General features: G+C 44.7%; 1 protein-coding gene and 1 non-coding gene across 4 annotated transcripts; both read left to right on the top strand.

The window, feature by feature from the left end:
- Positions 1 to 14,421: 14,421 nt before the first annotated feature.
- Positions 14,422 to 14,546, top strand: LOC138077329 (U6atac minor spliceosomal RNA). Its single transcript, XR_011144776.1, has one exon. It is a non-coding gene; the product is annotated as a U6atac minor spliceosomal RNA (small nuclear RNA).
- Positions 14,547 to 35,106: 20,560 nt separating this feature from the next.
- On the top strand, positions 35,107 to 57,355 carry RNF19B (ring finger protein 19B). Of its 3 annotated transcripts, none has more exons than XM_068968327.1 (9): positions 35,107 to 35,726; positions 46,707 to 46,912; positions 48,092 to 48,236; positions 49,886 to 50,048; positions 50,492 to 50,606; positions 51,862 to 52,002; positions 52,908 to 53,115; positions 55,588 to 55,719; positions 56,691 to 57,355. In XM_068968327.1, the coding sequence occupies exons 1-9, from the start codon at positions 35,107 to 35,109 to the stop codon at positions 57,157 to 57,159; spliced, it is 2,199 nt and encodes a 732-aa protein (XP_068824428.1). In that variant the 3' UTR covers positions 57,160 to 57,355. The 3 variants fall into 3 exon arrangements, with proteins under 3 accessions (XP_068824428.1, XP_068824427.1, XP_068824429.1); XM_068968326.1 differs by having other exon boundaries at positions 48,095 to 48,236; XM_068968328.1 differs by having other exon boundaries at positions 48,095 to 48,236; positions 56,641 to 56,824.
- The last annotated feature ends 14,574 nt before the right edge of the window (positions 57,356 to 71,929 follow it).

The raw sequence follows: 71,929 nt of genomic DNA on the forward strand, positions 1-71,929 counted from the left end.
ACAGCAAACTGGCTTTGAAAAGGAAATTTGTTGGCTCATGCAGCTGAAGAGTCTAGTGGAGCCTGGTAGGCATGATTTGATCTATTTCTCTGCTAATCCCCTAGCTCTGTGCTCAGGATCATCCTCAGGTTGGCTACTCTCATGACAGCAAAAGGACTGCAGCAGTTCCAGACCTCACATCTACACTCCATACCATCTGGAGCCAGAGAGAGACTCTGTATCCAAGAATTCCCAGCAGAAGTCACTGTGGACTAAGATCATCTCTTGTTCAGTTGCTAAGTCATGTCTGACTCTGTGACCCCATGGATTGCAGCACACCAGGCTTCCCTGTCCTTCACTGTCAACTGGAGTTTGCTCAAATTCATGTCCATTGAGTCAGTGGTGCTATCTAAACATCTCATCCTCTGCCACCCTCTTCTCCTTTTGCCTTTAATCTTTGCCAGCATCAGAGTCTTTTCCAGTGAGTCAGCTCTTCGCGTTTGATTAGCTTCTTCACGAAGATCATCTGATCACTTGTGAACTGGCCATTAGTGGGAGGGGTTATTTATTGAGTTAGCTTAGATCATGTGCCCTACCATTAGAACAAGTGCAGGAGGGAGTAGAATCAGCTTCCCTGAAATCATGTGGAACCCCAATGGAAACTGAGATTTTTGAGAAGGCAAAGCAATTTAGGTCCTGGAGAAGTAACAAACAGGCATCTGACTCAGTTGCTGAGTTGTGTGGCATAGACATAGGATACAAGAGTTAAGAGAAGGCAGTGAGTGAGGGCTGCAGCAGCCAGAGAAGGGAAGCTTCACGGAGGAGAAGAGACTGAACTAAGACCTGAGACGAACTATTTAGGCAATGGGGAGTAGTGGGCTGGGGGGCAGTGAAGAGGAGGGAAGGACCTATTGTAAAGATGTCATGAGCATTTCCATGTGCCAGACTGCATGCTAACCCCTCTTGGGGCATTATCTCAATTAATCACCACAACAACCTGCAAGTTTAGTATCTTCATTGTCTCCATTTTACAGATGAGAATCTGAAACCCAGAGGACACACGGTAATTGTTGACGTTGGGCCTTGGACCCAGCCTGTCTGGCTCCAGAGCCATGATGCTAGTGAGTGAAGAGGGCCGAGGCCACCTGAGGCGTGTGTGTGCACTAGTGGAGTGGCCTGACCTCAGAGATCATCACAGAGGTAGTGGAGTGTGAAGCAAGGCTCCAGAGTTTCATCTCCCAGCCTGTGTTCATGCTGTCTCCTCTACCTGGAATTCCTTCTCCCCATCCCTCTCTAAACCCTACTCCTTCATGGCCAGAGCCCCATAATACATTGTAACACCTGGCCCATGTGAATTGCATGAGACTGTATTTTCACTAGACTTCTGTGAGCTCCTCACAAAAACTGCATTTCACCTTTATGCTTGACAAAGTGAACTGCCCTTTATGGTTGCCATGGTGACCTCCTCTTCTGAGGACTGGAGGGATATCAAAGACACAGATTGTTAGACCTCTCAGCTTTACCTTATCTAATCCTCTCACTTTATAGGAAAAGAAATAGGCCAGAGAAGTTGGGACTTTCCCAAGGAGCCAGTTCAGTCTAGAACCCAGGAACCTGGGATTCCAAAATGATATGGCTTGAAGAACATTATTAGCTCTGGAGCCGGATTGAACTCAGATCCCAGTTTCTCTGTGCCAGGCTGTGTGACCTGGGCAAGTCATTTAACCTCTCTGAGCTTCATTTCCCTCAGCTGTATAGTGGGGTTATAATGGAGCCTCCTCCCGGGGCTGTTGTGAGAAATAGTTCTTTTGAGTTTCCAGAACAGAACCTGGCACATGATGATTCTGCAGGAAATTCAGGCTTCCGTCATCCAAGTTGTGATCTGTGAGACACGGTGACACCAGCCCCGCCCAGCAGGACCTTCAGAATCCTCCTGTCCACATCCCAGGCCACACATCTTCCCTTCAGAACAGCTGAGAGACCAAAAGGAAGTCGCTGTGATGACTTTGGGGTGGGGGTGGGCCAGAGTCCCCTCCTTTGAGATACTGGCTTGGGCTCATATGACTCCCTTTGAGATCAGAGCCCCACCTGTTGCTGCCCCGCTGGCTTGAGGCCACCAAGGCCGGGCCCTGAGACTCCCTGCTTCTGCCTCAGGCTGGCACAGGTGTGGAGCTGCAGTGTGGTCCCTCACATGCTCTGTGCCAGACCAAGAGAGCAGCAGGAATAACAGATAGCCCTGGGCAGACATCCAGAATGCAAGGCCTTTGTCTCTGGGGTGGAGGTGCTCCCAGAGCCAGATGGCACAATCACATGACTGGGCCCCCCCATCCAAAAGATATACTAGGTCATCCCCTTCTAAGAGCCACCCCCCAACCCCTGCTCCTGCTCATATGAGCCCCTGACTCCCCACTTTCTGCATCTCCCTGGCTGGGGGATGGTGGACAAATCACTTTAGTCCTGTGTGCTTTGGCTTTCTCCTCTGTACTATGGGGACAGTGATGCCTTCTTCAGAATTAAAAGAATCCCATATGTGAGAGTATCCCATGCTAGGTCTTCACACAGCAGGTGCTCAATATATGTTTCTTCCCTCCTCGCTCAGCTGTGCCATTGTCCGGGCAGCAGGGATCAGAACCGAGGCATGATGCCTTTGAAAGTTCGCCAAGCTCTGACCACAGCTGTCTGAAATCATACGTTCTGTTCCCACTGGATGGACTCCCAACACCTGGGCTTGGTCCTGGTTCTGCCCCTTACTAGGTAGCTTTTATTAATATGTATCATTCACATTCTGTGAGCCTCGGTTTCCTCATCTGCAAAATAAACACATTTATTGATTCAATATATTTACTCTTTGTACTGGGCTCTGCTGCTGCTGCTGCTAAGTCATTTCAGTCGTGTACTGGGCTCTGGGCACCAAGAAACAAATGAGATTGCTTGCCTTCGAGAACCTCCCGGACTAGTAGAGGAGACAGATGTAGAATCAGAGGCATGTGGAGGGAGCAGTAAGAGCACAGCAGGGGGTGACCAGCCTAGCCTAGGTGGATGTGGGAAGACCTCAGAGGAAGGGACATCTGAGCCACACCTTGAAAGATGAGTGGAAATTTGCCAGGCAGCCGTGGGGGACAGATCTTGTGTCAAACGTGTTTTATTAATTGGGCTGCCTGGCCCTGCTAGCTCCTACCTCAGCCCACCTTGCTCACAGAGGAAACAAAGACATGCACTAGAAACTCATCTCCAGGCCAGGAGCTCCTAGAACAAGGGGCAAGGGAGGCATAGCCACCTGCAGGGCAAAATCTAGACTCACCAGCCCGCTACACAGAGGCCTGTTCACCTTCATATCCCCCTTGTATTTCACACTCTGACACAAGAGTTCCTGAGATCAACATCAACCTGTCTCTCCTCCTTGAGTCCCCTCCCTCTCCACACCTACCTGGCAACCTCCAGTTCATCTCCTGGAAACGTGATTGGGCCCACAAGCCACCTGGACACCTTTTTATTTATAAATACATGGACTCAAAACTACCTCTGCAAAGGACTGAGGATCCTTCAAAGACAAAAAGTAAGTCTACTATTTGTGTCCAGCATAGGATTGACCCTTTCCAGTGTCCAGCATAGGATTGACCCAGGGCTGCGTTTCTCAGTGGATGGTTCAAAGTCCACTTCTTCAGCCAACATTGGGCTTCTGCTTCTGGCCTGCTGGCTCTGAGCAAGGTATAGAGGATGCAAGAAGCACAGGGTACCGTCCAGGGGGAAACACACCTTAACAGGTAATTACAGCATTGGGTGATATGGTGGGAAAACAAGTGAGAGCAATTATAGGTTTCCCCTGATATCTGAAATTGGGGCTTTCCACTGCAACCTTTCATAAGCCAAAATGGCATAAGGCAAAGAAGTAGTTATCTCAGGACAAAAGAATGCACAAAATAGAGCACAGATGCTCACAGACACAGTTGAAAGCTATGGCAGCTTGATGCTGAGATGCTGAGAGGAGTTCCCGGGGAAGGAGCTTCACCAGGCCGCTCTGACTGCTCTGCTCTGGGTGCCCGCTGCCTCTACAGCTGGCTGCAGAACAATCGCTGAATGCTGTTTTTGCTTTTTGCTTGTTTTGTAAAAGTGAAAACCCCCTTTGGATTCCTCTTGGTTAGCAAAAACAGGTACTAATGTGGGTCTTCTATAAACACAAAGTGGCGGAAAGCAAACTTTTGAAAAGCAGGGGGATATCTGTAACTTTGGGTGCACTGGAGAAGACTTGCAGTAGCCAACATGAAGCTGGGCCTTGAAAGCAAAGCAGGAGTTTGTTGGGTGGTGAGAGAACGAAAAACATATACAAGGCACAGAGGCATGAAAAAGGATAGCCTGCTCCAGGGACAGCAAAGTATTCCTCATGGCTGGAGCCTGAGGGGAATGGCTAGTGGGGGGGGGGGGGGGGGGTATGGGAGGGCTGTGGGAGATGAGGCTAGGGAGGCAGGCAGGCGCTCAGGAGCAGCAGACCTCACCCTCATGTCAAGGAGTTTAGACACATGCGCATCCTCGAGCCAGTTATTGAAGACCTTCAAACACGGACAGAGTGACATGGTCAGTTTGAGGGATTCTGTTCTTTAGGCCCAACAGTGAGGCATTCGAGATCTCAGTTCCCTGACTAGGGATCAAACCTGGGCTCCCTGCACTAAGAGCATGGAGTCTTAACCACCGGGCCCCAGCCAGGGAAGTCCCAGTTTGCGTTTTAATGTAGATGGGAGAGGGCATATAGAAGCCTGGGAGGAAGCTGCTATGTTAGTCCAGGGATTTAGGCCACTCAGTACTGTTAACACTCAGTCATCACTCTGTTCGGCTCCATTCTAATTACCTTATACAGATCCCATTCTCCCAGGACCCTCTTTCAAAGACTGAAAAACTGAGGGGTAAAGAAGTTAAGTACCTTGCTTGGTAAGTGGTGAAGCCTGGATTTGCACCCTGGTGGCACACTTCAGGGCCTGTGCTTTCAGTTTCTGTGCTATATGGGTTCTCACTAGCATCACAGCAATAATAATAATGCTATGCTAATGAGGTTTGCCGAGTGCATATTCAACTTTGGACTCTTACCTCAGGTTTAATCAAGTTCTAATCAGGCCGGCAAGGAGGATACTGTCCAGCTGGAAGGCCATCCCCAGAGCCCAGAGTCCAGTGGAGACACTGCTCCAGGCCTTGCTATATCCAAGCCACTCAGAGGGAAGTGACCTGGCCACCTCCCCAAACTGCTGACAGTGACCTTTGGCAGAGGCATCCAGAGCCTCGTGCTGCAGTTGGCCGACAGCCCAGCCAGAACGGCTGAGCCAGTGTGGCCTGGGCAGCTGCAGGACCTGGGCCCCAGGGGCCTCCAGACACCCTGGCTTAAAGCCAGGACACTGTGCAAGGCTGCTAGAACCCATAGCTTGGGACCCAGCATTAGGAGCCCCAGCTTGGTCACTGATGTGCTATGGAATCTTGGGCAAATCCCTACCCCTCCTTGGGCCTCAGTTTCCTAGAAGGTGCATGAGTAAAACTTGCCCCTGGCCTTGTCCTTCCTTCCTTACATGGCCTGTGATGGGCAGGGCACTGGGAGTACCACAGGGTCATCTCTCCTGCCAGGAAAGCTGACCCTCACGTTACTTAGGATCTCTCCTTGGTGCCAGGCCCTGTGCTCTGTACTGAGGCCACAGAGCAGGTCTGAGCTGACTCCTGCCTCCAAGCGGTTCCCAGCTAGTCGTGGGACTGGGGGACAGACAGTAAAATCAATTACAGCCCAGTGTGGTAGGTACTGTATTGCACAGAGAGAAGGATACCTAAGGGGATCTGGGGGGCTCCAAGGAGGGAGCAGCTGACTGCCTGCAGAGACCTGGAGGGCCTCCAAATAAGAACAGGGAACTGCACTGTCTTGCATCTTCCAGGCCGAGAAGGAGGTGGGGTGCGTTCCTATTGAGGCAACAACCTGTGCAAAGGCCTGGAGGCAGAAAAGACTCGTCTGTTGAGGAAAAGGTGAGCATCACGAGGCGGGTGGTGGGGAGGGGAGTGTGTATGTGTCCAAGGAGATGGGGCTGAAGGGGCAGGTGGGAGGCAGCACAGGGCTGCACTGAGTTCCTCGTGAAGGTTCCTTGGCCAGAAGGAGCAGAGCCCACACACAGGCCTCGTGGGCAGCTGGGAGGGAGCCTCTGGAGGCCCAGGCCGGGTTCTGGGGCTCAGAACTCTGGGGCTCTGGCTGGTTCCTCCTCCCTTCCAAGGCCAAAAGTCACCCTGCCCTCCTGTTCAGGGCACTCCATCCCCTCCAATCTCAGACAAAGCTCTTCACAGAGCAGCCCAATTATCTCAAGCACATCATCCTTGGGAGCTTCATCCTCTACTAGGTTTCCTTGGCAGTCCAGTGAGGCAGCTGAGGCTCAAAGCTCCCAGGGGATGCAGAAACAGCTTAAAGCACCTGTGGGTCAATCCCCATGGTAATCTCTGGAGAAGGGGCCAGACAGGAGCTCACCGTCTGGCTGGGAGAACAAATGCTAAACAGGGGAGCATGCTGATAATTAATTATTTACTGTTGTTTTGGTTGTTTAGAAAAACACATCAGCCATAAAAAAAAGAATGAAAATGATCCCATTTGTAGCAACATGGACGGACCTAGAAGTTGCCATACTAAGTAAAGTAAGTCAGAGAAAGACAACTATCATATAACATCCACTTATACATAGAATCTTTAAAAATGATGCAAATGAACTTTATTTACAAAACAGAAGTTGAGTCACAGATGTAGAAAACAAATCTGGATACCAGAGGGGAAAGGAAGGGAGGGATAAATTGGGATATCGGGACTGACATACACACACTACTATATATAGAACAGGTAACTAATTACCTACTGAATAGCACAGGGACCTCTTCAATATTCTGTAGTGACCTATATGGGAACAGAACCTTGAAAAAAAAGGGGATATACCTGTATGTATAACTGACTCATTTTGCTATACAGCAGAAACTAATGCAATATTATAAAGCAACCATAATCCAATTTTAAAAATTAATTCAAGGCTGGGATGGGCAGGGGGAGGAAGGCTTGAGAGGAAGGAGATATATATAATTATGACTAATTTGAGTTGTCGTATGGCAGAAATCAACACAACACTGTAAGGCAATTATCCTCTGATTTAAAAAACATAGTGAAAAAATTTTTGCAACAAAAAACAATAAAATTAATTCAAAATGTAAAAACTAAATTAATAAATAAATGAAAAATACATGTAGCTGGAGAACTTTCTAAGAGGGAGCTGACCTCTCTGGGCAGACAGAGAAGGCATTCCTGAGGAGGTCATGTTGCCATCTGAGCCTGAGGATGCAGAGTTGCTGGCTTACTACTCATTGAAGCAGGAGTGGGGAGAATGTTACCAAGTCCCAGATGACTTGTCCCAGGTCCTCTGTTCACAAAGGGGGTTTGACTCCAGGTCTACTTCTCACAGTCCTCCTCCCATCAGGATTTTTCTCAAATTATTCAGATGTCACCAGTAAAGAATTTCCATATCTTTGATCTTGCTGGATCCTCCCTGAGGTAGGGCCCACCTGCCCATTTAGAGGCAAGCTGAAACCTAGGAAGTCCAAGTGACTCACTCAAGTCCACACAGCGAGTCAGATCTAGGGCAAGAACCCACATGTCTGGGCTCTGAGATACCCGATGAGATCATAGAGGAAATTCAACGCTGTCTTTCCCAGCTTTGCCTTGCACCAGACAATCCCTGGAATGACAGACACCCAAGGGGCTTTCCTGGAAAACAACTTCCTTGAGGGACATGAGAGCTGCTAAGAAATATTTTGAACTCTGGGGCAGCCCCGTGCTAAGCCCATGTTCCTGGGCTTAGTGTGCCCAGGAACCTCCCTCACTGGTAGCCCTGAGCTCAGAGCAAACACTTGGACCATGATTCTTTCTGCCCTTGATGTTTCAAACGGAACTGCTGCTGAATGAAATGGAGTATAAGCAAGGGCTGGACAGGCCTCTAGGGCATGCAGGCACCACCTTCAGAAAGACCTGTAAACTATAGGAAGCTCTAAGCCCTGGAGCACAGGGCCCTCAAGCCCTGAAGAGGGATGAGTATCTTTGGATCCCAAGGGGATATCATCCCCATTCAGGGGCCTCTGGGTCCCAGTGGGAAGACCTCTAGACCATTACAGATGGATCTTTTGGGGGTTTTAATGAGGAGTCTTTGAATACTGTGGACCCTGGTGACGGGGTTCAAACAATAACAGATCACTTGTCAGAATCATGGTAACAGCTGAAGTGTTCGCATATATTTGCTGTGTATCTACGGAGTTTCTTCAGTTCTTTTCATCCCCAGAGCATGCACTCCTTGATGGTCTTATGCTCCACACTGGCCCTCAGAGCTTCATCTTATGGTGCCAAAGAGAATGAAGATGGAGAAATTAAATCCAAATTCCCTTAGAGAAGGACACGTCTGGAATCAGAACTTATCCTGTTCTGGGGCCTCCATCTGCCCTTGCACCCCCCCCACCCCCCCCGCCCCACCCCCCCGCCGCCACCCCCCCCGCCCCACCCCCACCCCTCACCTCCACCCCACCCCCACCCCCCGCCACCACCACCCAGCTGGCCCTGCCTTTCCAGCTCCTGCTGAGCAGCAGGACTTAGAAGCCATATAACCAGCCCCTACTGCCTACTCTTTTCTGAAAAAGCCTTGTCTGGGGAGGTGGGATGAACTGGAGACCTTCGTCCTGACTCTGCCTCCTTCCCTGCTTTGCTAGGAGTTTAAGTGAAATCGTGGGCCTGGGACCTCCCTGGTAGTCCAGTGGCTAAGAAGCTGCATTGCAGATGCAGGGGGCCTGGGTCCAATCCCTGGTCAGGGAACTAGATCCCACATGCCACAACTAAAGATCCTGCATGCTGCAACAAAGACCCAACACAGCCAAATAAATAAGTAAAATCATGGATCTGAAAGTACTTGGTAAACTGAAAAACGTTGAACTGACATAAACAAGGGGAAAACACCACTCTGTTTGGTACAGAGATGAGTGGTTTAACATCATGCCTCTGAGGGGCTCACAGTCTGGGTAGACAGACACACAGATCAATATGACATGGTTAGTGTGACAGCCACAGGGTGTGCTGGGCGCTGTGAGGGTACAGACAACTCCTAAGGGAGAAAGAGAAGGTCTTGAGAGGAGGACACCTTGGAGATGGGCCCTGAGGGAGGTGTGAGAGTTTACCAAGTAGACAAGAGAAGATGTGCATTTCAAAGGCAGGAACAGCTGGTGCAAAGGCAGGGGGCCTGGAGAGGAAATGGCATCCAGCTAGAGCCAGAGAGTCCAGTCAGGGATGGGCAAATGAGTCTTGGCAAGGCAGTCAGTTCAGTTCAGTTCAGTTCAGTTCAGTTGCTCAGTCTTGTCCAACTCTTTGCGACCCCATGAACTGCAGCACACCAGGCCTCCCTGTCCATCATCAACTCCCGGAGTTCACTCAAACTCATGTCCATCAAGTAGGTGATGCCATCCAGCCATCTCATCCTCTGTCGTCCCCTTCTCCTCCTGCCCCCAATCCCTCCCAGCATCAGGGTCTTTTCCAATGAGTCAACTCTTCACATGAGGTGGCCAAAGTATTGGAGTTTCAGCTTCAGCATCAGTCCTTCCAATGAACACCCAGGACTGATCTCCTTTAGGATGGACTGGTTGGATCTGCTTGCAGTCCAAGGGAGTCATGGCAGGGCAAAGAGTGCTGAAAAGCTTACCAAGAAGATTTGGAGTTCTTTTCAGTAAATAACAAAACTTCTAAAGTAGGGAAGTGGTACTTAAGCAAGAAATGATTATTTCGATTCTTCACAAGTTTCAAAATAGAGACTTAGAGTGAGGAAGCAAATTGCTCAAAGCCAGGAAAACAGAACTAATAGGAGATATGTATATTGCCACACTTATATTTTTATAAGTAAATATTTATACTTATATCTATAAAAGATTTATTATATACACACACACACACACATATATGGGGCTTCCTGGGTGGTACTAGTTGTAAAGAACCCACCTGCCAATGCAGGAGATATAAAGAGATGCAAGTTCAATCCCTGGGTAGGGAAGATCCCCTGGAACAGGGCATAGCAACCCACTCCAGAATTCTTACCTGGAGAATCTCATGGACAGAGGAGCCTGGTGGGCTACAGTCCATGGGGGTCACAAAGAATCAGACACTACTGAAGTGACTTAGCACACACACACATATATAGAAGACTGTTTTTTATAAAGAATTGGCTTGTGCAGTTATGGAGGCCAGCAAGTCCCAGGATCTGCAGGGTGAACCAGCAAACTGGAGGCCCAGGGGAGCTAATGGCTTAGTTCTAGTCCAAGTCTGGAGCTATCTGTACACCCTGTGATCCAGTCAAATTGCCACATAAAATTATCACAGCCTCACACCTAAATAGTGGTAGGGCTCAGGTTCGATCCCAGGACTATCTGACTTGAGAACCCATTGTTGCAGCAGCCTCTGGGCAGAGATCCAGGGCTCTCCTTTCCCAGCCTGATCTCCAGCCTCATGCCAGCTGGAAAGAAGCAGCCAGTTACCAGCCAGGTCAGGCCATGGGCCAGCCAGAGATAACCAAGCGGGGCTTGGGGAAGGACTAAACAACAGCTTCTCTGTTTTAGGCAAGGCTTTACAAAGGGCTCTATGCCCTCTTGGGCGACCAGGAGAGGGCAAGGGGGCTGGGGCTCCAAAGGAACTGGCCAGCAGGAGCAGGACCTCCTCTGCTCGCATCAGATGTCTAAACAGCTGTGCTTCTGTCTCCCTTCCCACCCTCTGCTCCCTGACCTAGAGAGTCATTGCTTTCAAGATTGTTGGAACTGGAAAAGCCCCCAATCTCCCCTTCTTCAAATCAGTTCCACACCATTATGCAGATGGCAAAACAGAGATCCAACGGGATTCCCCACTGAGCCAATTCAGTTCTTGTCAACCCATGTTTATAGGTCTCACTGTGTTCTACCGTGTAGGGGCTCAGATGGTAAAGGAATAGCAGAGGCAAGTCCAAGAGAGTGGTTACGTGACTCTCTCCCCACCAGCCTGGAACCCCTAAGGAATAAAGATGGACCCACCTCTGTGCCTCCAAAGTGAGCACAGGGCCTAGCATAGAAAAGGTTTGTATGCCGGCTACTCAGTAATGTCCTGGAGTACCTATGAGAGACACAGAGAACCGAATCTTCATGGGCTGGGGCTAGGATAAAGGGGGGTGGTAAGAGAAAAGAAGCTGAGGATAAAACATGACAGATTCCAGGCTTCAGCTCCTGGGTACATGGGGGTATCCTTCCCTAATTTAAAGGACAGCTGGAAGAAGTGCAAATCTAAAGGGAAGATGACAAACACAGCGGGGACCCTGAAATTATGAGTAAAGGTCTGGAGAAGGAAAAGTAAAAGGTTTGTTTGGGGAAGGCTGTTGGTATGTCTTGGAGAGCAGGAAGAATTAGGTATGAGTGGTAGGAGGTTTGGAATGGAGGCCGAGATTGGTCCTTGATTCCTTTCTGGCAGTGGAGAGCCACTGCGGGTCTGTAACAGATCCTCAGAGAGATGATTCCAGAAGTCACTTCAAGGACCTTCCCTGGTGGTCCAGTTGTTAAGACTCCAAGCTCCCAATGCAGGGTGCTTGGGTTCAATCCCTGGTCAGGAAACTAGATCCCACATGCTGCAACTAAGAAAGCATTTGCATGCCACAACAAAGATTAAAAAAGATTATACATGCTGCAACTAAGAACCGGTACAGCCAAATATATAATTTTTTTTAATTCTTAAAAAAAAAAGGTCACTCCCAGCAAGCACCATGGAAACAGCATTGCCAGATTCCCCAGGGAGTAGGAGAGATGAAGCCAGACTCTACCCACATCAGAGTCCACTTTCTTCCCTGTTCACCATATTTACCCCTCCCCACTCTGAGGGGTGGGGTTAATGCCCATTGGGCCGATGAAGAAACTAAGACACAGGGAAGTGAGGTGTGTGCCTGGGGTCACAGCTGGGAAGAGAATCACTTGGAGCCCATCTGCCTCCTACCTTACAGAGAAAGAATAAGAGGCCCAGAGGGGAAGGTCCCCATTTTGCCCATGAGGAAGTAGAAACACAGGAAGGTTGGGTCTTTTCCAAGCTACTCAGTAAATAGTGATCAAGCCCTCCAAACATCCTGAGTGTTTTTTCATCTCTCCACAGAACTGAGCCTTTCTATGGTCCTCAAGCCCAGTTTCCAAAATACTTGTCTTGGCCACTGTATCTTTGGTTCAAGATGATGCCACTGCGGAACCAGATGCAACTTGACTCTGCAGACTGAGACCCAGGGAGGGGGAAACAACCTCCCGTCACCCAGAAAATCAGAGTCTAAGGTCAATGGCTATTTCCCTGGGCTGTCCCATAGAGTGGCAGGATAGAGGCTCGAAGGGTGGTGGGAGCAGCCTCTGGGTGACCGTGGGAAACGTCTCTGGGGAAACGAAGATTCTGAGGCCCAGAGACGGCAAGGGGCTGGCCCCAAGTTCTGTCAGCTGAGACCTGCTGTTGCCCTACCTCAGCACTTGGTGAACACCAGGTACTTTCTGGCGGTGAGGAGGATGGGCCTGGCCCCCACACTCACCCCACATCCCACCATGAGAGCGCACCAGGAGCGAGGGGCTTTCCACTCAGATCCCCGAGAGAAGTTGCTCCATCATCCTGTCTCACCACAACCATTTCCTTCTCTAAAAACTCCCTTCCCCACAGGCCCTGAGGCCAGCCAGGCTCTTCTCAACACAGAGGGACTAGGCCACGCTGGGCTCAGGAATGTCCCAGGAGGCCCTCTTACCTCTCCCACGGCCACAGAGGGTGTGTGCCAGGTTGGCCCCAGGCTGGGCCCGGCCTGAAGCTAGCCACTCTCTGATAGGAAGAGTCACACACTCCCACTGTTGCAAAGCCCTCACACAAAGAGCTCACTTGATCCTCACAGCCAGCCCGCGTCGTGGAACAATTATTACCAATGGCCCTTTTCCAGGTAAGGAAAGTGAAAGCAGGAAGGAGCTCTGAGTAATAACGACTTTTCCGTCTGACTGAGCAGGTTGTTCCTCCTAAGGCTCTGCTCAGTAGTGTATCAGCAGAGCATCAGGTTCTGAGTTCTGTTTAGCTTTCGCAGACTTTTTTGGAAGTTGCCTGTGAAAGAGCGAAGCCTCACCCGTCGTTTCCAAAGCGGAAGCCCCCGGGATTGGGGAAACAGGAGCAGGAAAGGAGACTTGACTTAGCGAAGTTCACACACAAGTGAACTAACTGGCTGGGGTCGTACTTGGCGGCAGGAACCACCTGCCAGGCTTGTACCCTGATACCCGGGCTGCCGCCTGCCGCCTCCCATCCCTAAGGCCTCAGCTTCTCGGCCCTTCCGGAGCTCACGCCTCCGGTGGGGCCGCAGACTGTGGGAGCCGGGTGTGCTGAAATCCGTCCACCTCTGTGGGTGGAAAGATTCCGACCCCATCCTCTTTGGGCGCCGGTAGCTCCTCCAGCCCCCGCTGGCCTCCCTGAGCCTTCCAGCCCTGCCCCCGCCCCTCCCCCTATACGCCAAGCACAGAGACTTGAAAGGCTCCACCCCCAGCGGTGCGACAGGTGTAAGGGGCGGGGCCAGGCCGAAGCTCTGCCCCTTTACCTGCGGAGGCCCACCTTGGGTGACGAAAGGTTCTCTCCCCCTAGAAGAAAGAAGGTCTGGCTGGTAGTTGTCGCCAGCAGTTACTGACTCATACACTCATCCATTCTTTCATTCAACCTCCCTGATGTTTATTCATGCACTTCCTCGGCAAATTCTTAACCCCCTTCTAATTCTCTCACTAGACTCTTCCGGACAGCCAAACTGGATCACGCCTTTTTCTGAACCCTGGGGACACAGAAATGCACAAGGTGGACACAATCTCTGACCTGGAGGAATTTAGCAGTGCAAGGGGCACGGCAGCGTGTGTCTGGTACTGTAAAGGATGGGCTCAAGGCAGCAAGGAAACAGTGAAGAAGCGTCATGTGTAAGAGCATCCAGGCAAGGCTACAGAGAGGAGTGGTGTCCCACCCGGATCAGGAAGGGAGCAACAACTGGCCAGGTGGGGTTAGCAATAGTAACAACCCAAATATAAGCTCTTTGCAGTCTCTTACTGTGCACTTTGGCTTCCCTGGCGGCTCAGCGGTAAAGAATACGCCTGCCAACACAGAAGACGCGAGTTTGATCCCTGGGTGGGGAAGATCCCCTGAAGAAGGAAATGGCCACCCACTCTAGCATTTTTGTCTGGGAGATCCAATAGACAGAGGATCCTGGCGGGATGCTGTCTGTGGGGTCGCAAAAGAGTGGGACACAACTTAGCAACTAAAACAACAACTATGTGCTTTATTTCCATTAATTTTCACCTTTATCACAATCCTGGGAAGTAGAGATTATCACCTTCATTTTACAGATGAGAAAATTGAGGCTTCAAGAGTTTAAATCAGTGTTGTAAGAAAGGAGAGAAGGTTAGCACTTCCCTTGACAAGGATGGAAGAGGCTCTCCGGCCTGACAACAGCATACGGTTAAGGCATTGCCACCTACTTCGTGGCATCTAACCACTGTTTTTCACCCCTGGCGGATTCAAGTTGATGTATGGCAAAACCAATACAATATTGTAAAGTAATTAGCCTCCAATTAAAATAAATAAACTTTTTAAAAAATTAAGAATAAAAAAATCAAACTACCAAAAAAAAAAAAAAAAGAGTTTAAATCAATTGTCCAAAGTGATACAACCAATAAATACAAAACCCAGAATCTGAGCCAGGTCCATTTCTGAGTTTAGACCTAGATTTAAGTTTAAAAATACAGAATGTTAAACATAAAGGCCTGGAGGCTATATCAAAAATATTAGCAATGGTAGTCTCTGGGAGATGAGTTTATATTATTATACATTTGAATTATGTATGAGATGAGATATCTACATATGTTAGAATTCACAATTTCCCTATGGTAGATTAGTTTTGCTTTCTCCAATTATTTTTTTTTCTCTCAAAATGGAAATTGCTTGACAGTGGTGTTTTTCCCTTGGTTACAAAAATATAGGGTCATTTTTTGAAAATCAGCCCATTTAAAAATAATCATTTCCAGTGATTAGTTTCCCTCTGTGTTTTCCTAACTTACTGCATCAAGCATTTTTACTTTTGTAATTCAAAAGCAAATGCTATTTTTAAGAAATGAATTGCACACATCGAGGACTGAGTGATCCGAACAACTAGAGCTCAGACAGTTCCTGAGAAAAAGGCTTGGGGGTTTTGGTTGACCTCAGACCAGAGTGAGTCATCCCAGTGAAGTAGCTGCCAAACACTGGGCAGACAAGTAGAATCATGGGTCCCAAACTGGAGAAGGAATCCTCCCTTGCGCCTCAGGGCTGTCAGACTTTAGGTGGGCTGGAGAGCTGCCCTGCAGCTGAGGAGAACCTAAGTGCAGTTGAAGGACCTTGGAAAAGAGGCACCCGGGGAGAGGTCTTCACAATACACGTACAGTTGGCATGCAGGTATGGGCAGGGTGACCAAGAGGGCTTAACTTGTCTGGAGAAATAGTGAGCAAGGAGAGGCTAGAAGCCCATCTCACTAACTGATCACATTAGAAGACCTCCCTAATGTTTGTAGAATAGGAATAGGAAGAGATACATCCCCAACTCAATATCTCAGACAGAATGTGCTGGAACTATTAACAATAGTGATAACAATAGTTATCATAATAGTGATAACAATAATGAGAATTGGTGTGTGCCAGACTCTGTATGCCTAGCACATTATAGGTAATACATTATTTAATATATGTAATTATATACAATATATAATACTAATTATGTTGATTATTATATATAATACATGGTATGTTATATAATTGGAACTTCCCAGGTAGCTCAGTGGTAAAAGAATCCTCCTGCAACATAGGAGATGCAGGTTTGATCCCTGGATTGGAAATATCCCCTGGAGAAGGAAATGGCAATCCACTCCAGTATTCTTGCCTGGGAAATCCCATGGACAGAGGAGCCTGGCAGGCTACAGTCCAGAGGGTCACACAGCGTCAGACATGACTGAAGCAACTTAGCACATACACAAGTGTGTGTCTGTGTGTGTGTGTATGTTTGTGTGTGTGTATAGTTAGGCATAAAGAGCCTGGTTGGTATATATATATCAGTGGCTTTCAAATTCAATCTATACTAGACTCCTCCGGAAGGCCTCTTGCAACACAGACTGCGACTGCTGGGTCCCATTCCAAGAGTCACAGATTCAGTATGTCAGAAGCGGGGCTAATTCATAGGTGATTAAATGTGGCTGGTCTGGGAATCATACTTTGAGAACCACAATATACTTTACCTTATTATTTGTCACAACCACCTTGCAGTAGAGATTCTGTTATTATCCCCATTTTACAGATCAACAAACAAACAAAACACATCATCTGAGGTTCCTCACAGAGGCAAAATTACTGTTTACAGCTAGTAAGTGGCAGAACCTAGATTTGAATCTAGGCTTTTCTGATGCCAAAGTTCATGCTTAACAAAAACAATCAGTTCTTTTTTTTTCAATTAATTGATAAGTAGAAAACAAGATTGCATTGTTTGAAATTAATACAACATTGTAAATCAACTATACTTCAATAAAATTTTTAAAAAGATTCTATGGTTTGGTAACAAACTTGTAAATTGTTCCTTGGAGTTATCAAAAAAATGTCAAAATTTTGATCCCCAGAAGAAGCTGGACAGGAGTTACCAATGTTTCAGAGGTACAGAAAGAGCAATGCCTTGAGGGAGGAAGAGGGACTTTGGATATACCTTGTCCAAGTTTTCTCAGTTCTCTTACAGTTTCAGGATCTTGTGCTGTGGGTTCTCTGCTAGAGCAGTTGTTCTTCCTTTTCTTAGGATGCAATATACCAAATGTGCATTGATCATCTTGTTCAATTGAGCAGGGTAGGCTGAATGATGGCCACCAATGATATCAGGTCCTAAGCCCCAGAAGCTATGAATGTTACCTTATATGGCAAAAGGAACTTTACAGGTGTGTTTATATCAAGAATCTTAGACCTAAACAGACATTTTTCCAAAGAAGACATACAGATGGCCAATAAACACATGAAAAAATGTTCAACATCACTCATTATTAGAGAAATGCAAGTCAAAACTACAATGAGGTATCACCTCACACTCTTCAGAATGGCCATCATCAAAAAAAAAAAAAAATCTACAAACAATAAATGCTGGAGAGGATGGGGAAAAAAGGGAACCCTCTTGCCCTGTTGGTGGGAATGTAAACTGATACAGCCACTGTGGAGAACAATATGGTGATTCTTTAAAAAAACTAGGAATAAAACTACTATATGATTCAGCAATCCCACTACTGGGCATTTAACCTAAGAAAATCGTAATTCAAAAAGACACATTTAATACTTAGGAATAAATCTACCTAAAGAAACAAAAATCCTATATATAGAAAACTATAAAACACTGATGAAAGAAATCAAAGATGACACAAATAGATGGAGAAATATACCGTGTTCATGGATTGGAAGAATCAATATAGTGAAAATGCATATACTACCCAAAGCAATCTACAGATTCAATGCAATTCCTATCAAGTTACCAAAGGTATTTTTCATAGAACTAGAACAAATAATGTCACAATTTGTATGGAAATATAAAATATAAAAAACCTCAAATAGCCAAAGCAATCTTGAGAAAGAAGAATGGAGGAATCAACCTGCCTGACTTCAGACTATACTACAAAGCTACAGTCATCAAGACAGTATGGTACTGGCACAAAGACAGAAATATAGATCAATGGAACAAAATAGAAAGCCCAGAGATAAGTCCACTCACCTACAGACAACTTATCTTTGACAAAGGAGGCAAAAATATACAATGGAGAAAAGACAGTCCCTTTAACAAGTGGTGCTGGGAAAACTGGTCAACCACCTGTAAAAAAATAAAACTAGAACACTTTCTAACACCACACACAAAAATAAACTCAAAATGGATTAGAGATCTAAATGTAAGACCAGAAACTATAAAACTCCTATAGGAAAACATAGGCAAAACACTTTGACATAAATCACAGCAAGATCCTCTATGACCCACCTCCCAGAGTAATGGAAATAAAAGCAAAACTAAACAGATGGCACCTAATTAAACTTAAAAGCTTTTGCACAACAAAGGAAACTATAAGCAAGGTGAAAGGACAGCTTTCAGAATGAGAGAAAATAATAGCAAATGAAGCAACTGACAAAGAATTAATCTCAAAAATATATAAGCAGCTCATGCAGATCAATACCAGAAAAATAAATGACCCAATCAAAAAATGGGCCAAAGAACTAAACAGACATTTCTCCAATGAAAACATATAGATGGCTAACAAACACATGAAAAGATGCTCAACATCATTCATTGTCAGAGAAATGCAAATCAAAACTACATTGAGGTACCACCTCATGCCAGTCAGAATGGCTGCTATCAAAAAGTCTACAAACAATAAATGCTGGAGAGAGTGTGGAGAAAAGGGAACCCTCTTACACTGTTGGTGGTACAGTGTACACCCACTATGGAGAACAGTGTGGAGATTCCTTAAAAAACTGGCAATAGAACTGCCATATGACCCAGCAGTCCTACTGCTGGGCATACACACCAAGGAAACCAGAATTGAAAGAGACACGTGTACCCCAATGTCCATTGCAGCACTGTTTACGATAGCTAGGACATGGAAGCAACCTAGATGTCCATTGGCAGATGAATGCATAAGAAAGCTGTGGTACATATACACAGTGGAATATTACTCAGCTATTAAAAAGAATGCATTGGAATCAGTTCTAATGAGGTGGATGAAACTGGAGCCTATTATACAGAGTGAAGTAGGTCAGAAAGAAAAACACCAATACAGTATATTAACACATATATATGGAATTTAGAAAGATAGGAATGACAACCCTATACATGAGACAGCAAAAAAGACACAGATATAAAGAACAGACTTTTGGACTCTGTGGGATGATTTGAGGAAATAGCATTGAAACATGTGTATTACCCTACATGAAATAGATGACCAGTCCAAGTTCGATGCATGAAACAGGGCACTCAAAGCCAGTGCGCTGGGACAACTCAGAGGGATGGGGTGGGGAGGGAGGTGGGGGTGGGGAGGGAGGTGGGAGTGGGGTTTGCGATGGGGGACGCATGTCCACCCTTAGCTGCTTCATGTCAATGTATGGCAAAAAAAACCACCATGGTATTGTAAAGTAATTAGCCTCCAATTAAAATAAATAAATAAATGTTTTTAAAAAAGACACTTGTACCCCAATGTTCATTGCCACACCATTTACCACAGTCAGGACATGGAAACAACCTAGCTGTCCATCAACAGATGAATGGGTAAAGAAGTTGTGATACATGTATAAAACAGAATACTAATCTGCCATAAAAAGGAATGAATTTGAGTCAGTGGATGAGTAGTGAGGTAGATGAACCTAGAGCCTGTTATATACAGAGTGAGGCAAATCAGGAAGAAAAAAACAAATATCGTGTATTAACACATATGTATGGAATCTAGGAAGGTGGTACCCATGAACCAATTTGCAGGGCAGGAACAGAGACACAGACATAGAGAATAGATTTGTGAACACAGCGGGAGAAGGAGAGGGTGGGATGAATTGAGAGAGCAGCATTGAAATATATGCATTACCATGTGCAAAATGGGAAGCCACTGTACGACACAGAGAGCTCAGCCTGGTGCTCTGTGACAACCTAGAGGGCTGGGAGGTGGGAGGGAGGTTCAAGAGGGAAGGGACACATGCATACTGATGGCTAATTCATGTTGTTGTATGGCAGAAACCAACACAACATTGTAAAGCAATTATCCTCAAATTAAAAATAAATTCTGTAAAAGAAAATTAAAATGGGGAGATCATCCTGGGTTATCACAGTGGGCCTATACAGTCGCAAGGATCCTCACAGGAGAGAAGGCAAGCACAGAGAAAGAGACTGGAAGATGCGATGCTGCTAGTTTTGAAGATGGAGGAAAGGCCACAAGCCAAGGAATGCAGCTTGATTGAAAAAGCAAGGAAACAGATTCTTCCCCAAAGCCTCCGGAAGAAATGCAAGCCCTGTAAATACCTTGATTTTAGCCCCTGCGAGACCCTTTTTGGATCTCTGACCTCCAACTATAAGATAAAAATATTGTCTTAAACCATTAAATTTATGGTAATGTGTTACAGAAGCTACAGGAAACTGTTATGAAATTAAGTGCTCCAAATAGAAAACTGCCTCTGGTTGTCACAGAAATGTGTAAGCCAATAAATATGCACACATCCAAACTCAAACTCACATGGCTTCTGCCTTGTGCATATAAAGGAGCAGGTGCAGGCGGGTGCCTCAGTGGCTTCTGGCCTCAAAGAGTGAGAGTACCCGTAGCCATCTGGACCCACACAGACCACTTCTGGTCTGTCTTCCAGTAAGTAAGAAAGCAAAGGTGATTCATTCCCTCAATAAACACTTACTGAGTACCTGCTCTGTGCCCGGTTTCATGCTGGATATGGGTATGAGAGATGAGGCAATCAAATCCTCGTGGGCTTCCGGTCCAGGGGTGGGGCACAGAAATGCAATGCTCTTTCACGTTCATAATTATAGTGTGGGTGTCTCAGAAGGAGGCTCAATTCAAAAGTCAGCACCCAGGTGGAAAGCACATATCATTCACAATTACACTTGAAAACCCTTAAATTACCTATAATGCACAATAATTTTTAAAAAACTAATGAAGTTGATTGCCTGATTGTTCTTTTTTCCCCCAGAAATGACAGCTTTATTTATTTATTTATTTTTGACTGTGCAATGCGGCATCCAGGATGGTTCCCTGACTAAGAATCTCACGCAGGCCTCCACCATGAAAGTGCCATAAACTAACCACTAGGCCACCAAAGAACTCCACACAATAATTCTTTTGTATGCTTAGATCTGAGAACTCAGCCAAAGGGAGTGACTAAAGGAAAGGCTGTCTTAAGATATCTGCACATTGAAGCCACTCTGCCTTTAAGAAAAAGACCCTATCTCTAGGGGTGAATTGAGATTGGGCAGAGAATTTGGGAGTGCTCCTGGCAGCTGCAGGGTGATTCCAATCTGTCTTTATATTAAGCATCTATCATCTTAGTGAATGTTCAAAGATTAGTTTGTTTTTATGAGGATAATACAAACTCTGGAGTTGCATATTTGGGGGTCAGTTGGAGGATGAAACTGAAGTGAAAGTGTTAGTTGCTCAGTTGTGTCCAACTCTTTGCAACCCCATGGACTGTAGCCCGCCAGGCTCCTCTGTCCATGGGATTCTCCAGGCAAGAATACTGGAGTGGGTTTGCCATTCCCTTCTCCAGGGGATCTTCCTGACCCTAGGGATCAAATCCTGGTCTTCCGCACTGCACTGCAGGCAGATTCTTTATCGTCTGAGCCACCAGGGAAGCCTGATGGAGGGAGGGTAAGTTGATGTTTTAAATGTGCTTTGGATATGAATCTACAGGGCAAACTGTGGTCAGCATTATTATAGAAAAGAGCTGAACCCATGAGAATCTATGGTTGGGGAAGCATGGGGTTCCACATAGGTCTTCCTAGAGGAAGTGACACTGAACTGATACCTACAGGTCAGGTGGGCAGGTGAACATTAACCAGGCAATACCACTAACTGGGAGAATATTCCAGACACACCAAAGTACCTCAGATGTGGCTAGAGTTGAGACCTCCTCTGTAGACTCAAGACAGTGACACCCACACACTTTTGCTGCCCAAAGAAACTCTGGGACTCGCTGTCCTAACACTGAGACTTTTAGGGATTCTTGTCTGTGAACCCTAGGCAATGTTCCACTTTGTAGGAACTGCTGGGGACTTCTTAACACTAGGGATTTCTTGCTCATGCATGGGGAACTGTTTGTTTTCTGGAACCATGTGGTGAGGCTCTGCAGGGAGTGGTCCTAGAATCTGTCCTGACATTAACTCGCAGAGTGATCTTGGGCCAGTCACTTCTCTCTGAACCTTGATTTGTCCATCTGTAAAGCGGGTTGAGCCCTCCTCTGGGATTGTGGAGAAATAGCACCCTACAGTGGTTTGAAACCCCAGGCTATGGCACTAGCTCTGAATGGGAGTCCTGACTCCACTATTTACTGGGACCTGGGGCAAGTCATTTTACCTCTCTGAGGCTCCATTTCCTCATCTGTAAAACAGGGGCCTTTGTTCTCATCCCTCTGGATTGTACGAGGATTAAGTGAGATCAGGGACATAAAGCATTTGTTGCCCTTGCAGCTGCAGTCATTTTTTGTTATGGTTGTGAAATGGAATGAGTTAACTCTGCTGATTTCTGCAGAATGCACCACCCTCAGGGTTTACCACCAGTGCAATCTTGGCAAACAGCGTCAGAAAGTCCTCTGATGGATATTCAGGGAAACACCCAGAACTGGGTAGCTGCATTTGGCAGGAACAGAGGAAACTCCCCACGGGGAAAGTTATGATGGGTGGGCGGTGGCTGCACTAACTTGTGAGTACAAAGATGATTCCCAGACGGAGCTGTAGGAGTGGGCCTGGGATGGAGTCTGGGTGGCCTGAAATAGCTCAGGGTGGGAAAGGAAATGTCTCTTGCCCTCAGCTGGTAACCAGGACCAGGACAGCTGGGACAGAATGGGCAGGAGGAGGACTGAGTCTTCACTCGACGATGACCAGCTCCTGAGCCTCTGGTCCCACCCCACTCTGATTCTGACCATCTGGTGTCTATTCATATTGCAGCTTAGACAGTCTGACTGTGCTTTATACAAGAGATAGGAAACTGAGTCCCGGAAAAGAACAGGGACTTGCCCAAGATCAACAGCAAATCAGAACTAGAATTGACATCTCTCAGTTTCAGATCCAAGAATCTCTGACTGCATCAGGCAGCCTTCTTGACTCGGTCAAGTGAGTGTGTAGCTGGTAGTTGCCTGGCAACTGCAGCAGTCCCACATGTTTTCTATCTCCACACTTTCATGGGAATCAGGCCACCCAGTGACTGGGCTCAGACCTCAGAGAGAAGTCTCTAGCTTACGGGACAGCTGGCAAGAAGGTTTCTCTTTCTGATGCACTGACCAGGGCAAGGCACAGGCAGTTCCCTTCTGGGTTCTAGGGGTCCTCCCAGGCATCGCAGACTTGTCTGTCTTTCCAGCTCAGGGACAGACTCCCACGATGCCTTCCCTCTAGGCAGAGCTGAGCTGTGGGCTGTCAGCACACACAGCAGCAAGTGATGGAGAGGAAAAGCCAGCCGAGGCCTTTCCATCACCACTAGGAGGCACCTTAGGAGAGTGCCTCATTGGCTAAGTGACCGTAGTCAGGTCACTCCACCTCTCTGAGTTGGTTCCTTCATCTGTAAAATGGAGTTCATCGTATCTATCTCTCACATCTGGATAAGGAGCAAATGAAACAATGAATGTTAAAGTACCAGGCCTGGAAGTGGGTACTTAGTATGATACCTGGATCAGTTAGCTTTATTAATTTTAAACAAGCCTGCTCTAGGTTATCTAGCAGAAAAGGGCCAGAGAATTAGGCTGGGAGGCTACATGGCTAAGAAACGACACCCCCAGAATGTAAGCACATGGTGCAGTGTGGGCAGCGTGCACTGGGCGGACGCTCTTCAGGCTCACTTCCCTGACACCCCTGTTTAACACTGCACCCTCCTTCCTCCTCAGCATTCTCCGACCCCCTCATCCTGCTTAGCCCTTATCATTTTACTGACTATGGTTACAAGTTATCTGCTTTCCCTTGTAAGCACTGTGAGAGCACGGATCTTTGTTTTGTTCACTAAACAAAGTATGGCACATAGTAGGTGTTCAAAAATATTTATTGAATGCATGTCAGTAAGGTCCCTGAGGTCACACAGCTGGGGAGCAGCATGACTGTAGTTAGAATCCGATTTTATTTGACCCCAAAGCTATAGAATCTTCTTCCTAGGGCTGTTATGAGACTCAAATAAGTTCACTTGTGTTAGTCACTTAGTGCCTGGTATACAGGTTTTTGTACCATAAACATGGGCCATCATTATCATCGCCATCATCATCATCATCATTATTACCATTATTATTGACAGGGGCCCCCTCTTCTCTCCTCGTGGGCTCATTTTTCTAAACTCCATAATAGTTCATCCAGCAATCTGGTGTATGACTTCAAGCCTGGGCAGACACACTGACATGACCCTCAGGAAAGAAAAATACAGGTCCCTCTGAGCAGCCCTGGTGGCAGGAAGCCCTGCCTCCCCCTTCAGACTCCCACTCCCCCAACCCCCAAACTCCACCCCCACAAGACCCAATCCTCTATGTGGCCCCGCCTATATTGTAACTGACCTGAATTGCTCTCTCACTGCGGCAAACAACACAGACTTCCTGTGTTTTGAGAAAGGGGAAGTCCAGCAATTCACCTTGAATCACTTGTTTCAAGAAGGAAGCGCCTGCAGTTCGCAGAAGGTAGCGGAAGGTGGAAGCCTGCCCAAATAGAGAAAGGAGGATTCTAGGAGTCCCACCACTTTGTGACTCTATGCTGAGCAAGTCTCCTCTCTGGCCTTTTCTCATTTGGAAAACAGGAGAGTGGTCTTTATCTCACCCACCCCTCTGCGTTGCACTAGTATCAGTTAGTGTGTGTGAAGAGCTGGGAATATGTAAACATTTGTGCAACTGGAAGGTCTTGAAATGGCCCCCAAGTCCAAAAGTTAAAATACCCTGATCTGGATTCAAATCCTGCCTCCGTCACTTTCTAGCTGCGTGTTCCTGGACATAATGGAACCTCTCTGAGTCTTGGTTTCTTTTTCTATGAAATCGGCTTTTGGTTTGCTCAGCTGTGAAATAATAGCTTATCTCCTAAACTGGTTTTGAGGGTTAACTGAGAATCGCACGTCAAGGCTAGGAGAGACCTGGGCACAGAACAAGCCCTCAAGAAGGGTGGCCCTTGTTTTTAATCCTCGATGACCTCTCACTTCCTCACCTCTCCCATGTGTTACCTGTCCAGTCCCTTTTGCACTCAGGACAAATCCCCTTCTGAGACTGCTTCTCATAGACCTTCCCCCACACCTATGAGGCCACAGATAATTGTGAAAATAGCTTTACTGATTACAAAAGTAGTAAATCCATGCTAGAAAAAAATTTAAGCAAATAAGTAAGAAGAAGAAAATAGAGATTATACATAACTTCACCACCGAGAGATAATCACTATCGATTGGGTGACTTTCCTTCCTGATTTCTTTTTAATGAATGTGTAACAGGATGTTAAATGCAAGTTTCCTGTCATTTTGGCAGAGGTAACAAATGCCACGAACCATGGACCACCCAGGCAGGGCATGCCTGAAGGATGGAGAAACCATTTCTACCAGCAGTATCCCATCACCCACCTTATGAGAGGTTGCGTCTCTGTGTGTGTGTGTGTGTGTGTGAGAGAGAGAGAGAGAGAGAGAGAGATGAAGGGAGAGGAGAGGCTGGTTAGGAGGGATTTCTTTTGGAGAGAATTGTTGCTTATTCTTTTGTCCCCACTGTAAAACCCCCTCCACCCGAGAGAGGTGGTAGACTTGAAGGGAACAACCTAGTGAGTCTGAGATGTACCTGGGGTCTGCAGACCAAAGAGAATGGCAAGTATAAAGCAATGGCACTCTCTTCTATTGTTAGAGGAACTACTGACTGAAACTGCCCACCTTGGCCAGACACCAGAGTAACCGCTTGCATGAGCAATCTTAAATAGGAGGTCCTGGTAAGGAATGTGGAACTAACAAGCTACCACCAACTGGGAGAATTCAGGAAAGGTCAAAAGGAGAGAAGAAGGTTCATATCTCCTACCAACTCCCCAGAACCCTTCTCACTGGGATCCATCTTGGCTGAGTGATGGGTATTCCACTAGGAAGGACCCTCAATCAGAGTGATCAGCCAGAGGCAACCCAGGCACTAGCCTAATTACCATGAAACTCGAGACTTCAAGCCATGTGGTGGAGTAGTCCTCCTGGGTTCTCTTGCCTTCCTGCTCTCCGCCTGGGCACCCCTTTCCAATAAAGTCTCTTGGACTGTCAGCACATGTGTTTCTTTGGACAATTCATTTCTGAGTATTAGAAAAGAACTCACTTTCAGACCCTGGAAGGGGTCCCCCTTGCAACTCTATCACTCACACTTCACCCAACACAGAGCTTATCAGGCTGAATTTTTAAATATCCACCGAGTTGTCTGCCTCGCAGCTTGTCCTGGAAAAGACTTTCAGATGTCTAGGCCTTGTATCCCCTAGCACTTAGTTGATGTTTGATAAATGTCCTGGTGAATCAGGAGAAGACTGAAGAAGCTGTGGCATCGAAAGCAGAATGAGCAAGGGTTTTAGACCCACACAGATCTAAGTTCAAATCCTGCCTCTACCACTCCGTAGCTGTGTTCTCTTTGGGGAAGTCACATGATATCTCTTACCTCATTTTTTTTTCACTTGTACAATGAGAATAATTTGAGCATCTGTTCTGCGAGTTTCAAATGAAATGAAATCAAGCAATGGCACATAGTACATGTTCTAGCAATGATGAATGAATGAAGACACTGTAGTCTTGGAAACTGCACAGTGGCTGGGCCTCCTAAGAATTCCTCTTTGAAGTGATACAGTTCTGGAATTTCTGGATTTTTTTTTTTCTGAATAGTTTCTTTATCTATCAAAACTATTTCTGGATAGTTTCCCTGCTCCTTTTTCCATCATCATCATCATATTATCATTATCATCAGCTGCTAGTTGTATGGAAATTCCATGACCTGGTCTCATTTAAATCTCACAGTAAACCTGTGAGATCTATAATCCCCACTCCACAGGCAAGAAAACTGAGGCCTAGAAAGGGTGAATCACTTCCTTAAGAGCACGAATACCTTAGACTTCAGGGCGCTGCTTTTGGTCTTCCTTAACTAATTGATGTAACGTGTACTCAACACCCCCTCTGTGTGTCAGTCACTTGAAATTACCGGCTTGGCTCCTGTCCCCTTATAGATGAATGAGAAGGACAGACACACAAATTAAAACAATAATTATAACTCTGCATGGTAAGTGCTGTCCAGAAAAAACCCAAAGAAGATGATTATTTCTTCTGCTCAGGGCAATTAGCTGGAGAGCAAGTTCTTCATCAGTAAAATGAAGATTATGATAATATCTCATACAGTCACTGTGAGGATTGTAGAGATAATGTATGTACGTGCACAATGTCCGGCACAAGTAACCACTTAGTAAATTATAGCTGGTTCTTTATTACTGTAACCTAGATGTCAGGGATCTCCTGACCCCTTGAGATCATGGGATGAATCCAAGTGCCTATTCCAAAACCCTCTCCAAGATTACTGCAAATTCCTGGGAGGCTTTATGTCTTGTGTTCCAGCTACTGATCCAGCCTGTACTGTCTTTGGTCAGCACTATACCAAAACAGATGGAAAACTTGGCCCCTTCAGCCATTTTCACAAACACTCCAGTTGAGGCAGCCTCAGCGAACACAGGAGATTTTTTGAAGATCTCCAGGAATGGGAGACAGAGGAAGAGACCACATCATAGTTATATCAACAAAAGACCTCAGAGTGGAATTCCCTGGTGGTCTGGTAGCTAATACTCCACAATCACAATGCAGGGGGCCTGGGTTCAATCCCTGGTCAGGAAACTAAATCCTCCATGCCGAAACTAAAACCCAGCACAGCCAAGGCTGTGGTGGGTCCTCATTGCATCACTTGGGCTTTCTCTAGTTGCAGTGAGAGAGGCTACTCTTCACTGCAGTGTGTGGGCTTCTCATAGCAGTGGCTGCTCCGGTTGTGGAGCACAGGCTCAGGTGCACAGGCTTCAGTAGTTGCAGCACGGGGGCTCAGCAGTTCCAGCTCACAGGCTCTAGAACACAGACTCAGTAACTGTGGCACACAGGCTTAGCTGCTCCATGGCCTGTGGCATCTTCTCAGACCAGGGATTGAACCAGTGTCCCTTGCACTGCAAGGTGGATTCTTAATCACTGGACCATCACTAGTGCCCAAATAAATGGTTTCTAAGAAATGATTTAAAAAAAAAAAAAGATCTCGGGGTGAACTAGTAATACACTGGTTCCCAAGAGAGCCTTAACAGCTCTTCTGCTTCCCTCCACACTATTCCTCAGCTGTGGCCAACTCCTATCTCCTGGTCATGGGTATATGCCATATGGAGCTCCGAAGAAAGCTCCAATTTCCCTTCCAGGCATTACCCCACTGTGTGAAGCCTTAGGAGTTGGGGAGTTGGCTTCCCCTCCTGTCTTCAGGTCACCCCCTCACCCCACCCTTTGTAAGTCCAAGCCCCTCCCTGGCCGTCATGCAGGCCCCGATGAGGATGGGAGGAAATGTTTGCTATCATTCATAGCGGTTGATGCTGGTGGGTCGGTGCCCCAGGCTGGCTTCCTGCTGTCTCACTTCTACCTCCCACAATCCTTACCCTTACTCTTGGTTTCTGCCCATTTCCCAAACTCAGTCCTCCAGTTTCTGATAGATTCTCTGAGTCCTCAGTAGCTTAAAACATCTAGAATCATTTTAGGGACAAATTCAAATCCAAGTCCTCTCCCTTATTGCCTCCACAACAGCTGCCTCTGAGAGCTTCAAGATCATACCTTCTTAGAGTTTTTCAAAGTATTTTCCCAGCAAAAGGCATCCTCTTTCCTAAAGAGAAGAGGTCACACACTGAGGTCTACGAGCTGCATCTGGTCCATGGGATGTTTAAAAAATATTAAATCAATATTTTAAAAGTGAGCAATTACACATAAAAATCTGGGTTTGTGGTTTTTCCTGCACACTCATAATATCTGGCATCATAGGATCCACAGTCCCCCCAAGGAACGTGCTGGCCTCAGTGGAGAGCTGGGTCCCTGCCCTCTAGGCATAAGATTTTCTTATGCCTCTGCCCGCTGGCCCTGTTTATTTCTCCTGCTTAACCCTGTAGTCTTTCAACTTTGTGATTTTTGTTGAGACATTTCAGCACCAGTTGCCACCCTCCATTGAATTATAATAAAGTTCAGTTCAGTTCAGTTCAGTCCCTCAGTCATATCTGACTCCTTGCGACCCCATGGACTGCAGCATGCCAGGCCTCCCTGTCCATCACCAACTCCCAGAACCTACTCAAACTCATGTCTATCGCATCAGTGATGCCATCCAACCATCTCATCCTCTGTCGTCCTCTTCTCCTCCTGCCTTGAATCTTTCCCAGCATCAGGGTCTTTTCTAATGAGTCAGTTCTTTACATCAGGTGGTCAAAGTATTGGGAATTTCAGCTTCAGCATCAGTCCTTCCAATGAATATTCAAGACTGATTTCCTTTAGGATGGACTGGTTGGACCTCCTGGCAGTCCAAGGGCCTCTCAAGAGTCTTCTCCAACATAATAAAGTTAGGTCTTGTAAATGTGCTATGTTCGCAAAGGGTACCCTAGGCACAAGGTACAGCAAGAGTAGTCACCTGAGTATGTACGTGACGGCTGTACCTGAAAGGGTAGGAGATCCAGAGGGACTGGGTCTCTAATGCAAGGGGGCCGTGGGACTGGAAAGGGTTAACCTGGGCTTGGCTATGAGGGGCCTTAATGCTCCCCTATAGGGTTATTGGGAGCCAGGTAGGGTTTAAAGCTGGGCTACACAACATGAGGTGTGTGACTGGGAAGCTAGTGGGGCCGGGTAGATTGAGACCCTCCTGTTCCCCGCTGTTCCTGCAGGAAGCCCAGCGAGAGCCTGGGGCAGTGGTCCAGATGGTCCAGGGACGCTGCGGCCGGCCTGCGTGGCTGCAGTGGCGGTGATGGCTGGGAGGGATTCCGGAGACAGCCTTGCCGGGGAGTGGGTACGCTTGACCTTGACGGAAAAAATTGCATGCACTGCGGCTGCAGCTTGCTCTACTCCCTGCCCCTCCCCCGCGCCGCGGACTGCGGCGGAATCCCGGCGGCTCGCGGAAGCTCACGCCCGCGCGGCTGCAGCACGCGAGGAATGGGGGCGGGATGGCCGGGGTGGCACCATGGCGGGGATGCCCGTGTTCCCTGGAAGGCGAGGAGGGGAGGAGATGGGGAGGCAAGTCACGTGGTGCCGCCACCAGTCACAGCCCGATTGGCGGATCCTGCCGCGGAGCCAGCCGCCCGGCTCGGGTTTCCAGGCACGGAGCAGCCCCCTCCCCTCGTTAGAGCGCCCGGGGGTGCGCTGGCCCCTGGCGGAGGAGGGTGGCGCGGCGATCCTGCTCTCTCCGTTGGATGTAAGGCAGCCCGCTCCTTGGCTGCTTGCCGCGGTCTTCACTGCAGCTTGGGAGGTCTGATTATTGTTTCCGTGAGCACATCCTTTCTCTGCTTATCTTCTGCCTTCTGCCCCTCTTAGAACCACCATGCTAGCTGGAGGCCAGCTCTCTTTGGGCTGGCTGAGGCGGGTTTCTTTCCCTTGCCACAATTTTTCAGTTTGGAGCAAATCAGTTAACCTGGCTAGACGTGGGAAGATTAAAACAGAAACCCCACAGGCACGTCCAGCCCCACACATCCAAACCGACATTTTTCTCTTTCCAAACTACGCCTTCTTTTGGTCTTCATCTGTTTCAGCCATCCAATCTATGATAAAAACCTACTAAATGTACCTCCAAAATAGCTCTTAAAAATCAGTATCTAGTATTTTTCTTTAGCATTCATCTTGATTTGTAACTGTGTTTATTTGTGATTGTATGTTTTACCCCACTGGGCTGTGTAAGCTCCATGAGAACCGGGACCTTGTCTATTTTGTTCATTGCTGCATCACCAGCACAGTACCAGGCACGTGGTAGGTGATTAATAAGTGTTAATGGAATGAACAGATGCATAGCAAGCACTGTGCTAGGTACTTGGTGTGAAAAAGGGTCTCAGATTTTAAGGTGAAACTACTCAGAGAGTTCCCTGGTGATCCAGTGGCTAAGAATCCAAGCTCCCAATGCAGAGAGCCCGGGTTTGATCCCTGGCCAGGGAACTAGATCCCACATGCTGCAACTCAAGATCCCTCGTGCCACAAGGAAGATTCCGCATGCTGCAACTAAAACCCAGCGCAGTCAAATAAATATTTTCTAAAAGATGAAACATAAAGCTCTAACCTCAAGAAGTCATCTATCCAACAAACATGCCCTAAGACCTTTTCTACACCAAGGGCTGGGGGGAACTGGTGCACAAGATAAGTAAGACTGCATTTCTACCTTCCCCCTACATCTTGGGTCTGGGGGAGAACCACACATGACTAACTTTGTAAGATTTTGCGGTACTAGGGAGTCAGGTGTGGTGGCACCTACTGATCTCTAGAGTCAGAAGAGCCCAGGATTTGAAATCTGGTGTTCTAACTTCCCAGGCCAGTTTTGCTGCCTTCTGGGTGTGAGACCACAAGTCTCTTCTCTCTCTCAGGCTCTATCTCCTCATCTTAAAAATGGGGATAACAATGGGACATCCCCGTCAGTCCAGTGGGTAAGACTTCATCCAATCCAGGGGATGTGGGTTCAACCCAGGGTCTTGGGAGCTAAGATCCCACATATCTCACGGCCAAAAATCAAAACATAAAACAGAAACAATACTGTAACAAATTTGATAAAGACCTTAAAAATGGTCCACATTAAAAAAAAACTTTAAAAATATATGGATAGCAATATCATCTCAAAGGGCTGAGACATGAAAGCATTAAGTGTCAGGTTTTATGACAATGTTGGGTGTAGGTGGGTGACCATAATTTTTAGTTTGCCTGGAACAGATTGATTGACACCTGTTGAGCCAAAGCAATTGATGATAGCATTCCCTTTCATTCTCAAATGGGGCTTTTCCCCTCATAGCTCAGCTGGTAAAGAATCTGCCTGCAATGCTAGAGACCTGGGTTCAATCCCTGTGTTGGTTGGGAAGATCCCCCTGGAGAAGGGAAAGGCTACCAACTCCAGTATTCTGGCCTGGAGAACTATAGTCCATGGGGTCACAAAGAGTTGAACATGACTGAGCCACTTTCACTTTCATTTTTCACTTTTCATTCTCAAAAGTGTCCTGGGTTTGGACAGTAAATCATGTGGTCATCCTAATAATAGGTTTGATTGACACTGGGGTTATTTACATCATATCCTGGGAACATGAGAGGAGGTGAGTCTGAAAGTAGAAAGGAGGGTGATGACCATGAAAATGAACCTGATTACAAGCAGAGGGATTAGCATTTGCAAAGAAGCAAGATGCATGGAAGGAGATGCAGCTGGTTGTGGGGACTGTAGAAAGTTTTGAGGAAGTGTTGACACAAGCTTTCTTGTCCACAACTCCATTAGACTGTTCATCTCCATGACCCTAGTAGTTGGCAAACAGCCTTCCACAAAGTATAATACATGTTTGCTGAATGAACAGATGAGAGTCCTTCTCTTTCCTGTCATCTTCCTGAGTCACTGCTCTGCTTGTATCAAGTGGAGACACAGAGGAAAAAGTGACAGGAATTGCTTTAGTCCCTTGCTTCAAGGTTGATGGATTCAGGAGACAAAACCCAGAAGAAATGGGGTCATAGCAAAGTCCAGTGGTATTTATGAGAGGTCACTTTTCTGCCAAAGCACTGGTAGTGGCAGCTTTGAGCTGAGGCAGGGTTTGTTTGAGAACCAGAGCCAAGATAAGCAAGCATTTGGTGTGTTGAGCTTTTCAGCAAGCTATTCAACAATTCTGCCAGTTGTTTCTGTCAGCTGCACAGGAGGAAGCATCTCAAAGCCAGCTGGGTCTGTCTGGAATCAGAGGTCCCCAGGTCCTTTAGCACACTCTAACCCAAGGAACAAAGCAGCCTTCTCCCCCATCTTTCATCCCTACAAACAGGCACACATCTCCTCCAACCAACTGCTCAGGACATTGGTCGCCAAGAACAGAGTCAATGATGATTATAGGGAACTGTGGCTGAGATAATGTCACTTACTATTATAAATAGTACATGCCTCCCCACTACATTTTTCAGCCTCCTTTGCAATTAAATTGAGCCTGTATCACAAGTTCTAATAGTCTATGAGTGGAAGTAACATATGTCATTTCCAGGCTGAAGTATTTAATTGCTGCTGCACAACCCTCCTGCTTCCCAGGTGGCGCAGTGGTAAAGAATCCGCCTGCCAATGCCGGAGACACAAGAGATGCAGATTCGATCCCTGGGTTGGGAAGATCCCCTGGAGTAGGAAATGGCAACCCACTCCAGTATTCTTGCCTGGAAAAGCTCATGGACAGAAGAGCCAGGTGGGCTACAGTCCATGGGGTTGCAAAGTGTTGGACATGACTGAACACATGTGTGTACACACACACACACACACACACACACACACACACACACACACACCCTCCAGCTCTCTTTCCCCTATTGAGGCCATCCTTAACACCTTGGGTTGAGGTGGTAGAGCCCAGGAAGAAAGTGCCATGGACCTCTCTGAGTGACCAGGAGAGTGCCTTGCCCCATAGGCAGGCTTTGTATGAGTGGGAGAAATATACCAATGTGTTAAAGCATTGAGATATTCAGGTTGTTACCGCAGCAGAGCCCAGCATACTTTGACCAGTATACAGAAATCAATTGTTGTTTTAGCCATCTAGCACCAAATCTTCCTCCTTGAGGAGGAACATTTCACCTCCTTATGGACCTCTTTGGTATTGCTAAATCCAATGATCACTTCTCTGTTCTTATACTTCTCAGTGGAATTTGTCATAATTGACCACTCCCCCTGGAAACATTTTATCTAGGTGTCTGTGACATAGTAGCTTGAGTTTTCTCCTGTGTCACAGCCCCTGCTTTTCAGTTTCTTTCGCTGGCTCTTCTTCCTCTGTTTTACCTCAAAAGTTTGAAGTTTCCCAGGGTTTATTCCTAAGGACCTTTCTCAAGGTTTTAATACCACCCATAAAAGACAAACGGTTATCTTTTAGTACAGTTTCTACCAATCTTTATTAATAACAGAGCACCTATTTTTAGGGACACATTGTGCCCAGTTAAAAAGTCACATATCCCAGTATGGCCATGTGACTACGCTTTGGCTAATGAGATGTAAGCAGAAATGTGCCAGGCTTTCAAGGCAGTCTTCTTAAAAGGAAAAGAGTGTACCTTTCCTCTCTTTTCCCTCCCCACTGTCTGGAATGTGGACAATAATGAGTTGACCTTAAGATTAGAAACCAATTGCTAAGAAAGGCAGAACAGCCTTGAACTTTTATGAATTATTTCTCATGAAGAGAGAAATAAATTTCTATCATAAGCCTTTTTTTTTCTTTTGTTATTTGCAACTGAGTCTAATCCTGCCTGATACCTTCCCATTGCTGTTAAAGCGGCTTGCTTGTCTCCCATTTGTAAGGCTGATTCCGTGTCTTCCCCCATTCAGAGCAGTGGGGGATCAGCAGAAAGGCACTTCCAGGCACCCCCAAAATGCTGGACATCCGTCCACAATTTGTAAGTAACCAAACTACCAGAAGGTTAGAATGGGCGGTGGACCTAGGAATAGTTTAGTAGGTCACAGAAAGTACTGAATGCTAGATTGAGGGATTTGGATTTTATTTTGTAAACCTCTCGCAGATAGGGAGACCCTGTCTGTTTCACCTAGTAATGCCTCCATTTAATAGAAGCTCAATGAATATATTCTTTATTAATTACTGGTTAATACAAAAACAACAAAAGATGTGTTGGAAGGTAGACCAGTTGGGAATCACTATCTGATTTACCCTCATCGGCTTTTTACAGATGGAGTAACTAAAATATCATTTGCTGGAAGCAGCAATCGGCCCAACCTCGAAGAAAGGCAAACCGAAAACTCCGCCGCAGGTTCGATGTGGCTAGGGGCGATGATATTGACGGTAGAGGCCAAGTAAACTAGTTGAGTTACCTTCTTCTCAAGATGGCGGCCCTGGGATCACCTGCCCTCCGAGGAGGCGGGGCTCCGCCCCAGCACGCCCAGCGCGCCCCACCCCCCTCGGCCCCGCCCAGCGCCCCCCCACCCTCCGGCAGGGCGGTGCGGGTTGTGAGGTGTCTCCGCGAAGCGCCTGCGCAGTGGGCATCGGCGCGCGGGGCGGAGGCTTTATAACCACTTCGTCGCTACTGCTTGGTTTCTATCTCTGGGAGGGAGGCTGAGGCGGCGGCGGCCCGGGCGCCGGCTGAGGGGGCGCTGAGGCGGGAGCTGTGGTGGCGCTGGGCGCCCCTCGCCCCTCGGCCTCTGGGGACCATGGGCTCCGAGAAAGACTCCGAATCGCCGCGCTCTACATCTCTACACGCGGCTGCGCCCGACCCCAAGTGCCGCAGCGGCGGCCGGCGCCGGCGCCTCACCTTCCACAGCGTCTTCTCCTCTTCGGCCCGCGGCCGCCGCGCCCGAGCCAAGCCGCAGGCCGAGCCACCGCCCCCGGCCGCGCCGCCGCCGCCCGCCCCGGCCCAAGCCTCGCCGCCCGAGGCGCTGCCCGCCGAGCCGGCCGCCGAGGCCGAGGCGGAGGCCGTGGCGACAGTGGGGCCCGGGTTAAACGATGAGGAGGCGGCGGAGGGCGGTGGCTCGGGCCCGGAGGAGGTGGAGTGCCCGCTGTGCCTGGTGCGGCTGCCGCCGGAGCGGGCCCCGCGCCTCCTCAGCTGTCCGCACCGCTCGTGCCGGGACTGCCTCCGCCACTACCTGCGCCTGGAGATCAGCGAGAGCCGGGTCCCCATCAGCTGCCCCGAGTGCAGCGAGCGACTCAACCCGCACGACATCCGCCTGCTGCTCGCCGACCCGCCGCTCATGCACAAGTACGAGGAGTTCATGCTGCGCCGCTACCTGGCCTCGGACCCCGACTGCCGCTGGTGCCCAGCCCCGGACTGCGGGTGAGCGCGGGGGCGTGGCCCTGGGGCGGTGGCCGCGGTGGAGGGGACCTGGGGCCGAAGGCTGGACCCTGCGTGTGGCCGGCCGCGAGGGGCGGTCCTCCACGCACCGTGTGTGTGTGTGTATGTGTCTGTGTGTGTGTGTGTGTGTGTGTGTGTGTCCGTGTCCCAGCGTGGAGGGAGAGGTGAGGGATGACCAGTGGAAGGGAGGCCAGGCGGCAGTTACGGCGGGCTGGTAACCGGTAACCATCGGCAAGCCCAGCCCCTTGAGGTGAACGCACCCAGTGCCCAACCCCTGCCTGAGGACTTGAGGTGCCGAGCACTGGGTAAGAAGGGAGCTGTCCAAGTCAGGAGGCAGCGAGAGGCTGTTTTTGGTCCGGCGAACGCCCCTCTCCAGAGGAAGGGGGTATCTCTGAATGAGGATGGGGAGCTGATATCTGGCAAAGGACGGAATAAGACATCATTCTGAAAGGGCAGCGCTTTGGAGGGGTGTGTCCAGTTGACTAGGGGCAAACTTCGCAGCGTTGCAGGAGAAGGTGTACTTTTGCTGAGACCACCACTGCTGAAAGTTGGGATGCAGGTGACTGAAATGGCTCTAGCGGGAAAGGAGAGCTCACTGGCAGCGCTCGGGGGGCAACCTGGGCATTGTGGTGTCTTCTGTGTCCGGCTATTGTGTGGCCACCCCTGTGGTCCTTACACTGCTGCGTTGGGCAGGGTGTAGAGTGGACAGACCCTTTCTTTGTCCAGAGAGGCAATGGGGGCACTGAGAAGGATGCCCAGAGGTTGATATGATTAAGAGAAAATGTGGTTCCCAGCTCCTCCAATCTTGAGTTCTTGATGTTGCACTGTGTAAATGCAGAGACTTAATACCACCAGATTTTGCCATCTAGAGAATTCAGTGGAAAGCCCCCCACCCCACCCCCGGCGCCTCCAGCCCCCAACCTTTAGTTTTTAAAATCTGATTGTGTGTTACTGTCAGTAATAATAAGTTAATAATAGCATCCCATAAATGATTGCATGCAGGAAAGAGGGACATCAGAGTGTGCCATTACCTGCTCTGTGACCTTGGCCGGATCATTTTATTCTTGTGTGTCATGTTTTGAGGACAAAAAGAGGCTAGGGACTCCTAGTAAAAAGCTGTATGTTCTTTTCTTTCAAAAGAACTAAGGGCTTTTAATCATAACCTATATATCAAGGCTCTTTTATGATTTCCATGATGCTGCTATTTGTCTCATTCAAAAGAAGCTGTCATAGAGTGTCTAGGAGGGTAAGATGAGTTAATTTCTTATTATTTTTCTATTCTGCCAAACTTGTTTAGAATGTATGTGTTATTTAAGCTCACTGAGATGAGGTTTCTAAATTACTTTGAAATGTTGTGGTCAAAGGTTGAGGTGTTTGTCTATGGTAGGTCACTTTCACTTTCAGTTATTAATAATAAGTATCAGAAAAAAACCTTGTAGGCCCTTGGAAAAGTTTGCTTTTATCTGGAGATCTGGTAGTCTTCCTAGCCTTAAGAGGTTAATTTATGTGGTATTGAAGTTTTACAGACAGTATTGATCTATTTTCTGAACTAAAGGAATATTTACCTAAGAGAACACTGTTTGGTTCATTTTGGAATAGTATATTATCTCCTCTTTGAGATGTGAATTTCCTTGAATTTTAACTGAGAAATGTGGCATCACTGACATTTTATTTCTGGGAAAGTTCTCTTTTTGTTTATTTCTCTGTGTCAATCTCTGTCTTTGTTCACATCAATTAAAATGGACAGGAATTAACTTACAATCTTGATGATAACTCTGCACCATTCCTGACTGGGAAGTTATTAAAGTATTAGGCCATTTTTATATTAATCAAGTATTGAATTACTATCGTATTATCATCCAGAGTTTTTTTTAATTAGTTAAAAAATTATAACAATTTTAATATAACTTTTAAATCTGGGAATTAAAGAAGGTGAAGTGTAGGGAGAGCAAGCAAACTAGCATCTGAGTATCCATGTGTCAGGCATACATAATTTAATTTGATCCTTGCAACATTGTAAGATACATTTGATCTAGTTTTACAGATAAGGAAACTGAAGTTTAAATGAATTGAGTGGCTTATTTAGGATCATACGACTAGTGGGTGGTGGAACCAGGCTTGGAACACTGGTGTTAATTCCAACCAAGGCTAGTATTCTTTTCTCTCAAAGCTTTAGAAAGCACAAGCTTATCTGCATTATTGGGGATGCTGCTGTTTGGGTCATTTCATCAAGTGTGGCCTACAACATTGAGAGAGCCAAAAAGGCTAGAATCTGGTTTCTTTTCTGATTCTTCTTGTTAACCGCCTCTTACCTACTTTTATTTTTCTTATCTGAAATAGGCCTAATCTTTTCCTTACTTGAGAGGCCTAATTGATATTTTCAGAGTGTTTTGAGAATTCAGATGAAGATATTAGATAAACAGGGAGTAACTTTGTATTTCTGTCACTTCTCAAATAGGTGGAGATGTGGCCAGTGGTTTTGCCATCTCTTGCTAATGTCATGAGAAAAATAGTTGTTTTGTTTTAATCAAACTGTTGTTCTTTTGGGTCAGGTAAAAGTCATGGATGAGAACTAGAAGAAGCCTAAGACCCCAGTTGTTTCTTCTCATACCTGATCATCTTACTGACCACAGATCAAGTTCCTGTCAGCCAAATTTATCAAGTTCTTGACTCTGTGTGTGTGTGTGTGTGTGTGTGTGTGTGTGTGTGTGTCTATTTGGTGGGGTGAGGGGAGAATATGAGTGATCTTACAGAGTTGTGATCACTAGTTTCACTGTGATTACTCATGATAAAAGCACTATATGTTAAAAGATTATTTGTTTATGAATATTTTTGGAACATAGAGTCTTGAATTTTTCTTTTCCTATACTTGAATACAATTTTATTATATTCATAAATAAGGAAACCAATTTCTGAGGGAAAACTTTCACATTAATATTATTGAGTACAGTATTACCAAATGTGATCTTTCTTTTCTTTTTTTTGCTGTGCATGCACAGTTTGTGGGATCTTAGTTCCCAGACCAGGGATCAAACCCCAGGCCATGGCAGTGAAAGCTGCTGAGTCTTAACCACTGGACCACCAGGCAATTCCCACCAAATATAACCTTTAAAACATGCTTTCAAATGAGATAAAATTCATTCAGAATACAGATAACTGACATTTTTATAGTCCTTTATAATCTTCAGACTATAACTTCATTCAAATAATTTCACTTTATTTTCATGCAGGTAGATGGTGGTAAACTCATTTGATAAAGGAGAAGGCAGTTCAGAGAAGTTTAAGTGTGGGACCCAGTGTCTCACCGTTGATAAATAGTACAACTGATCTGCTTCCCTTTAGAGTCTCTACTTAAGCACAGGGTCTTTTCAGAAACCTCCAAATCATGTAAACATATAATGTTTTCCTCTCAAGTGCCCTGTCTTTAAACCCTTTCAGAAGCTCTAGATTGTTGTTGTTCAGTCACTAAGTCATGTCCAGCTCTTTGTGACTCCATGAACTGCACCACACCAGGCTTCCCTGTCCTTCACTAGCTCCCTGAGTTTGCTCAGACTCAAGTCCATGGAGTCAGTGATGCTATCCAACCTTCTCATCCTCTGTCACCTGCCTTTTTCTCTTGCTCTCAGTCTTTCCCAGCATCAGAGTCTTCTCCATTCAGTCAACTCTTTGCATCAGGTGACCAAAATATTGGAGCTTCAGCTTCAGCACCAGTCCTTCCAAGGAATATTCAGGGTTGATTTCCTTCGGGATTGATTGGTTTGATCTCCTTACTGTCCGAGGGACTCTCAAGAGTCTTCTCCAGCACCACAGTTGGAAAGCATCAAATCGGGTTTCTTTATGGTCCAGCTCTCACTTCCAAACATGACTACTAGAAAAACCACAGCTTTGACTATATGGACCTTTTTCGACTATACGCTGTCTAGGTTTGTCCTAGAAGACTTGAGGGTTTGGGAAAGGAGACAACAGAATATTTCCTGGCATACAGCAGGCAGATCTTCTGTACAGATGAGTAGGAGATAAGACTGTCTTGACCTAAATTCTTTGTGCAGTCCACCACTTCAGCCTCTCATTGCTGCCTTTGTCTCCTGCGGAGTCCCCCTCCATACCTGTTCCCAGAAGGTAGTATTGTCTATTGGCCTTCCTAGACAACTGGACTGAATTATCCTAAAAACAGGAAGCTTCTGTTTGTCCCTAATACATTTAGGAGAGAATAATAAGCTCCCTGAGCAAGGCAGATTTCTCAGTCAGTGAGGGAGGATTTATCCTTTCTGAAGCTTCCCTGAATCTTTTCTCTTAATTTAACTCTGTATCTCCATTTTCGCACCTCTGTATCTCCTACAACTCCACCCTCCACCATTTAGATCGTCTTCCAGCCCAATGTATCTTTCTCATATTTGCCAAAGTATTCATTCTAAAATAGAACATTTTATATCAGTCCCCTGCTTAAAACTGCTCATACCTGACCTATAAGATGACTTCTTATGTCTTTAAGAACATATTATTTATATGATCTATCCTTATGATATAAGAGCCTTTATGGTTTCCAACCATCTTTTGATCTTATTTTCTATTTTTCACTTACATCAGTATTTCTCAAGGTATAGGCATTATTGAAAAGAAAAATGTGTTTGCATTGAATAAGCTTGGGAAATGTTGGATTGAACAAAATAAAGCAACTCTTATTTCTGAGCTCCTTAGACCCTTTAAACAATTCTAATATACACTGTAAATCTTGTTAATGCTAATACACAGGGTAAATCTTCAATCTAATATAATGTCCCTAAACTTAAATCACCAGGAAACATGTTTGTTTTTGTTTGTTTTTTGATGACATCTTTAAAGCAGACCTGACACTTTCATTGTTGGTAGTTTTCTAAGCTCCTTTAACAGTTATTCTGGCCTGTTAGTGTCTTCTGTTAGTGTCCTTATTTAACACTAAATCTTGTGCTCTGAGTAAATTGAGAGCTCCTCTAGACTAAGATATCTGTGTTCCAACTTTTTCTACAACTCTGAACAAAGTCTTTCAATTAGGTCCCAGAAGAATGGGATGAGTAGTTAAATTTTTGATAAGGGAGGTAAAGAATACAAACACCACAGTTTTGAGAAGAGAAACAGATTAGAGGAGGGTGGGCAAGAAGAGGACAGACAGGTAATCAGCGGTCCTTTTCAGAATCATATGATGTTGAACCTTAGGTGAGTTCTGAGTATTGCCAAAAGGACTTAGACATGGTCCTCTTGACAGGGTGTTTGGTCTGGTGGAGGAGACAGATAGATAGTTATAAATGCAGTGTAACAGATACTGAAGAAAATACAGGTGTTCTTAGAAGACAGATGAAAGGTTTTGCATGATTGTATCACTAAAGGCTTCATGGAGGAGGTGATACCTAATCAGGGCTTGAAGAATATGAGTAGAAATTTATGGTGGCTCAGACAGTAAAAGTATCTGTCTACAATGTGGGAGACCCGGGTTCGATCCCTGGGTCAGGAAGATCCCCTGGAGAAGGAAATGGCAACCCACTCCAGTACTCTTGCCTGGAGAATCCCATGGATGGGAGACCCTGGTAGGCTACAATCCAAGGGGTCGCAAAAAGTCAGACACAGCTGAGCGACTTCACTTCAAACAAAGATGAGGGTAGAGAAAATTAGGTGTCTTAAACCAGAATGTTATAAGCAAATGCTTGGAGGTATGTAAATTCAGGACTAAGTCTGCAGTCTAGTTTGGTTTGCCTCTGGATGTGCAATATGGGGAGCATGATCTGGGAAGTGACTTAAGATTGATCTCTAAAGGTAGACTGGATTCAAATTGGTAGGTCTAAGTGTGCCATGCAAAGAAATATAGATTTGAAGGACTTTTTTCTTTCTTTTTTTTTTTTTTGAAGGATTTTAAGCAAAAGAGTAACATCATGATAGATAAACTTTTGGTACTGGAATTTGGATTGGAGTAGGGAATAAGCAGACCAGATAGTCTTGCAGTTGTCTGTTCAAGAGATGACATGGTTTTGAACTAGGGCAGTAAAAAGGAAGATAGTGATAGTATGGCTCACTTGGCCTGTGTCATCCACCCTTATATATGTTCAAAGTCTGTTTGTAAATGAAGTTACTTGGCCTGGAACAGTGAAGTATAGACATAATATAGGAACACATTTCTTTAACTACCAGGATTTGTTGGCACTTAATCAAATTTATACTAATGGGATTTCCACCCCCTAGGCCAGAGTAAGGTATTGTTGTGTTCTAGCCTGTCACATTATAATGTTTCTGAAGATAGCAAATTGACAAAATTAATAAGTTGTATGAACTTAAGAGGGAGAAAGGATGCTTCTGTTTTCTTAGCATCATGTAATTTCCTAGACCTTACTTTTAGCTTCTAATTAGCAAACCTGAATGCTCTGTTGAGCTAAGAAAGCAGAGTAGGAGAGAGATTCCAATGTAGGCCAGAGAAGAGAAAGAACAAAATAGTTTGTTTTTTTTTTCTCTTTTCTTTTTTTGACTACCTAGGGTAGGAGATTGCCCTATTCAGAATTTAGGAATTTACTCCTCAAAAGGGCTTATACAGAATTTTATGATTAAATTATAGTATTGGCATATAGAAAACCAATAGATACATAGATAAGTTTAAAAGATTGCTTTAGGGAAATGTAATGGCCCAAGAGAAGAGCTAGATGACCTGGGTAAAATAAAAAACCCAAAGAGGAGAGGGTCTCTTTATCATTCCTTCAAAACAGGTGTTTTAAGCATGAATCAGTGTGCTAGACCCTGGAGATTAAAAAATGGTTGGTATTTTTCCTTGCCTAGTCTGGCTGGGAGAAGCATACATATAAACAGATATTTACTGTATAAGTATTGTGAAGTACTGTTAAGTATTGTGAAGTAATTATGCACAGACAGGAAGTGGGCAACCAACTTCCTGGAAAGGTTAAGTGGATTTTATAGAAAGGATGACATTTGAGCTGGTTCTTAAACTGATTAGTATTTACCAGGGCAAGAAGTAAGCAAAGGGCATTTCAAGGCAGAAAGGAATAGAATATGCAAAGGCCAGGAAGTATGACAACATGTGCTATATATTTATACCATAACTTTCAGGGCAAGATCTCAAATGCAATTTTAAAACATGTTTGGTTACACTTGAAAGTGGCAAGCACCTATACTTCCATTTTAGGGATAGAATCTAAAGTTTGGAGATTTTAATTAGCTCAGTGTCATGCAGTATGAGTCAGGGGCAAAGAGCCTAGACCAGGCACCCCAAAACCGGAATGCCAGGTCTCGTGCCCTGAGTAATTCTGTGTCACAATAATAGGTTGCTGTAGGTTCATGAGTATTTGAGGTTATTTTACTTCCTTCAAAATTCCACACCCAAAATTGATATTGTCAGTCCTATCAAATGTTCTTTATTTTAAAAAAAAGAGAAAAATCTGTTAATAAATATTACTCCCACTATGTGAGGTAGAAATGTATCATGAAATGTTCAAAGGCTTCCTGACTGGCAATCTGTTTAATTTGTATTGTCTTGTCTGAAGTTGACTTAATACTTTTTTCTGAGATCACCTAGTACCTTTCTTATTTAACACAAAATAGCAAGCAAATCACTTTCTTCAGGAAAAATGTTGTTTATCTTTAGTAGTTATTTTGCAACTAGGTGGGATAAATTTGCTCAGAACTCCTACAGGATATGAATCATTTGCATTTATACATTGAATTCACTTTGCTCTTTCTGAAAAGCATTTTAATACAGCCTGTATTATATAACATAGATGAAACCTTATCATTGATATTTTCAGTGTCATTCTCAAATCAATTTGCAGAATCTATGATAAGCCTGGAACTTAAGTTGCTGTCATAAATATCTAGTGTACAATCAAATAAGCAAACTGTAAAATAGATCTAAGAAAATGCTGTTATTCTTTTAAGTTGTTTGAGGTCTTTCGCTATTGGAGGAGAGCATGGAATAGGGAATGACAACACCAAGCCTGTAATCATTGACTTGTTTGAAAATTGTTTGAACTTTCACTACTACTGTCTTCCCTTCTTTGTTTGTTTAAATTACTTTTTAAAAAAATTCTTATTTTAAATGCATCCACTTACTAGGGTAGCCTGTGCATTTAGTTGAGATTTTTAGAGTTAGAAAGGCTAATAGTTGTAAATACATTGGATTATTTGTAGGAAAATAATTCTTGGTAAATAAACATGAATTGTAAGAAACTTAGTTAATGCTGGTTGGTGCTGATAGATTCTGAATTGTGTTTCATAACTAAGAATATGTATCAGAAGGGATTAGGAGGAAATAATTGCCATATTCCATGTTGATTAATAAGACTGATGAGTGGTATTCTTGGATTCTGGAACCTGTCAAGAAGGAAGATATTTCAAGGTGTACATTCAAGTTGGAAAAAATTATGGAAAGATAAAATGAGCTTTCAATTGTCTCTCAGTCTGTCATGGGGTCAACTTCACTGTGAAACCTGAAAAAGTATTGAAATCATAAAACTCCCAGAAGAAAATATAGGTAGAACACTGACATAAATTGTAGCAATATTTTTTTTTGATCTATCTCCTAAATCAGAGGCAATAGCAAAAATTAATGATCCTTGGACTTCCCTGGTGGTACAGTGGGTAAGAATCTAGCTGCCAATGTGGGGGACATGGGTTTGATCCCTGGTTCCGGAAAATTCCACAACCCCACTTGCTACAACTACTGAGCCCAAGCTCTTGAGCCTGTGAGCTGCAACTATTGAGCCCACATACCACAACTCCTGAAGCCCATGCCCTGGAGAGTGTATTCTGCAGTAAAAGAAGCCACCACAATGAGAAGCCCCTGAACCGCCGTGAAGAGGAGCCTCTACTCACTGCAACTAGAGAAAGCTTGTGCACAGCAACAAAGACTCAGCACAGCCAAAAAAAATAAGGGACCTAATTAAACTTAAAAGCTTCTGTACCACAAAGGAAACAGTTGACAAAACAAAAAGACAACCTACTGAATGAGAGAAAATATTTTCTAATGATATGAGTGATAAGGAGTTAATATCCAAAATATATGTGGCTCATACAAATCAACATCAAAAAAACAAAAACAAACAGTCCAGTTGAAAAATGGGCAGACTTGAATAGACATTTTTCCAAAGAAGGCATACAAATGACCAAGTCACGTGAAGAGATGCTCAGCATCATTCATTAATCATCAGAGAAATGCAAATTAAAATCAGTGAGATGTTATCTCACACCTATCAGAATGGCTGTCATCAGCATGGCCACAAATAACAAATGCTGGCAAAGATGCAGAGAAAAGGGAACCCTCATATACCATTGGTGGCAATGTAAATTGGTGTCGCCATTATGAAAAACAGTATGGAGATTTCTCCAAAAATTAAAAATAGAATTACCATGTGTGCGTGCGTGCTAAATTGCTTCAGTCATGTTCAACTCTGTGTGACCCTATGTACTGTAGCCCGCCAGGCTCCTCTGTCTATGGGATTCTCCAGGCAAGAATACTGGAGTGGGTTGTCATGCCCTCCTCCAGGGGATCGTCCCGATCCAGGGATGGAACCTGTGTCTCTTGTTTCTTGCATTGGCAGGCAGGTTCTTTACCACTAGTGCCACCTGCAAAGCCCCTGGAATCCAGCAATTCCATTCCTGGGTATTTATCTGAAAAAAAAAAAAAAAAAAAACACCCAACACTTATTGAAAAAGATACATGCACCTTAATAGCAGCATTTATAACAGCATTATTTGCTGTTGCCAAAATATGAAAGTTGCCAAGATATGCAGTTGCCAAGATACAAGACTTCCCTGATAGCCCAGTTGGTAAAGAATCTGCCTGCAATGCAGGAGACCCCAGTTCAATTCCTGGGTTGGAAAGATCCGCTGGCGAAGGGATGGGCTACCCACTCTAGTATTCTTGGGTTTCCCTTGTGGCTCAGCTGGTAAAGAATTTGCCTGCAATGCAGGAGACCTGGATTCAACCCCTGGGTTAGGAAGATCCCTGGAGAAGGGAAAGGCTACCCACTCTGGTATTCTGGCCTGGATAATTCTGTGAACTGTATAGTCCATGGGGTCACAAAGAGTCAGACACGAATGAGCGACTTTCACTTTCAAGATATGGAAACAACGTAAGTGTCCATCAACAGATGAGTGATTTTAAAAATATGGTGTACGTATACATTAGAATGCTACTCAGCCATAAAAAAATTAAATTTTGCCATTTTCAACAACATGGATGGACCCAGAAGATATTATGCTAAATGAAATAAGCCAGAGAAAGAAAATTACTTATATGTGCAATCTAAAAAATAAACTAGTGACTACTAAAAAAACAGACACACAGATATAGAGAACAAACTAGCGGTTACCTGTGGGGGAGAGGGGATAGGGGTAGGGCATTAAGAGGTACAAACTACTATATATAAAAATGTTACAAGGATACATAGTACAACACAGGGAATATAGCCAAAATTTTATAACTATAAATGGAATATAGCTTAAAAGTTGTGAATCATTGTTGTACACCTGAAACATATAATATTGTACATGAACTATACCACAGTTTTTTAAAAAGTATACTTGCTTTAGTTTTTTCTGTTGTTCTTTATTATACAAATGTTCTGTCCTTTAAACAAATCCTGATTTCTCTAAATATAGCAAACCATCCAAAGGAAATAGTTTTGTACCCTTATTTATGAAACTTGCTATGACAAACTGTTCCCAAAGCAGCTTAAACTATGACTGAATACATGCTAGGAATTCAGGCTGAAAGTCCAATGGTTAAGACTCTGTGCTTCCACTGCAGGGGACATGGGTTCAAATTCTGGTTGGAACTTTCTCACACAGAATATGCGTGCGTGTTACACATATGTGTGTTCTTTCCTCTATACCATATGAACTGGTGGGGGACACCAAACAGTGTTACCCCACTGGAACCAATGCATAATGTCTTAGCTTATTTATATCTTGTCCTGTTTCCTTACCCAGGTATGCAGTTATTGCTTATGGCTGTGCCAGCTGCCCAAAGCTGACCTGTGAGAGGGAAGGCTGCCAGACTGAGTTCTGTTACCACTGCAAGCAAATATGGCATCCAAATCAGACATGCGATATGGCCCGTCAGCAGAGGGCACAGACATTGCGAGTCCGCACCAAGCACACTTCAGGTCTTAGTTATGGACAAGAATCTGGACCAGGTATAAGTTGGCGTAGTTCATTTGTCTCTTTATTTGATATTTCATAATGTGAGCCCAAAGTTGGGAGAGATTACCTTAATGTATGACTCAAGGATTAGAAAGCAGAAACTATTTGGTAATACTCTCAATAGTATATTTAATATGTAGCTTCTCTCTCTAGCCGTTTATAGGCTGTCCAACCCAGGTGAATTGGAATATAGTAAAACTGAATTCTGTAGTTTCTACCTTCTTAGTAATATGTCTCAGATTGGAGAGCAGTTAGGTACTTTTGCTAGGGGCTTTTTCAGTCCTTTCATCGTGAGCAGAAAGACATTTAGTATTAAACCTATACTGTTTTCCTACTAGCTTTAAGTACATCACTGTTTTTGGAAGTAGGGTACAGACTTGAGGAAAGTAAGCGATGTTGGTATGGATTAATGATTAACCTTAAAAGAAGGAATATCACACATTCAGTTTCAACCTTGACATGTCAAAGGAAACCTATTTTAAAATGTCAGTGGGCTTACTGCCTTTTATAAATGTGCTTTATTTCACTGTTGTCATTTGAGAGAAGCTGAAAGGAAAGATTTACCATTCACTTTTTCCTGGCACAACCTAATCTCCTTTTTGTTTTTAATAGGTTAGTTCCTAGCTTGCTGTGAAAATTACCAGGTGTATGCCACTTAGCACACATAGTTGTTTTTAGGTTTTGAATTTTAAAGTATCATGGCAAGAGGCTGTGGATTGTATTAACAACAAACCGCAGTAATACTTGTTGAACCTGTGAAAGGAGTTTCCTGAACTAAGATTTTTCAAGACTTAAAGCCAAATGCAGGCTATAGACTGTTCTTCCTGTGGAACTGTGCTTTTCATTCTGCCAGCCTATTGACTGCTGAAATTCCATTTTTCTTGGAACCATCTTTCTCTCTAGGGAAGTCTCTTTGCTCAGAGTATGGCTCACGTGCTGTTGACGATGCCAGTTTGGGGGATAGGCAGCTCAATATGAGACAGGATCCATTTTATGAAATTTCCTGAGGTCTAGACATAGCCAGCCTTCCAGCGAAGTGGGTTGCGCAATCTGGAGTTCTCAGTCAGGAATTCTTGACTGTCTCATTTCTTATGCATACTCCTGGGAATAATAAAACCAAACTAGGTTTAAGTAAGGGTATTTTTCTACACATTCTTTCTCCCTCCCCTCAGCAGACGACATTAAGCCATGCCCACGATGCAGTGCTTACATTATCAAGATGAATGATGGAAGCTGTAATCATATGACCTGCGCGGTGTGTGGCTGTGAATTCTGTTGGCTTTGTATGAAAGAGATCTCAGACTTGCATTACCTCAGGTGAGATGAGAAAGTGTCCTTTTGTTTTTTGGAGTATAATTGCTTTACAGTGTTGTATTAGTCTCTGCTGTGCAATGAAGTAAATAAGTCAGCTAAAATGCAGACTTACATCCCCTCCCTCTTGAACCTCCCGTCTGCCTCCGCCATCCCAGCCCTCTAGATCATCATAGGGCACCAAGCTGAGCTCCCCGTGCTATCCTGCCACTTCTCATTAGTATCTGTTTCACACACAGTGGTGCATATATGTCAGTCCTGCTCTCCCAGTTCATCTCACCCTTCCGTCTGACATCAGTAAGAGAACAAGACCATAAAAGCAGTAGGTCCATTGTTTTTATTTGTAGTCTTCGTCTCTTACTTACTGAGGGAAAAGGATGTCAAAGAGACATCATCTGTCCTCTCATTACAGCATAAGGAAGCTATAAAAACTTCCTCTGAAACACCCTTCCAATCATGTTTTTCTCCAGCTCAGCAACTTCCAGTGACTGTATTCCCTTACCTTCCAGATAGAGTTCAACTTCCTTAGGATGGCTTTTAAGGTTTTTTTTTACAGTCTGGCCCCAGTATACTTTCTACCTTTTTCCATTTTGCTTTCATAAATACTGTATCCCAGATTATCTGTGTCTCTTCTGTGCTGTTAGCTCCCTGACTGTTCATGTTCTTTCCTTTGTCTGGAATGCCTTCTAATCACCTCACCTCCCAGCAACCTCATTTTATCTCCACTTGTTCAGTTCTTATCCAGTCTTCAAGAGCCACTTTAAATGCCATTCCATCTGTGATGCCTTCCCCCAGCTTTTTCTGCCTCATTCTTCTTTACTGACATTCTTTACATGTTCCTTTATAAACATTATGACTTTTACTTCATTTACATGTCTAATTTTGTTAAGCTATATTATGAATCTTAAGGCCAATGTTAACCTTTTTACAATTCCTTAGATGTAGTAGTCATTGAAATATTGTCCTGAAGGAGGTAATATTTACAAATTTAACATTCATTGTGTGGATGAAACACTTTCATTTCCAATTTAGCAAACATTTGAGTACTTACAGTATACCAGTTATTACGGACCTAGGAGTACATAAGATATGACCCCTAACTTTCAAAATTGCTTACCCTGTCTGGTAGAAAAGACAGCACACACGGAGTAAACAAAAATGGCTGGACTCAGAACAACTAAATGTAAAAGTGGGCAAACTCAGACTATGAAACTGTTGTAAAGGGTGTGATGAAATATTTTTAAATCCTATCCTAGGAAAATGATTTGCAGTATCTATATATGCCAAGAAAACTATGAAAATCAAAGAGAGTTCCTTCACTGCAGAATACAAAATGTTTGGATGGGATGTCAAGTGTATAGACTATACAGGTTCCTGTGTAGTATCACACAAAGAAGTAGGTTCATTTTGGTGGGTTAGAGAGGATAGAGTTCAGCAGGAAAGAATGGAAAAGAGGTTTCAAGTTTAGTTTACAAAAAGATTAAAGAGCCAGAACTCTTAATAGTTTCTCCTCATGCAATATATTCATTTCTTATAACCTCCTATAACTATTAATCACTCTTATAGAAAAGAAGGCTCTTGCTCTTATCAAACTCTCTGGTAACAATCACAGCATTTGTAATATTGACATTAACTTTGGCATATTTCCTCTGCAGCCCCTCTGGCTGTACATTCTGGGGCAAGAAGCCGTGGAGCCGTAAGAAGAAAATTCTTTGGCAGCTGGGCACATTGATTGGTGCTCCAGTGGGGATTTCCCTCATTGCTGGCATTGCCATTCCTGCCATGGTCATCGGCATTCCTGTTTATGTTGGTAGGAAGGTAAGATGTTGTGTTCTGTCCCTGTTCCATCTTCAGGTCTGTTGGTAGAGTTTTGAAGGAAATGGGGAGGAGCTTATATTTCAGAGCTGCCTGAAAGCCAAACTGGTTCTTGAATAATAACATTAATTTCCTAAATGGATTTTCATAAACCCCTAAGAGATCTAAAAGTTCTTATTAACATCCTGGGCCTGGTTTGTCTCAGTGACTTAAAGGTGAAATGCTTACTTCACTCCCCTACGTTGTCTCTTCTTGTATTAACTTTTTCATATTAGTTTATACCTTCCTGATCTGAGTTAGATTAAAATGTGAGAAAGATGTCTCTTTGAGATGAGGGACTATGTTTTAATATAGATAACTTATAAGGGAATATTTACTTATCCTTTTTCTCCCCAGCGAAAAGATTGATGTCCTAACTCGCTGACCCGTATTTTATTTCTTCTTAGATTCATAGCAGGTATGAGGGAAGGAAAACCTCCAAACATAAGAGGAATTTGGCGATCACAGGAGGAGTGACTTTGTCAGTCATTGCATCCCCTGTCATTGCTGCGGTCAGCGTTGGTAAGAAGCTAGCCAAGACTACAACTCCCTCCCCCACCTGACCTCACCCCACCCCACCTACTCCCATCAGCTTTCTGGCTTCACAGTTTAGCCAGCTGGCCAGATGTTTCACCTCTGGAGGCTCCTACATTTTTATGTCAGACCCACCTTAGGAGTTAACTCTTGTAGGCGCTGTTATTGTTGTTATTATCAAGCTTCCTTGGTGGCTCAGATGGTACAGAACCTGCCCACAATGTGAGAGACCTGGGTTTGATCCTCGCATCGGGAAGATCTCCTGGAGAAGAGAATGGCAACCCACTCTAGTATGTTTGCCTAGAGAATTCCATGGATAGAGGGGCCTGGAAGGCTACCGTCCAAGGGGTCTCAAAGAGTCAGACATGACTGAGCAAATAACACTTCACTTTCATTATTATTATCAGCCACACTAAAGTATCAGAGTTTGAGATCTTTTATTCTTAAGTTAGTACCTAGAACTCCATCTGGCACATGAAAAAAGGTTGAATTAAAGGATATTACTTTAAGTCCTAGTTTTTCACCTTTTCTCTTCCCTCTCCACTGCTATAAAACCCACAAAACAAAATTTTGATTTACTTAATGCCTCATAGTATTTTGGGAGGCATGAGGGTTTGTTTTAGAATAATAATAAGATAACTCCATTTGCCAGGAGCAGGTCTGAGGGTTTTGCCTATATTAATTCATTTAATCCTCACAACAGCATAGTTGTGACAGAAGGTATAGTAAGTTGTCCTGTTAGCTGGGACATGAATCAGGGCAGTCTGACTTAAGAGTCTGGGCTCTTAACAACTAAGCCTTTCTGCCTTCCACAGCAGTAAGATTTTAGAATTAACACTCCGGGGTGGGGCAGGGATCCTGAACCCTCAGAGTCACTTGTTTCATGTTTGATTATTAATTCGTTCTGGGATTAGCATCTCAGCAATGAATGGAAGTGGGGAAATGAAAGCAACATACAGATTTGCTGTGCTGGGCCCTATGCATGCATTGATTGTTAGTAGCCTGAGGAAGACATGTCCAGGGTTGTAATGGCTGGTAAATGGAAACCAGGATGCTAACCCAGGCCTTTCTGATTCCACGTCCAGTCATCATTCTGTTAGACCAGGCTGCTTCTTTAGCACAGTCATATTCTGTCTTTCTTCAACCCTTTATAAAGTAGTTTGTCTGTCTTCAGCTATGGGAAGGAGAATTCAGGACAGCTGCAACCTGATGGCCTGCTGACGTGTTTCCTTCTCTTCCCCAGGTATTGGCGTCCCTATCATGCTGGCTTATGTCTATGGGGTTGTGCCTATTTCTCTCTGTCGAGGAGGTGGCTGTGGAGTTAGTACAGCCAATGGGAAGGGAGTGAAAATTGAGTTTGATGAAGATGATGGTCCAATCACAGGTAAAAGAATTTTCATTTCCCTTTGAATTTATGGGACACAAGATAAAAGTCAGTAAAATTCAGCACATTTTACAGAGAGATTGACATTGGATTACTTTGGATAATGAGCTTTATAGGAGGTAAAGTATTTTTAGCTTTTCATTTCTTTGTTCCAGAGTTATTAGGTTAATTCCTCTGGTACTTGCCTCTGTGTGGCAGGTACTCCAAGTAACTCTTAAGTATGCTGGTAATAGTAAATTATATAAGTATAATAAAGTCTTATATCTGCACAATACTTTATAATTTTCAGAAGACTTTACACAGTTATTATTTCACTTGATTTTTATAACAGCTCTGAAGAGAGAGGCCCAGGGCTGTTATTATCCCCGATTAATTGGAACTTCTTTAAGCCTTTGTCTCAACATCTGTTAAATGGGTTTAAGAACTTCTGAAGAGCTGGAACTGTAGCAGGTCTTCTGACTTATGCTTTGATGTTGTTTCCACTTTATCATATTAACTAGCCTGAGACACAGAGATCCCCAGAGATTTTTTCAAACTTCCTGCTAGAATCAGCACATGACCTAAATGTATTTGGAAATATTTATGTTTGATTAGGTGGCATCTATAGCATAATGGAAAGAATAGTGGACTCAGAATCACATGGCAGTATTGTGTGACTGACCATAGATAAGGCATTTAGTTCTAAGCTTTCATTTCCTCATCTAAAATTGGGGTTACTAGTCCCTATTTCTTGGGAAAATTAAATGTGAGCATATGTGAAAATACCTGATACATGGTGGCTGCAGGTAGATGCTATTCATTAAGTGAATGACTATTCTCTCCTCTGAAGAGTCATTGCAAGAAGATCCCAGACCCTGTTTTGATATTGTGCCATCTTCAGTTGTGATGTTTGGTTCCATCCCCAGTGGCAGATGCCTGGCGAGCCCTCAAGAATCCCAGCATTGGGGAAAGTAGCATCGAAGGCCTAACTAGCGTGCTGAGCACCAGTGGAAGCCCTACAGACGGACTCAGCGTTATGCAAGGGCCATACAGCGAAACAGCCAGCTTTGCAGCCCTCTCAGGGGGCACACTGAGTGGTGGCATTCTTTCCAGTGGCAAGGGAAAATACAGCAGGTAAGCGATTTCTGACAGAACTAGTTGGACTTATGAGAAGTAACATATCATGTTGAGCCATTTCTTTGTACCAGGCATGTCTCATATAGCATCTCGTTTTAATATAATCATCAATGGTGTTTTTGTGTTTTTTTTTTTTAACTTTTGCAATTAGAAAACAGGCTAAAAAGGTTGAGTGACACAACATAAAAGTTGTGTTTCTTCCCACTGTACCATAGTGACTCCATATAAAGAATAATCTTGACTTCAGATCCTCCCTCTACTGTGTTAGGCTGCCTCTTTTAGAAAGGGGAAGCATGCATTTTTGTAGAATTCCCAAGACTATGCCCTCCATTAGGATTGTCACTGGCTTTTAGTTGAACAGCGTTTATGCTGTATCTTGTTGGCTTATTGGTACTGTGATCCTTATAACCTTCCTGTTCTGACTCCCATTTGATAAGAAAAATCAATTCTATAAACTTGTGTTCAGAATATGTAAGTCTATGACTGAAATGGTTGTGATGTGGTTGGTTGTTTCATCAGGTAGATAAAACAGAGCACATTCAGAGGAGCATAGCAGACGTTACGTGAGAAGCAGTTACTTGAATGCCCTGGAGAAGAGAGGCCTGAGGAGGGGTAGAGGTGATACAAAGCAAGGTACAGAGGCAGAGGAGACGCTGCCTTCAGTTACCCGCAGGGCCCGGAAGCGGAAAAGGGTTAAGACTTCGGCCTCCTGCCAGGAGATAGATGAAGATAATTCGGCAGAGGCTAGAGGGAAACAAATTTTGTTTCATTATAGAGACTGTAGGAAAAATCTGTATAAAGTCCAGAGAAAGAATGGATTATATCAGTAGATAATTGAGCTCTGTACCTCTGAAAGTATTTGAAGTGAGACCAGAGGGCCAATTGGCTATTAGGAGGTCAAGCAACAGTTGGCAGATGGGCTGGATCCCACACCTGAATGCGTGTCACTCACTTGGGAGCCTTTTAAAAATAGATTGCAGTGCTCTATCCCAGAATTAATAAATTAGAATCTCCCAGAGTGGGACCTAGGAATCTCTGTTTTGAAAATTCTCCCCAGCTGATTCTAGCATAGCCATTGCACAGACCAGCTTCTAGGAACCACTGAAGGAGATGGCCTTTGTGAAAGGCCTCTTCCAGCTCTGAGAGTGATCTATGGCAGAGCTGAGACTAGGACCCAGGTCTCTGACTCAGTGCACTTTCCATTGCACTGCCTCATTTTCCTGGACTGTGGCACATTCCTGAAGGGCATCTAAGGCTGGAGGAGCAGAGCAGAGACTCAGACAGCAGGATGGAGGTTGACTGAATGTGCGGCTGTAGGCTGCTGCTGACCTGTTGGTGTCTCCTGACTCTGGTTCTCTCTTGTTAGGGGATCCCGCCTCCACATGCTGGAGAATTCACTGCTGTGCTTTCTTAAAACCAACACCCCTGTAAATAAGCAGACATAATTGGGGACTGACTTGCTGAAACTGCAGCTTAGCCAGGCCAGCTGTTCCAGTTCTGTGAAAGCCTTTTATAGGAAGTGAATGAGTCAGATGGGTTTGACTGTGAAACCCATTATGAGGAAATACTTAAATGTGCAACCAAATGATATTGGAGCCAAGATAGGAAAAGCTGTGGGTCCTCTGAGACACCATTGGGAAAGTTTGCTGCCGTTGAAGGTTGACTCTTATGTGTCCTTTAAGCTCATAGCCTGGGGGTGATTTGATTGCTGAATGTTTAAGTTCCTAGTACATGCAAGACATGGAGGGTAAAGTGTAAAAGAGACGTGGCCTCTCCTCTTTTGGAGCTCACAACTGAGTGTGAAAGAGATGTGTAGATTGATTTAATAAGTAGGTAGTTGCTGTGGAGCACTTTGCAGAAAGTGGTTTGACGGAAGAAGGAAGGGAGATAATGCTTCCTTGTTGTTAAGAACTGAGTATGAATTTGTCACATAGAGAAAGAAAACTTCAAAGAGAGGGACTAGCATATGCAAAGTCAGAGAGGTATAAAATGTGTATAGGTGTGTAAGGGGGAAAAATCCAATGTGATTAGGATTTAGGATCTATGGTAAGTGGTGGAACTGGAGACAGCTTGGAGGCAGATCAGGTAGACCTTAAATGCCTAATGGCAAGGGGGAGCCAAGAGAGGGGCTGTTAGAGTAATTAGGTTATTATCCACTTTGGCACTGATCTGAAAGTTGTTTGACTTGAACTTACGGCTACTGGAGACAGCACAATTGCAGTTACCCACGCGGGAGCTGTTGAGAGCCTGAAGTTAAGCAGTAGCAGTGGGGATGGAAAGGAGGGGACGATTTCAAAAGATAACTTTAAGAGAGAAAATGTGTGGGCATCTCTTTGAGCTATTTGGCATTTGGAGACGATCAGATCAACTCAGTTTGCAAGAGAATAATGTAAGTGGCATGTGCCAGGAAGCGGACTGTCTTGAAATACCCAGGTCTCATATTAACTTAAATGTCCCCTCTTTACACAGGTTAGAAGTCCAAGCCGATGTCCAAAAGGAAATTTTCCCCAAAGACACAGCCAGTCTTGGTGCAATTAGTGACAACGCAAGCACTCGTGCTATGGCTGGTTCCATAATCAGTTCCTACAACCCACAGGACAGGTATGTGAACAGTCAGATGCCTAGGAGAAGTTGCATTTTTTGGTTGAGTTTTGGCCTTAGAAGCTCAATGCCTCATGTTAGGGCTCTATGTACCATATAGTGGGATACATGGTGTGTATACCCTGTGGATTCATTGAGCACATTCTTGGTATGGGAGTGTTTGGCATCTCTTGATTGATTCTTCTGTTAGCACTTGATTTTTAGAGGTTTTTTCTTCCTTTTTTTTTTTTGGCTGTTGCAACAGTGTAATTATTCGCATGGAACTTAACAAGCTAGATGGGTATTCACTGATGTTTATGGCTCTATAGTTTCTGTTCTTACGTTGATCCTTGCTTGATGTGGCTCCTGTAGCCTATTTCTCTATTTTTGAGAAGCTAGTGTATCTGGTATGGTGTGATTACAGCACTCCCTACTGGAGAGATTCTGGTTTCTTCTCATTGTAGCAGAGAAGTAAAAAGCTGTGACTCTTTCACTTTAATATTTTCAGGAAGATAGTGTGAGGTTCTGATCCTTAGTTGAATTTTGGAAGCTCATTTTTAGTTGTTTAAAGAAATTGGCAGAATAACTAATAAGGATATATAGCACAGGAAACTCTTCTCAATATTCTATAATGACCTGTGTGGGGAAAGAATCTTTAAAAAGAGTGGCTGTGTGTATAGGGATGACTGATTCACTTTGCAGTACAGCAGAAACTAATGCAGCATTGTAAATCAGCTATACTCCAGTAAAAATTAAAAAAAAATAAATTGTCAGAGATGTTTGCATGCATATTTTAAATCAGCAAGGAGATCTCATTGTTCTTCACCTTATTTGAGTACTAGATTAAATTTTATTATCTCTAAAAGTGAGCTCTCTAGTCTACTATTTACCTATTTCTTTGGACTTTCTAATCCTGAACCCACAAACTGCTTTTACCAACAGGTGTAGCATGACCCATGCATGATTCAGCAAAGTGGATTTTGTCTCCACAGAGAATGCAACAATATGGAAATCCAAGTGGACATTGAAGCCAAACCAAGTCACTATCAGCTAGTGAGTGGCAGCAGCACAGAGGACTCACTCCATGTTCATGCACAGATGGCGGAGAACGAAGAAGAAGGCAGTGGTGGCGGTGCCGGCAGCAGTGGCCACGGTGAAGAGGACCCCCCCTGCAAACACCAAAGCTGTGAACAGAAAGACTGCCTGGCCAGCAAGCCTTGGGACATCAGCCTGGCCCAGCCCGAGAGCATCCGCAGTGACCTTGAGAGCTCTGATACACAGTCAGATGACGTGCCAGACATCACCTCAGATGAGTGTGGCTCCCCTCGCTCCCAAGCCGCAGCCTGCCCCTCAACACCCAGAGCCCCCGGTGCACCAAGCCCAAGTGCCCATATGAACCTCTCTGCCCCACCTGAGGGCAAGACTATCTTGAGGCCAGAAGATGCAGAAGCCAGAGTATGAAGTGGAATGAATGCTCCTGTTCTGAGAAGCACACTTGTAACTGCATCTTTTGGAATCTTTTTGGGGGGCAGGGATTTCTGTACTTTTATTTCAGAGATTCTCTGGTCACAGGTTTTCCCCAGGGAAATTCTGAGAAATTTGCAGTTTCTTACCAGATGAAACATGGAAATTTTGCCCTTAGTTCCACGCATCCCCACATCTCCTTCGCCCCCCCCACCCTTTTTTAGTTTTAATTTATTGGTTAAACTTATGGTGGCAATCCGTGAGGTGTGTCAAAGAGTGTACAGATGTATGTGTGTATATTGTATGTATGCTAACATATTACTGGAGGACACATTTTAATAAATAAAAATTTCTGTCGTAATTCAGCTCCTCTCATTTTCCTTGGCTTGGATAGTCTTCCAGAGCCAAGTGTTTGATTGAAATAGACCACTACATCTTTAACAGTCTATAAATCTGAACTTTCCTAATCCCAGGGAAGAAAGATGGTATTCTAACCAGACTGGAAGGAAGTGGAGTCGCTCAGTCGTGTCCGACTCTTTGCGACCCCACGGACTGCAGCCTCCCAGGCTCCTCCGTCCATGGGATTTTCCAGGCAAGAGTACTGGAGTGGGTTGCCATTCATCTATAAACTCACGACTCCTAGCATGACAGAAAGCAAAGCCAAGATTGTTTTGGACTGTGCAGTCAGACTGAAGAATTAGCTGGAGTCAGTCACATGCCCTCTAGACGCAGCTGTGCAGTTTTCCTGTTAAAGCTTTATTTACCCCTTTCTGGATTATACCCCTTTCTGGATTGTGCTTCCAAGGAGGGAAGGGGTGTCAGTTCCACTGGCTCTTCAGAAATACCAGTAAATGTTGCATGGTTGTAAGTTGGGGAACAGAGGATTCTTCCTAGATGAAGAAATGTACCTATTCTGCTTAACCACCAAGCAATACCTAGATGTTTGTTATGCTTTCCGGTACACAGTCCCGGTTGCAAAAAAACAACTTTCTAGTTTTGCCAATCTAGTTTTAAGTAAGGGACAAAGGATTGTAATGAAAGGAGAGAGGAGACACGCCATCAAAATCACAGCATATTTAATTTTATCTCTTCTTATAAATTTGTCAGAATTGAGCTACTCCTTGGTTTTGGCTGTCTAGAATAATGGTCTTAGAAATGAATGTTCATACATAGTATAGCAGAAAAATTAAAAGATTCATGAGACCTGATGTGAGTCTCCAAATCTGGCAGTAATTTACTTTGTGACTGTTTGAATCAGTTACTCTCTCATGCCCCTAATTTACTGACTCTCAGACAGTAAGTATTTAAGGAGCTTCCAGTGCCAAACTTCTCTGTCACTTTAACCCTGGGCCCAGAGGAAGAATTGAAAACATCCTTTCCCTGAGGACCAGATGGCTTTCTGTTTCCTTTCACAGATGCACCTGCTCTTTGTCTTCCTGGCCTGTGCTTTACTACGATGAGGATGGTGAGTCTGGACAACAGCCAGCTTGGAAGATTCTTATCTCTTGGGCATCCAGACTTAGCACATTGCCCTGCACCTGGGACAGGAAGTGCTGTTAGTGGACTTTGGATCTCTGAAAGAATGCCCGGGAGGGTGTCTTTGTGTGAAAAAGGGAACTTGTTGGGAAAAGGGGCAGACAGTATGGGAATCTCTGAAATGCAAATTATCAACTCAAAGACTTGTATTTCTCTGGAAGCCTCATCAAGGGAGCAATTAACAGGATAAGATCAAAGAAGTCTTCTGAAGGGGCAGGAGTTTGCAGCCAGAGCTGTATTTTTATCTAGATTCCAGTTCTTACTGCTGTGAGAATTGTGTGAGTGTGTTTTCACGTAGCCAACGTGGGGATCATGGTCCTAATCACGGAGTTGTAAAGATTGTTACATGGAGTACCAAAAATGCTTTTGTTAAAGGCCCATATATTTTTCTCCTGTAAGAATAAGAAGAAATAAATTAAGGGAGATTATGGGTGCCATCTAAAAAAAGCTCACAACTGTAGACCAGAGGTCATGAAAAACCAAGCTTATTCTAATCCTTTGCAACATTGTTGTATCTCCTAGACATTAGCAGACAAAAAGACCCTTCAGCACCACCTGGAGGAGAACATGAGTAATGCGTGGGAAAAGTTGATGCTCGGCTTAGAAAATGGGGAAAGCTGAATTTCTTTGTACAGCAGTGTTCACTCATTCTGAAATACCTACTGTTTCAGGTCCAGGGTGCAGCAATAAGGAAAACACAAAAATGCCTGACCTTGTGAAACTCATGCTGTAGTGGGAAAGGGCAATTAAGATATATAGTCTGGATGAGGATAAATGCAGTGAAGAAAAGAAAGCAGGGAAAGCAAAAAGAGTAGTAGATGGTGCTGCATTAGGTAGGTACTGTGGGCCTCTTTGATAAAGGTACATTTTGTTAGAGTCTTGAATGAGAAAGAACCATGTGTCTAGGCAAAAGTATACCGGACATGAAGAGTAAAGTACAAACACCATTTGACAGAACATCCTTAGTCTGTTTAAACACATACACACACCTACAGCATAGTGGCCTGAATGACTAGAACAGAGTGGACCAAGGAGGAGGGCAGTAAAAGGCTGAAAAGGTGGGTAAGGACAAGAGTGTAGACAAGGACATTTTAGGTTCCTCTGAGGCCAGGAGGAGAAGTCATCTTCAAAGCCAGACAGATGGGGTGCTTGTGGTCAACTTTAAAAGGCTAAAACTGGGAGAGGGGATGTCTGGTCACCAGTCCTACTTGGATGGGCCAGTGAAAGAAATTTATGGAAATGATAAATGGGTACTTATTCACTCTGACCACTTTCTAATGTACTTTCTTGTACTCTAGAGATTGAAAAGTTAAAACTGCATGTCTTGTACTTTCTTGAAACCAAGGTTCTGAATGTTTTGCCAGTTAGATGCACAAACAAGGATGTTGAAGGAGGAAGTGATTCAGGGGTCATTTTTAGCAACGTTATTGCTCCTGCAAAGATACAGAAGACATAGGTTTCCCTCCAGCAGTACACCAGTATCCATCAGTATCTGTGTGGATGTCAGTGGGCTTCCTGATCCATAAACAACCATTCGTGATGTATGTTCTCACAGTCAGCCAGTGCTTGCCTCCTGGTTCCTCCTCTTCCTGGTGGTGGCAGAGGTGGCAGTTCTCGTAGTGGACCAATCTGGGAGTCTTTCCTGGATGCCCAGCCTAGAGCCCACTTGCCCAGCTTTCCAGTTCTTTTGTGAGCGCTTAATTTACCTGTATCGAATTCTCTTCTACTTGAAATAGGTGGAACAGTTTTGTTTCCTGAAGTTTCAGAACCCTAACTGATACAGTATTTGGTTCCAAAACTGGTTACAGATAACAGGCCCTTAAAAATGGGATTCTTGCTTAGTTATGACTAAGTTGGATTTGAAGGAAGTGAGAATTTAGTTGTTATTGGAAAATGGTAAACTGGTAAGCAAAGACTATTTACACTTGTGGTCATGTTAAATGAACTGTCTTTTGGATAAAAGACTTTGATAGACCAAGTGGCTGCCAGAATGGACTATTGTGAAATGAAGACTTAAATGGTGGGGCTTTTGCTAGAGAGGTTAAAAAAAGAAAATGAAAGTCTCAAGTGCTTTTAAATTTTCAGCTCAGGGCTGTCTTGTAGCCACAAGGCTGATGTACATGAAAAATCAATGAGAGACTCTGGGTTATTGAATTACAACATAAGTTAAATTCTTAGCTTACCAGGTCTCTTAGGTGAAAATTAGGATGCTGTTTGGGAAAGAGTAAAGTGAAAATGGGGACATTTGAGTAGATTTGGATAAATCCTAGTGATCTGAACCCAAAAACTCTACACTTCGCTTCTCTTACCAGCAGAAGCAGCCCTTCTTCCCCCTGTTGATAGGGCTGGTGCTGTCTTACTTGGAGACCTTGGCTAGTTGCGTTGAAAGGAAATGCTTATTGCTGCCCCTTATTGCTATCAGATCTGTGGCTAGAGTCAGATCCCAATATGCTTCTGAAGCATATTGAAGTGAAAGTTGCTCAGTCATGTCCAACTCTGCGACCCCATGGACTATACAGTCCATGGAATTCTCCAGGCGGGAATACTGGAGTGGGTAACCACAAAATCTGACCTTAGAGAAGGAAAGGTTACAGAATTATAAGATTTTGCTCATTTGAATCAGTAGAAACCTGGGGAATGAACGTGTGTGGACTGGATTCTAAAGGTATTAGACCAGGAAGAAACAAACATAATTTTATTTTCATTTGGTTGAGTTTATTAATATGGGCATTCTAGAGCTTCTGGAATCAGTATATTGGCGTTAGCAGCTAAGAGTAGCTCTTAGCTGATTGGTTGGATGAAACCTGGACTTAAGAAGGGTCTACACTTGCTAAGAGCTGACTCATTTGAAAAGACCCTGATGCTGGGAAAGATTGAAGGCAGGAGGCGAAGGAGACAACAGAGGACGAGATGGTTGGATGGCATCACTGACTCGATGGACATGGGTTTGGGTAGATTCCGGGGATTGGTGATAGACAGGGAGGCCTGGAGTGCTGCAGTTCATGGGGTCACAGAGTCGGACACGACGGAGTGAACTGAACTGAACTGAACACTTACTAAAAATTTCTTACTATGGTATTAGAAGATGAATGCAAAAACATAGAGATAGCGGAGTTGGTGTAGATTTATCATATGTGAACCTACTCATCTCCTGATTTTGCCTCCAGAATTGCTCAGAGGACATTTCTTTCACACACACACACACAAAAGGAAAGTACATAGATAAGGGGACACCTCACCTTGAAAGTGCTATAGTGTATATCCCCTATAGGCTGGGGATGAAGCTTAGACATGTTGCCATTGAAATGGAATCCTTGATATCAGTAGAGACGACAGGATCCTAGAGTGGCAGGGGCCAAGAAGCAGTGCAAAGGCAACAGGGCAGGAGTGAGGAAATATAACCTGCTAAGGCCCTACTTGGTTTGCTGAACACAAAGCAAAAGTCTGGTCACCAAAATGGAGGGTCACGGACACTCACTAAATTCTCAGACCAAAGCTCTGAGGGAAGCACCCAGCACTATTACCATAACTAAACTGTTAGTCTGCTGCTGCTGCTGCTGCTAAGTCACTTCAGTCGTGTCCGACCCTGTGTGACCCCATAAATGGCAGCCCATCAGGCTCCCCTGTCCCTGGGATTCCCAGGCAAGAATACTGGAGTGGGTTGCCATTTCCTCCTCCAATGCATGAAAATGAAAAGTGAAAGTGAAGTCGCTCAGTCATGTCCGACTCTTAGCGACCCCATGGACTGCAGCCTCCCAGGCTCCTCTGCCCATGGGATCTTCCAGGCAAGAGTACTGGAGTGGGGTGCCATTGCTTTCTCCGTTAATCTAGTCTTCCCCAAAGGAATCTTAAGTCAATTAACTATGTCCTGTGCTTAGGGAAATGGAAATACCCAAGCCTTTAGGAAATACTTGGAAACTATAAACCCTAAACCAATACTAATCTCAAAGAAACTAAAAAGTCTTTGTGGAACACTAGTTTAAAATAGAGGCTTGGGACTTCCTGGTGTTCCAGTGGTTAAGACTCTGAGTTTCCACTGCAGGTGAAGTGAAAGTTGCTCAGCCATGTCCAACTCTGCAACCCCATAGACTGTATAGTCCATGGAATTCTTCAGACCAGAATACTGGAGTGGGTAGCCTTTCCCTTCTCCAGGGGATCTTCTCAACCCAGGAATCAAACCCAGGTCTCCTGCATTGCAAGCGGATTCTTCACCAGCTAAGCCATAAGGGAAGCCCAAGAATATTGGAGTGGGTAGACTAGACCTTAGGAATTGAATGAACCAGGGTCTCCTGCATTGTAAGCGGATTCTTTACCAACTGAGCTATGAGGTAAGCCAACTGCAGGGGCAAGGGTTTAATCCCTGGTCTGGGAACTAAGATCCCGCAAGTTGTACGGTGCAACCAAATATATATATATATATCCTTATGAGGTGTTATGGGTTGAAAATTCATATGTAGGAGTCCTAATCTCCAATACCTCAGAATGTTCAGTTCAGTTCAGTTGCTCAGTCTGTCCGAATCTCTGTGACCCCGTCACAGCACGCCAGGCCTCCCTGTCCACCACCAACTCCCGGAGTTCACTCAGACTCACGTCCATCAAGTAGGTGATGCCATCCAGCCATCTCATCCTCTGTCGTCCCCTTCTCCTCCAACACCCAATCCCTGCCAGCATCAGAGTCTTTTCCAATGAGTCAACTCTTCACATGAGGTGGCCAAAGTACTGGAGTTTCAGCTTCAGCATCATTCCTTCCAAAGAAATCCCAGGGCTGATCTCCTTCAGAATGGACTGGTTGGATCTCCTTGCAGTCCAAGGGACTCTCAAGAGTCTTCTCCAACACCACAGTTTAAAAGCATCAATTATTCAGCGCTTAGCTTTCTTCACAGTCCAACTTTCAAATCCATACATGAGCACTGGAAAAACTATAGCCTTGACTAGACGGACCGTTGTTGGCAAAGTAATGTCTCTGCTTTTCAATATGCTATCTAGGTTGGTCATAACTTTTCTTCCAAGGATTAAGTGTCTTTTAATTTCATGGCTGCAGTCACCATCTGCAGTGATTTTGGAGCCCCCAAAGATAAAGTCTGACACTGTTTCCACTGTTTCCCCATCTATTTCCCATGAAGTGATGGGACCTGATGCCATGATCTTCGTTTTCTGAATGTTGAGCTTTAAGCCAACTTTTTCACTCTCCTCTTTCACTTGTATCAAGAGGTTTTTTAGTTCCTCTTCACTTTCTGCCATTAGGGTGGTGTCCTCTGCATATCTGAGGTTATTGATATTTCCTCTGGAAATCTTGATTCCAGCTTGTGCTTCTTCCAACCCAGCATTTCTCATGATGTACTCTGCATATAGTTAAATAAGCAGGGTGACAATATACAGCCTTGACGTACTCCTTTTCCTATTTCGAACCAGTCTGTTGTTCCACGTCCAGTTCTAACTGTTGCTTCCTGACCTGCATATAGGTTTCTCAAGAGGCAGGTCAGGTGGTCTGGTATTCCCTTCTCTTTCAGGATTTTCCACAGTTTATTGTGATCCACACAGTCAAAGGCTTTGGCATAGTCAATAAAGCAGAAATAGATGTTTTCCTGGAACTCTCTTGCTTTTTTCGATGATCCAGCGGATGTGGGCAATTTGATCTCTGGTTCCTCTGCCTTTTCTAAAGCCAGCTTGAACATCTGGAAGTTCATGGTTCACGTACTGCTGAAGCTTGGCTTGCAGAATTTTGAGCATTACTTTACTAGCGTGTGAGATGAGTGCAATTGTGCAGTAGTTTGAGCATTCTTTGGCATTGCTTTTCTTTGGCATTGGAATGAAAACTGACCTTTTCTGGTCCTGTGGCCACTGCTGAGTTTTCCAAATGTGCTGGCATATTGAGTGCAGCACTTTCACAGCATCATCTTTCAGGATTTGAAATAGCTCAACTGGAATTCCATCACCTCCACTAGCTTTGTTTGTAGTGATGCTTTCTAAGGCCCACTTGACTTCACATTCCAGGAAGTCTGGCTCTAGGTGAGTGATCACACCATCGTGATTATCTGGGTCATGAAGCTCTCTTTTGTACAGTTCTTCTGTGTATTCTTGCCACCTCTTCTTAATATCTTCTGCTTCTGTTAGGTCCATACCATTTCTGTCCTTTATCAAGCCCATCTTTGCATGAAATGTTCCCTTGGTATCTCTAATTTTCTTGAAGAGATCTCTAGACTTTCCCATTCTGTTATTTTCCTCTATTTCTTTGCATTGATTGCTGAGGAAGGCTTTCTTATCTCTTCTTGCTATTCTTTGGAACTCTGCATTCAGATGCTTATATCTTTCCTTTTCTCCTTTGCTTTTCGCTTCTCTTCTTTTCACAGCTATTTGTAAGGCCTCCCCAGACAGCCATTTTGCTTTTTTGCATTTCTTTTCCATGGGGATGGTCTTGATCCCTGTCTCCTGTACAGTGTCACAAACGTCAGTCCATAGTTCATCAGGCACTCTATCTATCAGATCTAGGCCCTTAAATCTATTTCTCACTTCCACTGTATAATCATAAGGGATTTGATTGAGGTCATACCTGAATGGTCTAGCAGTTTTCCCTACTTTCTTCAATTTAAGTCTGAATTTGGCAATAAGGAGTTCATGATCTGAGCCACAGTCAGCTCCTGGTCTTGTTTTTGCTGACTGTGTAGAGCTTCTCCATCTTTGGCTGCAAAGAATATAATCAATCTGATTTCAGTGTTGACCATCTGGTGATGTCCATGTGTAGAGTCTTCTCTTGTGTTGTTGGAAGAAGGTGTTTGCTATGACCAGTGCATTTTCTTGGCAAAACTCTATTAGTCTTTGCCCTGCTTCATTCTGCATTCCAAGGCCAAATTTGCCGGTTACTCCAGGTGTTTCTTGACTTCCTACTTTTGCATTCCAGTCCCCTATAATGAAAAGGACATCTTTTGGGGGTGTCAGTTCTAAAAGGTCTTGTAGGTCTTCATAGAACCATTCAACTTCAGCTTTTTCAGCGTTACTGGTTGGGGCATAGACTTGGATTACTGTGATATTGAATGGTTTGCTTTGGAAATGAACAGAGATCATTCTGTCGCTTTTGAGATTGCATCCAAGTACTGCATTTCGGACTCTCTTGTTGACCATGATGGCTACTCCATTTCTTCTGAGGGATTCCTGCCCACAGTAGTAGATCTAATGGTCATCTGAGTTAAATTGACCCATTCCAGTCCATTTTAGTTTGCTGATTCCTAGAATGTCAACGTTCACTCTTGCCATCTCTTGTTTGACCACTTCCAATTTGCCTTGATTCATGGGCCTGACATTCGAGGTTCCTATGCAGTATTGCTCTTTACAGCATCAGACCTTGCTTCTATCACCAGTCACATCCGCAACTGGGTATTGTTTTTGCTTTGGCTCCATCCCTTCATTCTTTCTGGAGTTATTTTTCCACTGATCTCCAGTAGCATATTGGGCACCTACTGACCTGGGGAGTTCCTCCTTCAGTATCCTATCATTTTGCCTTTTCATAGTGCTCATGGGCTTCTCAAGGCAAGAATACTGAAGTGGTTTGCTATTCCCTTCTCCAGTGGACCACCCAAGATGGGCGGCCCCACGTCCGAGGTCAGGGGTGGGTCGCAGCAGAGAGGAATTACCCCATATCCGAAGTCAGGGGCAGCGGCCAAGAGTGCCAGGCTATGACAGTGCAGGAGCAGCAGAGAGGAGCTACCCCACGTCTAAGGAGCAGTGGCTGTGTGGGTGCCTGGCTGCAGGAAGGCCTAGAGAAGCTATTCCACATTCAAGGTCAGGAGGAGCCACGGTGAGGAGATACCTCTCGTCCAAGCTAAGGAGCAGCGGCTACGCTTTGCTGGAGCAGCTGTGAAGAGATACCCCACATCCAAGGTAAGAGAAACCCAAGTAAGACGGTAGGTGTTGCAAGAGGGCATCAGAGGGCAGACACACTGAAACCATAATCGCAGAAAACTAGTCAATCTAATCACACTAGGACCACAGCCTTGTCTAACCTCAGAATGTTACCCTATTTGAAAACTGGGTTGTTGTAGGAAAAGGCAATGGCACCCCACTCCAGTACTCTTGCCTGGGAAATCCCATGGACGGAGACGCCTGATGGGCTGCGGTCCATGGGGTCGCATAGAGTCGGACATGACTGAGCGACTTCACTTTCACTTTTCACTTTCCTGCATTGGAGAAGGAAATGGCAACCCACTCCAGTCCAGGAACGGGGGAGCCTGGTGGGCTTCCGTCTATGGGATTGCACAGAGTCAGACACGACTGAAGCGACTTAGCAGCAGCAACAGCAGATATAATTAAGATGAAATTATACTGGAGTAGAGTGGGCCCCTAATCCAATATGATTGGGCCAAAGGGGAACTTTGGACAGAGTCACTCACACCAGGGGAATGCCATGTGAAGATGAAGGCAGAGATAGGGATGATGTGGTGGAACCAGCCAGCAAATGCCAAAGATTGCCTGCAAACCACCAGAAGCTGGCGGAGAGGCATGGAACAGATTCCTCCTAACAGCCCTCGGCAGGAACCAACCCTGTCGACAGCTTGATCTTGGACTTCTAGTCTCCAGATCTCTGAGACAATAAATTCCTCTTGCTTAAGTCAGTCAATTTGTAGTCCTTTGTTGCATACCTAGCAAAGTAATAGGGCTTCCCTGGTGGCTCAGAGGTTAAAGCGTCTGCCTGGAATGCGGGAGACCCGGATTTGATCCCTGGGTCAGGAAGATCCCCTGGAGATGGAAATGGCAACCAGCTCCAGTACTCTTGCCTGGAGAATCCCATAGAGGGAGCAGCCTAGTAGGCTACAGTCCTTGGGGTCGCGAAGAGTCGGACACAACTGAGAGACTTCACTTTAGCAAAGTAATACACAGGGATCGTGTAATTTAAAAGGAATCTTAGCCTGGATCTATCTCACATGTCCACCCTGGTTATTTCCCAGTTCCTATAAGCACAGTTGTAATGGGTGTATTTGGCACCAGGCAGAATCTTCACATTGACCTATAGAGTGCAAGTTATTGTGGGAAGAAAAGCAAAGGAAAGCCCCTGGAACTCTCCTCCACCAGAACCATAAGTCAAAAGCAATGGTGTATCCCTGAGGGCATGATAAATACTACCACCACTATCAAAGACTTGAGAAATTCCAAAGGTGATCCCTATCTTATCTACATTTAAATTATTTGCAAGACTTGACTTGTAGCTGTTATTTCAGATATAATCACTTTGAAGCAAATCAACACCTGCCCCAGCACCTGAAGCCACACAGCTCTTGACCTGGAATATGATGTTTCTCTCTCACCCAAAGAACAGAAATCATGAAAAGCAGATTACTTTTACCTGTCAAAGTCAACAGTACTGCTTACTGCCATACCTCTGGGTAGTAGCACCTCTCCGGTTCAGTTCAGTTCAGTCGCTCAGTTGTGTCCGACTCTTTGGAACACCATGGACTACAGCACACCAGGCTTCCCTGTCCGTCACCAACTCCTGGAGCTTACTCAAACTCATGTCCATTGAGTCAGTGATGCCATCCAACCATCTCATCCTCTGTTGTCCCCTTCGCCTTCCAGCTTCAATCTTTCCCAGGATCAGAGTCTTTTCAAACGAGTCAGCTCTTTGCATCAGGGGGCCAAAGTAGTGGAGTTTCAGCTTCGACGTCAGTCCTTCCAATGAATATTCAGGAGATTTCCTTTAGGATGGACTGGGTGGATCTCCTTGCAGTCCAAGGGACTCTTGAGTCTTCTCCAACACCACAGTTCAAAAGCATCAATTCTTTGGCGCTCAGCTTTCTTTATCGTCCAACTCTTGCACCCATATATGACTACTGGAAAAAACATAGCCTTGACTAGATGGACCTTTATTGGCAAAGTAATGTCTCTGCTTTTTAATATGCTCTCTAGGCTGGTCATAACTTTCCTTCCAGCTCTGCAGAAATCTAATGTGCAGGCATTTTAATCATTTCACATTTCCCAGAACATCACTCTGTTATGTGCTGATGTGTTTTTGGACCTAATAAGCAAGAAGTAGCAGATATCTAAATGCCATGGGAAAACACATGTGTTCTGGGGGATAAGAGACATTTCAGGGCACTTCTACCTCCATGACATTTTTAGGAATCCAGAACAGGAATCTGGAGGAGGGCAGTTTTTATTTGTTGGTTTTTTAGGTTTGTTGTTTTTCGTTTTCGCTGCACTGGGTCTTCCTTGCCATCTCTAGTTGCAGCAAATGGGCATAGTTGCCCCACAGCATGCTGCATCTTCGTTCCCCCCAGACCAGGGATCGGATCAAACCCACATCCCCCACACTAGAAGGCAGATTCTTAGCCACTGGACCACCAGGGAAATCCTAGGTGATCACAATTTATCTAAAGTGAAAGATAAACTGTTGCATTGTACATCGCCTCCCACTAAGAAAAATCCCAAGCATTTGGTGGATTTCTGGATTTTGGAAGTAGTATACCACGTTTGATTATGCTGCACTGACCCAATTTCCAAGTAACCCATGAGGGGTACTAACTTCAATGGGCCCAGAAAAAGAGAATGGTTGCCAGTTGGTATAGGGTGCTGTGTACGCAGTTTGATTTTTATGATCTAGCAGACCCAGTAGTGTGCACATCCCTTGGCAAATGAGGCTACTTTATACACACCGTGGCAAACGTTCATAAGAGAAAAGCAGCACAGGGCTTTCAGATTCTGGAGTCAAGCCAGGCTATTTTTGGCAATTCTCTTTTTGAGAAGCTGATGTTGGCTCACAACTGAGCCCTGCTCCAAGCTCTGGAGGGACCAGCTGGGCACTTAATATCAGATCAGCTCCCTCCCATCACAGAGTAGTCAGGGATTTGTTCTCACTGGAAAAGACACTCAAGATATGAATTGTTTCCATGTATGCCAAGCTTCGAATATAAAGAAAAAATCCTAAATGAGAAAAATACCAATTATTATCAAACCAAAGACCTCCCACCCCAATTATTCTAAATTTGATTATTTGTTAACTTTGACAAGCATAGTGGTTAAGAGGATAGAGCCAGGGTCGGAATTCTAACTCCACCATTTACTTAAATAGCTTACGCTCATGCATGTTCAATCACTCAGTTGTATCCAACTCTCTGTAGCCCCATGGACTATAGCCCATCAGGCTCCCCTGACCATTGGATTTTCCAGGTAAGAATATCAGAGTGGGTTACCATTTCCTTCTCCAGGGAAGTAGCTTATGACCTTGGGCATATTGTTAACTCTTTCTATCTCTACTTCTTCATTTGGGACTATGAGGATTAATGAATGCAAATAGCAATGCCTTGCTTGTAGGCTTCCCAGACAGCGCTAATGGTCAAGAACCCACCTGCCAATGCAGAAGACAGAAAAGACATGGATTCAGTCCCGGGTTGGGAAGATCTTCCAGAGGAGGGCAAGGCAGCCCACTCCAGTATTCTTGCCTGGAGAATCCCCATGGACAGAGGAGTCAACCACTGGGCTATGGTCCACAGGGTCGCAAAGAGTCGGACTTGACTGAAGCAACTTAGCACGTAGCATGCACAGCCTGTAGTAAGGGCTATATACATTAGCTAGTGTCATTCTTTGCACTTATTATTACCATGCTTAGCATCATCATCATCCTTACTATCCATGAACTTACTGAATGTCTATTCATCATGTATTCCTCATAACACCACCTCTCATCAAGTGAGGCAATGGGCTAAGACCCGTGGGATCATCCCAAAGCAGCTGGCCTCACACAACAGTTAAATGGCTTACTAAAGACTCATTTATGGCACTATTAAAGACAAGACCTTGTGAAGGAAGTTCTGTCCTATAGAATGAGGTATGTGTTCTGAAGCAGTGATCTACCTATAACCCCTTCGCGAAAGTTGCTTCTTGCCCCTGTGACTTTGGTCTTTGTTAGTTTAGATGTCTTAATACCCAGAGGAGAAATACTTCCACCAGGGCTAATAACAATGAGTCCACTGAACTGTAAGTTTTTTGGCGAATCTGGGCTCCTCATCCACTGAACTAATAGCCTAAAAATGACAGTTGTGTTAGATGGAGTCATTGATCCTGATTATCAAGAGAGATAGGCTTGTTGTTGCTCAGTGAGGGCAGGAAGGATTATGTCTAGAATTTAAAGGGCCCTCTGGGCTACTTCTGATGGTTTAGTTGCTAAGTCATGTCCAACTCTTGTTACCCCATGGACTGGGGCCTGCCAGGCTCCTCTGTCCACGGGATTTCCTAGGCAAGAATAGTAGAGTGGGTTGGCATTTCCTTCTCCAGGAGATCTTCCTGACCTAGAGATCGAACCCTGATCTCCTGCATTGCAAGCAGTCTCCTTCATTGCAGGCAGATTTTTTACCAACTGAGCCACCAGGGCCACTTCTAGTACTGCTGTATTCAGGAGTCAGGGTTAAAAGGCCATTCCAGTGAGGGCTTAAGTCCCTTAGAAATGAAGACTTGGGTCACCAGACCAGATGAAGAGCCTCATCCAGCTGAGGTACTGACTGTGGGAAAAGGAACTTCATAAGTAGTAAAGATATTTATGAATGTAAAGAATTCATGAAAGGTAGAGAAGTGAGGACTATTTTAGCATTTCACATTTTTACCTTTCTCTGGCATATATATATACATATTTTTTTATTTATAGATATCCACCCATTTCTCTCCCCCCAACTCGCACCACATTTTGCCTAGTATCATCAAGTGTGTTGGTAACTTGATTAGTTGGCCTTTAGGTTACAGCTTTTTTCAAGCTGATTTCTGGCTGTGCTGGCTCTTTGTTGTTACACACAGGCTTTCTCTAGTTGTAGTGAGCAGGGGTTACACTTCACTGTGGTGTGGGGGTCTTCTCATTGCAGAGGCTTCTCTTGTTGCAAAGCATGGGCTCTAGAGCACGGGGTCAGTAGTTGTGGCACATGGGCTTCATTGCCCTGCAGCATGTGGGATCTTCCCAGACCAGGGATCGAACCTCTTTCCCCTGCTTTACAAGGCAAACTCTTAACCACTGGACCACCAGGGAAGCCCTAGGTTACAGACTGACGAGGCAGGATTGTAACTGAGCTAGAATGACTATCACCCAGAGCTGGATACAGGATTAATGGAATTCTGGATCTCTCCTTCTGGAAAGGGTGTTTAGACTCCTTAATGGTCAAAGGGTGAATTTGTGTAAATGTGGTGAGTTGGTTGTCAGCATGCATTCCAATCTTTTTCTCATACTGCCAAAGCCACAGAGTTAAATGCTGCACTTCCCAGA

Source organism: Capricornis sumatraensis, chromosome 3, assembly GCF_032405125.1.
Source record: "Capricornis sumatraensis isolate serow.1 chromosome 3, serow.2, whole genome shotgun sequence".
NCBI lineage: Eukaryota > Metazoa > Chordata > Mammalia > Artiodactyla > Bovidae > Capricornis > Capricornis sumatraensis.

Coding starts and splice junctions, on each gene's coding strand:
- RNF19B (XM_068968327.1), top strand. CDS start 35,107: ATGGGCTCCGAGAAAGACTCCGAATCGCCGCGCTCTACATCTCTACAC. Junction 46,913..48,091: donor TGGACAAGAATCTGGACCAG/GTATAAGTTGGC, acceptor CCCTCCCCTCAG/CAGACGACATTAAGCCATGC. Junction 55,720..56,690: donor TCCTACAACCCACAGGACAG/GTATGTGAACAG, acceptor TTGTCTCCACAG/AGAATGCAACAATATGGAAA.